Source organism: Crinia signifera, chromosome 12, assembly GCF_055691185.1.
Source record: "Crinia signifera chromosome 12, ASM5569118v1, whole genome shotgun sequence".
Classification (NCBI taxonomy): domain Eukaryota; kingdom Metazoa; phylum Chordata; class Amphibia; order Anura; family Myobatrachidae; genus Crinia; species Crinia signifera.
Window position 1 is genome coordinate 82940801 of NC_139228.1, and position 72089 is coordinate 83012889.

Consider the following 72089-nt stretch of genomic DNA (forward strand, 5'->3'; position numbering starts at 1 on the left):
TGCATATCAAAATGCTGTAAACCCCACGATAACGGTATTTTTCCGCATTTTTGCGTTCGAGCATCCCGCCCAGTATCTCTAACAGCTTCTATTTAAGAAAAGACATAAAGAAACCAATGTATTTTGTAATTCCATTTCCAGGCTTCCATTTCATTTGCACCGTCAGCGCCAGTACTCTCATATGTCTGGTGTCACTTTATCCATTTTTATAACCTCTGAATTATTCACTGTGAAATGTCAGTGGCGCTTATTCATTAGATGGGAAATGCAGCGCACGAGGGAGCAGAATTAGGAGGAGATTACAGCATCACTGTACACTGAAATAGAATGGCCTTGGCTGACTTAAAAGCATGTTTATCCCCAGTTCAAGCATCCATGACATATGGGACAGAGCCACCAGAGTACAGTCTGAATTATTTACACAAAATACGCTTAGGTAAACAGACTATTTTTAGTGGTCCCAGTTGTGTGTGTCTTACGTAGCACAGAATGTACTGGTATTATACACTGGAATATAAGTGAGTGGCAGCTTCTCTCTCCTAACTGGCAATGTAAAACTGTAGGTGCGTACACACGGGGGGGGGGGGGGAGATATATTGCTAGCAGAGATGGTCGCTGATGAAAAGGAACCTCTGTTGGGGGAGCCGCAGAGGTAATTAGCTGGTGGCAGGAGCTTGCAGCAATTACAATGGGGCAGAAAATTGGAGCGCGCACCCGGCGATTTATCGCTTGCGACCATATTCCCAGCGATTATAGCCCCTATCGCCCCCGTGTGTACACAGCATTCACGGGATGCAGTCAAAATCCTGACAGGGTCAAAATCCCGAATGGGGCATAATACCGACAAGGACAAAATCCAGACAAGGTCAAAATCCCGACAAGGTCAAAATACCGACATATAGAATGTACAGGTGAAACAGTCAACATGACTTTGTGTCGAGAGGTCGACATGGTTTTTTCACAGTTTTTTGACTGGACGTGTGCCGACAGGCGGTATTTCATGCCCTACCATCACCTAGGGCGTGGTGGGAGAATAAAATAATGTGGCGAGCGCAGCGAGGCACCGTACCCGAAGCATTGCGAGCGAAGCGAGCGCGGCGGTTCACTTCCAACTGTGTCCATATCACCCGGTGTCAACATTCGGGTAAAAAAACAGTGAAAAAAAACATGTCGACCTCGCGACCTGTCGACACATGTTGACTGTTTTACCTGTACATTCTAAATGTCGGGATTTTGACCTTGTCGGAATTTTAAATGTTGGGATTTTGACCATGTCAGGATTTTGTCCTTGTCGGTATTATGACCCGTTCAGGATTTTGACCGTCTGGATTTCATACCGAATCCAGCTGCACTACCACCTAGGCAGAATGTTTTTTAACTATGATACACCAACTCCTAGCGAGACCCCCCAGGTCCTAGAGGCAGCTATTTACTCAGTAAGGCTCCATTGATTCTGTTTATATTCATGATAAATCTATTTCTTCAACCACTTTACAATGACAGGAACTGGAGGATGTCAGCAGGGCGATCAATTAGTGATTTGGGATTGGTCCTCTTGCCCCACCTCCCTCACTAACCATTTTTATTCTGCAGCATGTTATTGAAATGTTTTACTAGATTGTAGTGTAGCAGTAGAGGGAAAGTACCATATATTAAAGGGTCTAATACTTATCACATGTACAAAAAACGTTAATGAAATATGATTTCAGGGTGCGCAACAGGAAGCAGGTACTCTTTACCTCTATTGGGGAGGTTGTCAGGGTCTAATGGGGCATTGGGTAGAAGTTACATACATATCGGCCAACAAGGAAAGAAAGGAGATTACAACTGCTCAGTGGCAACAGCCCCTCTCCCCTGTCCAACACAGTCCACGCTGCTGTGTTCTGGGCCACGCAAGGTGAAGGGAGGCTCCACCCCTCTGGACCCACCCACTTTCCAACGTGCACATAGTATTTTCAACTTTTTTGGGTTGAGATGCCATGGCCACACCTCCCCTGATTTGGTCACACGCCCCACTATCTGGGAAAAGCCCCACCCTTGATGGCTCTGTGAGCATCAGTAGGTTTACAGTGTATATAGTCATTTCTAGTGAAAGCAGTTAACGTAGGATCGCATATGCAATTCCCAAAGGAGCCCGTCTCTGTGATCTGACATGCCGGGGGTCTGCCATATGTACGGTTATCACTGACCCGTGCTGACCGCACTGCCCCGCTGGCAGGGCGGAAAGTAACATCCCCTATAGAACAGGGGGATGCGGCTGCCAGTGGAGAAGAAGAATTTGCAGCATGTATCAGAGATTCCTGCCGCAGACCCTCATACATAATATTTCCAGCTAATTACAGAAAATGGGTGTTTTTGCAAATATTCAATAGTAAATGGGTCACTTAGTGTTGCAATTGGTGCACCGCTCATATGCTTTCTAAAGTGCCCACTTAGTGCAAATTAGGCCATTTTCTCTGTACCACTGTCCTGCTATGATCCAGACAGTTGGGGGCTATGGGGAAGCCACACTGGCAGGAATATTGGTGTGGATCATAACGGGTCGCTACTGGAGCAGTAGCATTCATCCTAGGGTTACCACCCGTCCGGGATTACTCCGGACACTCCGGTAATTTAGGGCGGGATGTACTAAAGGGAAAATGAGGTAAAACAGGGGTTTTACCGCATTTTCCTATTTACCATTACCCGTCCGCCCCGTTTTCACTTGGCAGGGAATCCTGCCTATGGGCTTCTATCGCCGCCCGCCATCCGCACGCGCCCCCCCCCCCCCCCCCCCCAGGGACAGAGACCCCCGCAGACCACATCACAGGTATCGCGGGGGTCTCCGTCACCGCAACCTGATGCTAGCCGCATATGTTAGTACATATGCGGCAGCATCGCGGCGGCGGCTGGAGGCGAAGGGCGGCGATGTATATTAATACATCCAGCCCTTAGACCGGAGACCGGACGGGTGGCTGCCCCGGACTATACAATGTCCGGGAATGATCCCCCTGCCTGGCCGGCACAGCTTATACTGATGCGCAGTGGGCCGCTGCGAGCGCCGGGCAGCCATCCCCAGGTAAAAACATACCCTTAGGACGCACTGAGGATGAGCTTGAAGCCGGGGGGGGGGGGGGGGCGGCTGCGGGGCGGTGACACACGTGACATCGGGCCGTCTCCTACTCCTTCAGTGTGTTTGAATTTGCAAGTGATGATTGACACAGTCACTCTGCCGCGGCAATCGCTGGGAGGTGGAGGGAGGCGGGACGGACACATAGCGAGATGTATTAAAATACATTGCCGCCCTTCGCGGCCCCCCTGCCGCGATGCCAGCGCATATGTACTAACATATGCGGCTGGCATCGCGGTGTGGTGACGGAGGCCCCCCGCGATACCTGTACTGTGGTGTCTCTGTCACCTTCCTGCCGCCTCCTGCTCCCCTCACGCCGGGGACAGCTAAGCAGGTTGTCCCCGGCGCCTCCTCCTCCCCCTGCAGCCGGAAGGACACCCGGCTGCTTCACTAGGGGGAGAAGGGGTTTACCCTCCGTGGTCCAGGAGGACCCTTCAGGAAGGTAAGCCAGAGGGGGGGTCAGTGAGGCGGCGGGTTTGCGTCGGAGGCGTCAGGCGGCGAAAAGAAGCCCATAGGCTTCTATAGGGTATCGCCACCCAAATGCGGTATCAGTTTTGATACATTGGAAAATGCGGTAAAACCGGGGTTTTACCGCATTTTCCGTTTGATTTTCCGTTTGATACATCTCGCCCACAGACAGTGTGTGTGTGTCACTGACTCCACCACTGACTCCACCACCTCATAACATGTATCCTCCGGGTCTTCCTCCTGCGACGCCGGCGTGTGTCTCACACACCTCACCACCTCCTCATACGTGAGGGCCTGGCTGTGTCAGACGCGATGGACCGGACGGCGTGGCGTTGTGGTGAGTTGTGCGGGCGCCGGGCGGCAGTTGCCCAGTTCAGTTTTTGGCAGCAGTTGTCGCTTGTCACGTTGTGTGAACTTGTCCCCAGTCCACTCCGAGGCCAGGCAGAGAGGCGAGAGCCAGCCAGCAGCACACAGCCGCCCCAGCCCACACACACCTGTAGTGCCAGCCCAGCGCAGTCGGCAGTGTGGCTGCTGCCTGTGTTGTAATTTGTCCCCTCGGCTCCTGCAGTCACACACTGAGTAGTGTCACCTCACCACACTAAGGGCAGGATGTACTAACGGGAAAATGCGGTAAAACCCCTGTTTTACCGCATTTTCCAATGTACTATTTCCCAGCCGCCACGTCACCGCAGTGTAGGGTATCGCCACCTTTGGGTGGCGATACCCTATAGAAGCCTATGAGCTTCTTTTCGCCGCCCGACGCCTCCGCCGAAAAACCCGCCGACCCTCCTCTCCCCCTCCCTCTCTTACCTGGTCCAGGTCCTCCTGGACCCAGAAGGTAACGCCTTCCTCCCCCTAGTGACGCAGCCGGACGTCCTTCCGGCTGCAGGGGGGAGGAGGAGGCGCCGGGGACAGCTTGCTTAGCTGTCCCCGGCGTGAGGGATGCAGGAGGGGGCAGGGAGGTGACGGTTAGTATATATGTGGCGGCATCGCGGCGGCGAAGGGCGGCGATGTATATTAATACATCCCGCCCTCAGTCCAGGCTGTTCCCTTCTGTGCGCCCAGGTCACCTTGGCGATGTTGTGCCCGCAGCCCAGCCACAGGCCTTCAGCTAACCTCCCACCAAGGCCCAGCCAGCCCCAGCAGCTACTCTAAATTTACAACTGTGGCCAGTGAGTACAGGGCACCCATACATTGGTGCTTTTGGGTTCTTATATAACTTTAGCTAAACTGGCCACTTCTCTAGGAATGCAGATCACTGTAGCCTTTTTCATACAACTTATAGTACATAGTAAACATGCTGCAGGCATAACATGCAATTGCAGTGCTGCTGCTGCATGGGTATTTCATGTGTCTGATCCGCTAGCTTAAGACATATCTTGGGTGAGATGCACTTACATTCACATTGATATTATCATTTTATCGCATCTTTAATGCGCTATTAATATTTTACGTTTCACCATATGCTCTAATTTTTCCATGGACATTACAGTGTGTGGCATAATGTGTAATGGGCATTACTGTGTTTGGTATAACGTGTAATGAACATTACGGTGTGTGGCATAATGTGTAATGGGCATTACGGTGTTTGGTATAACGTGTAATGAGCATTACGGTGTGTGGCATAATATGTAATGGGCATTATGGCATGTGGTATACTATGTAATGGGTGTGTGACGTGTAACAGACATTACAGTGAAATATTCGGCACACGCTGTCCATGTTATCCCTACTGTAGAAAAAATTAGCATCCTGGCATAATAAGTAATGGGTGTCACCGTGTGTGGCATAACATGTCATGGGCATTATGGCATGTGGTATACTATGTAATGGGTGTGATCTGTAATCAGCATTATGTTGAAAATGTTTATAAAAAACTTCTTGAGTCCTGACATGTAATGGTCATTGCAGTGTATGACGTAACATGTAATGGGCATCACAGTGTGTGGCATAACGTGTAATGGTCATTACTGTGTGTGATGTAACATGTAACTGGCATTATGTTGTTCAAAATCAAGAATTCAATTTAAGCAAAGGTTAAAAAACCAACAACATAAGATGGGTCAAGGGGCGGGCTGGGGGGCGGGTCAGTGGGTGGGGTGTGGGTGTGTCAAGGGGTGGACCAGTGTCCGGGAATCTCTCAACACAAAGGTGGAAACCCTAATTCATCCTGTGATCTCCTCTTCCTTTCCTGCCCCCCTATCCCTCTTACCTTCTAATGACCAGAATTGTTACAATCATCACTAATTAATGCAGTAAACTGCTCTGCTTCTGTAGTGCGGGTGATTGATGGAAATCTACACGTGCGTCAGCAAATAATTGCTGTATCCATCTCTGATACAAATTCTTCATCTCTGCAGCAGTAATTGGCCTGCCAGCCGCGGCTTCTGTGTCACATCCATTCATGTCCTGCATTTGCATAAGATATTAATGCTCAGATCGCTGGATGCAGCATTTCTCTGCTGTGTAAGGTAAGGTGTGACATTCCGGGGAAGCACATATTGGGAACACTCACGGTACTCTTGTGCCCACATCCGTTCAGCAAAATATTATTGCCTGGTGGTTAATTGCTTATTATATGTACATATCAGCAAGAGACATACTGTAATGTACTAACTGGGAAAGACGGAAAGTGTGAAAGCTTTGTAGCTAACCACAAATCATATATTATTAGCGGGATCCGGACGCTGGGCTGACGGGGTTTAGGTGGAACATGGTATGGTCAACCACCCTTAGTCGGCGGTCGCTAGAGGCGCAGTAGGGCTAGTTATACAACGGCAGCTGATCAGCGGAACCATGGTCGACTGACACATGGTTGACGGGACATTATCAGGATTTTTTTCCGGCCCACTTGGATCATTCTTTACCATCCAAGTGGACATATAGACCCTTATTCAGATCTGATCGCAGTACAAATTTGTTCGGAAGATGGGCAAAAACATGTGAACTGCAGGTGGGGCAGATTTAACATGTGCAGAGAGAGTTACATTTGGGTGGGGTGTGTTGAAACTGAAATCTTAATTGCAGTGTAAAAATAATGCAGCCAGTATTTACCCTGCAGAGAAACAAAATAACTCAACCAAATCTAACTCTCTCTGCACATGTTACATCTGCCCCACCTGCAGTGCACATGGTTTTGCCCATTTTCCTAACAAAATTGTACTGCGATCAGATCTGAATAAAGACCATAGTTAGAATAGATAAGTGTACCGAGAGGGGCGGGCCATGGGAGGGGACACTGTGCACCTATACAGTGCCCCCAGGGACCCCCGTGACATTCAGCACCAAAAATCCAAATAATGTGTCTGTCAACCACGGTCCCGCTGGTGTCTAAATAAGCCGGGTTCACTAAGGGTGGCAGACCATATCATGGTCCATCTAAAGCCTGTCGACCCGCTATACCACAGGGTATAACAAAAAGGTTGTCCCCATGAGGGATGTTCAAGATATGGGTTCCAGTGAAGCCACAAAAACAAGTATGTACGTGTGCGTGTTGGGAGAGGGGGTTTAAACCTGGAAAATTGTATTCTGCGGTAACTCCTATTTTAGCAACAGTTATAACACTTTCACACCGCTGCTTTGACCTGGGTCAAAGTACGGATGGTGTAATGGTTATCATTACTGCCTCACAGCACTGAGGTCATGGGTTCTGTCCCCACCATGTGTTATATATACGGGGCAGTACGGATGGTGTAATGGTTACATTACTGCCTCACAGCGCTGAGGTCATGGGTTCTATCCCCACCATGTGTTATATATACAGGGCAGTACGGATGGTGTAATGGTTATATTACTGCCTCACAGCACTGAGGTCATGTGTTCTATCCCCACCATGTGTTATATATACTGGGCAGTACGGACGGTGTAATGGTTAGCATTACTGCCTCACAGCACTGAGGTCATGGGTTCTATCCCCACCATGTGTTATATATACGGGGCAGTACGGACGGTGTAATGGTTAGCATTACTGCCTCACAACGCTGAGGTCATGGGTTCTATCCCCACCATGTGTTATATATACGGGGCAGTACGGATGGTGTAATGGTTAGCATTACTGCCTCACAGCACTGAGGTCATGGGTTCTATCCCACCATGTGTTATATATACGGGGCAGTACGGACGGTGTAATGGTTAGCATTACTGCCTCACAGCACTGAGGTCATGGGTTCTATCCCCACCATGTGTTATATATACGGGGCAGTACGGACGGTGTAATGGTTAGCATTACTGCCTCACAGCACTGAGGTCATGGGTTCTATCCCCACCATGTGTTTATATATACGGGGCAGTACGGACGGTGTAATGGTTAGCATTACTGCCTCACAGCACTGAGGTCATGGGTTCTATCCCCACCATGTGTTATATATACAGGGCAGTACGGACGGTGTAATGGTTACATTACTGCATCACAGCACTGAGGTCATGGGTTCTATCCCCACCATGTGTTTATATATACGGGGCAGTACGGATGGTGTAATGGTTATATTACTGCCTCACAGCACTGAGGTCATGGGTTCTATCCCCACCATGTGTTATATATACAGGGCAGTACGGATGGTGTAATGGTTAGCATTACCGCCTCACAGCACCGAGGTCATGGGTTCAATCCCCACCATGTGTTATATATACGGGGCAGTACGGATGGTGTAATGGTTAGCATTACTGCCTCACAGCACTGAGGTCATGGGTTCTATCCCCACCATGTGTTATATATACGGGGCAGTACGGACGGTGTAATGGTTAGCATTACTGCCTCACAACGCTGAGGTCATGGGTTCTATCCCCACCATGTGTTATATATACGGGGCAGTACGGATGGTGTAATGGTTAGCATTACTGCCTCACAGCACTGAGGTCATGGGTTCTATCCCACCATGTGTTATATATACGGGGCAGTACGGACGGTGTAATGGTTAGCATTACTGCCTCACAGCACTGAGGTCATGGGTTCTATCCCCACCATGTGTTATATATACGGGGCAGTACGGACGGTGTAATGGTTAGCATTACTGCCTCACAGCACTGAGGTCATGGGTTCTATCCCCACCATGTGTTTATATATACGGGGCAGTACGGACAGTGTAATGGTTAGCATTACTGCCTCACAGCACTGAGGTCATGGGTTCTATCCCCACCATGTGTTATATATACAGGGCAGTACGGACGGTGTAATGGTTACATTACTGCATCACAGCACTGAGGTCATGGGTTCTATCCCCACCATGTGTTTATATATACGGGGCAGTACGGATGGTGTAATGGTTATATTACTGCCTCACAGCACTGAGGTCATGGGTTCTATCCCCACCATGTGTTATATATACAGGGCAGTACGGATGGTGTAATGGTTAGCATTACCGCCTCACAGCACCGAGGTCATGGGTTCAATCCCCACCATGTGTTATATATACGGGGCAGTACGGATGGTGTAATGGTTAGCATTACTGCCTCACAGCACTGAGGTCATGGGTTCTATCCCCACCATGTGTTATATATACGGGACAGTACGGATAGTGTAATGGTTAGCATTACTGCCTCACAGCACTGAGGTCAATCCCCACCATGTGTTCTATATACGGGGCAGTATGGATGGTGTAATGGTTACATTACTGCCTCACAGCACTGAGGTCATGGGTTCTATCCCCACCATGAGTTATATATACGGGGCAGTACGGACGGTGTAATGGTTATATTACTGCCTCACAGCACTGAGGTCATGGGTTCTATCCCCACCATGTGTTATATATATGGGGCAGTACGGACGGTGCAATGGTTAGCATTACCGCCTCACAGCACTGAGGTCATGGGTTCAATCCCCACCATGTCCCTAACTGTGCGGAGTTTGTTTTGATTACCACCAATGAACATTGAACCATTATTGGACCATCATCAAAGTCATCGGTACTTGTGTATTATCACGGGCGCCCATCGCATCGCATACCATAAGGCATATGATGGTATGCGATGCGATACAATGTTAGCAGATGTTATATAATTTCAAATTGTATACCATCGAATTGTATGCCATTGTTTGGCATATACAATGGTATAAGATTTTAAATTGTATAAGCACCGTAATGGGTGTTTTCAATGTTAAATGTGCCCCCATAAGATAAATAACTGTATAAGCACCGTAATAGGTGCTTACAATGTTAAAAGCACCCCCACGCCACCCATGCTATCAACGCCAACCCGAAGCGCGGCGAGCCCGCGAGGGGCGGCGGTACGCATCTTCCGACCTTTTCATACCCCCACTATCCACATCGGCGTGGAGTTTACTTTATATAGTGTGGAGAGCGCAGCACCTAAATCGCCTGACGAGGCTATGGTCCTGAATAGAGAGCATGGGTTTTACCCTTTTTTCTGAGGATGTCCATGCTCCCTTATTGATCAAAAGCTTTCATGCTAAATTTCCTCACAAATACAAGAAGCTTCTACAATGGTGGTGGGGTACTGCCACACAGTGCACATTAACTCATCCACACATTGCTGCTTTAGACTTCAGCTCCATGACGTACATTCTACTCCACAGGACAGCTCTCGGCCCGTTTTAGCATCTCTGGGGGATATTCTCTAAGCAAGAAATGCGGTAAAAACCCTGTTATCTGGGTTTTTACCGCATTTTGGGATGCTGTAAGCATCCCCCGCCGGGTTAACACGGTGGGGGGCATCGCCAGAAAAATCTGGCGATGCCCCATAGAAGCCAATGGGCTTCTACAGCATCCCACCGCCACCCCGCGCCGACCCCCCCGCCACCCCGCATGGACCCCCGCCGCCCCGCATCGCCCCCTCCCCCCTCACCTGTGACTGGGCAGCACAGCTCTGTGCTGCCTGGACCTGTGACCTCCTCCCTGCACTGATCCTCTTCCGGGTGCAGGGAGGAGGACAGTCCGGCGCAGCAGCAGCAGCAGCGCCGGGTGTGGGAGGGAGGGGGAGCCGCTGGGACTCGGCGACTCTCACCGCAAAGGACAGCTCTTAACGCAAGAGCTGTCCTTTGCTATCATTATCGCATATGTTAGAACATATGCGATAATTATAAATGCGATGGGCGGCGAAGGGGGGCGGAGATTCTTAGAGAATCTCCCCCTATGTCTTGAAGCATCCTTGATGCACACCGACTTCCATTTGCGGCATCCCCCTCAGCACCAGCTGCAGTCATGGCAGTCCGAGTCAGGTGATTGCCCAAACTTCAATGGGAGACCAGTCTGCAGTCACAAGACACCCACAGCCAATTTCTGTTCAGTCAGAAGCGGGATCATTTGTCTACAGCAATAAGATAGACAGCCGTTAGGTCGACACCATTAGTTTGACAACCAAAATAGGTCGACATACCAAAAGGTCGACATGCCATTATGTCGACACTGCCGTTAGGTCGACAGTGTCTAGGTCAAGAGTCAAAAGGTCGACATGGGGTTTTTCGCTGTTTTTGACCCAAATGTCGACACAGTCGACATGGACACAGTTTGAAGTGAATTGCAGCCCCTCGCTTCGCTCGCCATGCTTCGGGTACGGTACCTCGCTGCGCTCGGCACACTATTTTATTCTCCCACCATGCCCTAGTGGATGGTAGGGCATGAAAGGCGGTAGCCTGTCGGCACATGCCGGCTCAAAAAACAGCGAAATACCCCATGTCAACCTTTTGACTGTCGACTTAGACACTGTTGACCTAATGGCAGTGTCGACTTAATGGCATGTCGACCTTTTGGCATGTCAACCTATTTGGTTGTCGACCTAATGGCTGTCTATCTTTTTGTTGTAGACAAATAGTCCGGAAACCGTTCAGCCAAGGGTATAAAATGACTACTCATAGAGATAAAAGACACCAGTGCAACATTATCTATAGCTAAGAGAACTTCTACAAATTATATTGTAAGGAGCAAATCTCCATCTTGCTGCTCTACTGGCTATTGCATTCCAGTTCCATCCAGGTGTCTCCTGCCTTCTGGTTAATACTAATGACTCCCACATTTTCGTTTAATGCCAGTGACTCCCATATTGCAGTTAAATCCCAACAACCGGCTGTCAGCTATCCACTTTCCAGCTATAGTAGTTAAATTCCAGTGTCCAGCTATAAGCTATCCAGATACCAGTTACTCTGGTTCAAACCCGGTGTTCAACTGTCAGCTATCCACTTTCCAGCTATTCCGTTCCAATTCCGGTGACCAGCTACCAACTATGCAGTTACCAGTTATTCCAGTATCTACCCCAGCTTCCAGTTATCCCGGTTCACACTAGCCCCTGGTAGGAACTCCTCCAACACCGGGGACTTTGGTCCAACATCAATATATGGAATTTCCTACATATCTTGATCATCATTATAGGTTGTTTTCTTGCGTATGTCCCCACAGTTATTTTATCTTAGACTGATTAAAAGTTGTTTTAAACCGTAAAGTCAATAAAGAGTTCAGAGGACTGTACAGGGCACTACATCTAGAATTTGGAGTGCAATTCTGGGCACTACATTATAAAAAAGACATCACAGAATTGGAGAAAGTCCAGACAAGGGCAAGCAAGCTTATAAAAGGGATTTAGGACTTAAACTATGAGAACAGACTAGCCAAACTAGGAATGTTTACAATGGAAAAGAGGCGTTTAAGGGGAGACATGCTAAACATTTACAAATATATTAAGGCCAATACTTGAATGACGTGTCTTTTTTCAACCTGGACTACTATGTAACTATGACATGGAGTTTAGCGTTTTGGTCTAAATCTGCAAGACCACTTATACCCTACTCCTTGGTGCACCACCAACTGTAAGATATAATTGCCTGAATTTCCAGAAAAAAGCCTCATGCACACAAGATGGGTATTTAAAAGTTATCGCTCAGAAGGGCCCTTTAAAAACTCATCTGGTATGTACGCTCAATATCGATAACGACACCCCAACTCTTTCTCCACTTTCCCCTCCTCATGATCTCAGCTAACATTGCTGGGTATCATACAGCCCATCAAGAACCTTTGTAATCTGGTGGACCATTATACAATAGATAGCACCTTTCCTTTTGTATCAATGCCTATTTCCCTATAGATTGTAAGCATGCATGCAGGGCCCTCCTACCTCTATGTCTGGCTGTAACTAACCAGTCTTGATTCATCGCTGTTCTTTCCAATTTTAAAGGGCAACAGAATGTGCTGCGCAATATAAGAAACTGTTAATAAATGTTCCCAGAATAAGCCACAAAAAGGTCATGGACACACTTCAAAACACCAAAGCGGTATCTTAAGAGGAATTGACTTTCCGCAGAATGAATATGAAATGATCTACCTGTTTGCTAGATGGAATGATCTGAAAGTTAATCACCATAGAAATCAAGGTCTCAAGATTATGTAGAAGCATTTTGCAAAGATAAACAGCTGTTATGAAAACTCTATCATTTTCCTTTATTTAGAGAAGGAACAGTAGAGAAATTATATAAGCAGAGTAAAATAATAGGAGACCCAGGAAGGTTTATCCTGGGGCCGTGGACAAGTAAGACGTCTATCGTACAGCAGCAGGAATAGGACATTGGCCATGATCCAACAGGCTACGAATAAGCAATAAGCCCCAGCTTACAGCTACACAAGCAAGGCCTGGTTAAGCCCTTGGGAGGCCCAAGGCACCAAAGACAGTTGGGCCTTCATGCCCTAACCGGCCTCCCCCCCCCCCCTCCACTTACCTTTGCTCCACACTGCAGCCCCTCAAGAGACAGGAGCTGTCAGATGAGAGGGGGGGGGGGGGGGAGAGACCCCACCAAGACTAGGGATGGCCATCGACCATGGATGATTGTAAATCAGGGATGTTCTAAGACCGATGTAGACTGTTTTTGCCATTGATGGTACAGAATAACAAAATTAAAAAAAAATTATCCCGAAAGTGCAAAGGACACGGAGCAGAACCCCCAGCACCCATAAAGACATGCCCCCAGGTTCTGATTGGCCCTTAAGCCAGTCAAAAAAAAGAAAATAAATGACCATCGATAGTCAAAAAAAATCAATGGTCATCAGTTAGCTGCCATCGATAACTGTTTGTATTATCGGTTGTAGCCATCAATGGCGATAGCACTGATTGCCATTCCTTAACAAGAATGACGGATTCTGGGGAGGGAGGGTTCCAATGCTGGCAGCTGTGCGGCACCTCCCTTCTTTCTAGCAGCAGCCAATCTCCAACCTCCGCTCCGATGCTGCTGCTGGTGGTCACACATACAGTTGCTGGACTCAAACATTATATATAAAGATAAGAAATAAATTCTGCATCCAGTAGCCATTATAATGTTCAGTTTGGCTATTCTTGGTACACAGCGGCTGTACTACGCTACACTAATGCCGACGGAGACGTCTTGTAAAAATAGCGGCCTCCTGCCGCTGATCCGCTGCTGCATCCAAAGACACATCATCAGATCACTCTGTGGGAACACTGGTCATCCGGGTAACTCTCAGGTTACTCAGGATCTCCGGTGCTACCACGGAGCCAGGACGGGTAAAGCTCCAATGGATTTGGCACGCCCATAAAATGATGCTGACAGGGGCAGTACGGATGGTGTAATGGTTACATTACTGCCTCACAGCGCTGAGGTCATGGGTTCTATCCCCACCATGTGTTATATATACGGGGCAGTACGGATGGTGTAATGGTTACATTACTGCCTCACAGCGCTGAGGTCATGGGTTCTATCCCCACCATGTGTTATATATACGGGGCAGTACGGATGGTGTAATGGTTACATTACTGCCTCACAGCGCTGAGGTCATGGGTTCTATCCCCACCATGTGTTATATATACGGGGCAGTACGGATGGTGTAATGGTTACATTACTGCCTCACAGCGCTGAGGTCATGGGTTCTATTCCCACCATGTGTTATATATATATACGGGGCAGTACGGACGGTGTAATGGTTATAGCATTACTGCCTCACAGCGCTGAGGTCATGGGTTCTATCCCCACCATGTGTTATATATACGGGCAGTACGGATGGTGTAATAGTTACATTACTGCCTCACAGTGCTGAGGTCATGGGTTCTATTCCCACCATGTGTTATATATATATATATACGGGGCAGTACGGACGGTGTAATGGTTATAGCATTACTGCCTCACAGCGCTGAGGTCATGGGTTCTATCCCCACCATGTGTTATATATACGGGGCAGTACGGACGGTGTAATGGTTACATTACTGCCTCACATCGCTGAGGTCATGGGTTCTATCCCCACCATGTGTTATATATACGGGGCAGTACGGATGGTGTAATGGTTACATTACTGCCTCACAGCGCTGAGGTCATGGGTTCTATCCCCACCATGTGTTATATATACGGGGCAGTACGGACGGTGTAATGGTTATAGCATTACTGCCTCACAGCGCTGAGGTCATGGGTTCTATCCCCACCATGTGTTATATATACGGGGCAGTACGGATGGTGTAATGGTTAGCATTACTGCCTCACAGCGCTGAGGTCATGGGTTCTATCCCCACCATGTGTTATATATACGGGGCAGTACGGACGGTGTAATGGTTAGCATTACTGCCTCACAGCGCTGAGGTCATGGGTTCTATCCCCACCATGTGTTATATATACGGGGCAGTACAGACGGTGTAATGGTTAGCATTACTACCTCACAGCACTGAGGTCATGGGTTCTATCCCCACCATGTGTTATATATATACGGGGCAGTACGGATGGTGTAATGGTTATATTACTGCTGCACAGCACTGAGGTCATGGGTTCTATCCCCACCATGTGTTATATATACGGGGCAGTACGGACAGTGTAATGGTTACATTACTGCCTCACAGCGCTGAGGTCATGTATTCTATCCCCACCATGTGTTATATATACGGGGCAGTACGGACGGTGTAATGGTTAGCATTACTGCCTCACAGCGCTGAGGTCATGGGTTCTATCCCCACCATGTGTTATATATACGGGGCAGTACAGACGGTGTAATGGTTAGCATTACCGCCTCACAGCGCTGAGGTCATGGGTTCTATCCCCACCACGTGTTATATATACGGGGCAGTACAGACGGTGTAATGGTTACATTACTGCCTCACAGCACTGAGGTCATGGGTTCTATCCCCACCATGTGTTATATATACGGGGCAGTACGGATGGTGTAATGGTTAGCATTACTGCCTCACAGCACTGAGGTCATGGGTTCTATCCCCACCACGTGTTATATATACGGGGCAGTACAGACGGTGTAATGGTTAGCATTACTGGATCACAGCGCTGAGGTCATGGGTTCTATCCCCACCATATCCCCACCATGTGTTATATAAAGTCCAGACAAGGGCAAGCAAGCTTATAAAAGGGATTTAGGACTTAAACTATGAGAACAGACTAGCCAAACTAGGAATGTTTACAATGGAAAAGAGGCGTTTAAGGGGAGACATGCTAAACATTTACAAATATATTAAGGCCAATACTTGAATGACGTGTCTTTTTTCAACCTGGACTACTATGTAACTATGACATGGAGTTTAGCGTTTTGGTCTAAATCTGCAAGACCACTTATACCCTACTCCTTGGTGCACCACCAACTGTAAGATATAATTGCCTGAATTTCCAGAAAAAAGCCTCATGCACACAAGATGGGTATTTAAAAGTTATCGCTCAGAAGGGCCCTTTAAAAACTCATCTGGTATGTACGCTCAATATCGATAACGACACCCCAACTCTTTCTCCACTTTCCCCTCCTCATGATCTCAGCTAACATTGCTGGGTATCATACAGCCCATCAAGAACCTTTGTAATCTGGTGGACCATTATACAATAGATAGCACCTTTCCTTTTGTATCAATGCCTATTTCCCTATAGATTGTAAGCATGCATGCAGGGCCCTCCTACCTCTATGTCTGGCTGTAACTAACCAGTCTTGATTCATCGCTGTTCTTTCCAATTTTAAAGGGCAACAGAATGTGCTGCGCAATATAAGAAACTGTTAATAAATGTTCCCAGAATAAGCCAGAAGAAGGTCATGGACACACTTCAAAACACCAAAGCGGTATCTTAAGAGGAATTGACTTTCCGCAGAATGAATATGAAATGATCTACCTGTTTGCTAGATGGAATGATCTGAAAGTTAATCACCATAGAAATCAAGGTCTCAAGATTATGTAGATGCATTTTGCAAAGATAAACAGCTGTTATGAAAACTCTATCATTTTCCTTTATTTAGAGAAGGAACAGTAGAGAAATTATATAAGCAGAGTAAAATAATAGGAGACCCAGGAAGGTTTATCCTGGGGCCGTGGACAAGTAAGACGTCTATCGTACAGCAGCAGGAATAGGACATTGGCCATGATCCAACAGGCTACGAATAAGCAATAAGCCCCAGCTTACAGCTACACAAGCAAGGCCTGGTTAAGCCCTTGGGAGGCCCAAGGCACCAAAGACAGTTGGGCCTTCATGCCCTAACCGGCCTCCCCCCCCCCCCCCCCCCTCCACTTACCTTTGCTCCACACTGCAGCCCCTCAAGAGACAGGAGCTGTCAGATGAGAGGGGGGGGGGGGGGGGAGAGACCCCACCAAGACTAGGGATGGCCATCGACCATGGATGATTGTAAATCAGGGATGTTCTAAGACCGATGTAGACTGTTTTTGCCATTGATGGTACAGAATAACAAAATATAAAAAAAATTATCCCGAAAGTGCAAAGGACACGGAGCAGAACCCCCAGCACCCATAAAGACATGCCCCCAGGTTCTGATTGGCCCTTAAGCCAGTCAAAAAAAAGAAAATAAATGACCATCGATAGTCAAAAAAAATCAATGGTCATCAGTTAGCTGCCATCGATAACAGTACGGATGGTGTAATGGTTACATTACTGCCTCACAGCACTGAGGTCATGGGTTCTATCCCCACCATGTGTTATATATACGGGCAGTACGGATGGTGTAATGGTTAGCATTACTGCCTCACAGCACTGAGGTCATGGGTTCTATCCCCACCATGTGTTATATATACGGGGCAGTACGGATGGTGTAATGGTTAGCATTACTGCCTCACAGCGCTGAGGTCATGGGTTCTATTCCCACCATGTGTTATATATACTGGGCAGTACGGGTGGTGTAATGGTTAGTATTACTGCCTCACAGCGCTGAGGTCATGGGTTCTATCCCCACCATATGTTATATATACAGGGCAGTACGGACGGTGTAATGGTAAGCATTACTGCCTCACAGCACTGAGGTCATGGGTTCTATCCCCACGATGTATTATAAATAGGGGGCAGTACGGACGGTGTAATGGTTAGCATTACTGCCTCACAGCACTGAGGTCATGGGTTCTATCCCCACCATGTGTTATATATACAGGGCAGTACGGACGGTGTAATGGTAAGCATTACTGCCTCACAGCACTGAGGTCATGGGTTCTATCCCCACGATGTATTATAAATAGGGGGCAGTACGGATGGTGTAATGTTTACATTACTGCCTCACAGCACTGAGGTCATGGGTTCTATCCCCACCATGTGTTATATATACGGGGCAGTACGGATGGTGTAATGGTTACATTACTGCCTCACAGCACTGAGATCATGGGTTCTATCCCCACCATGCTTTATATATACAGGGCAGTACGGGCGGTGTAATGGTTACATTACTGCCTCACAGCGCTGAGGTCATGGGTTCTATTCCCACCATGTGTTATATATACGGGGCAGTACGAATGGTGTAATGGTTAGCATTACTGCCTTACAGCGCTGACCCACCACCATGGCCCTAACTGTGCAGAGTTTGTATATTCTCCCCGTGTTTGCGTGGGTTTCCTCCGGGTGCTCCGGTTTCCTGCCACAATCCAAAAATATACTGGTAGGTCCATTGGCTCCCAACAAAAATTAACCCTAGAATGTCTGTGTGCGTGTACATGTGGCAGGGAATATAGATTGTAAGCTCCACTGGGGCAGGGACTGTAAAGCGCTGCGGAATATGTATGCGCTATATAAGAAACTGTTAATAAAATAATAATCTATTATCTAGAAGGCGGCCATCGCCACTCCTTCCCTGCCCCCAAACAGCCACAGTCAATTGGACATACCTCAGACATACCTCCCAGCCTAATTGCCAAAACCATACTGCACTGCAGGTGGGGAAGATGTAACATGTGCAGAGAGAGTTAGATTTGGGTGAGTTATTTTTGTTTCTGTGCAGAGTAAATACTGGCTGCTTTATTCTTAAGGCCCATACACACTTGCCAATTTTCAGCTGGAAATCGCTCAAAACTGCTGTTCAGCTGAAAGTCTGCAAGTGTGTACGGGCTAGCGATGCACGACTAGCGATGATGCGCGCTCCCGCATCATCGCTAGCAAAGTGGGCCATCTGCTAGTTTACCAGCACGTCTAGCAATGTTGGCTTACATTTGAGCCATCATCGCTAGGTGTGTACGATGAGAGACTTTCAGCCCGGCTGACAGTGACCGCTCGCTTCCTTCCCCAGCCCCCCCTCCCCCGCCTGTCATACGCACCGCCGTGGCCGTCCTCCCAGCACATCCCTCTGCCTGGCTCCATCACACTGCAGCCTGCTCGCCCCAACTTTCCAGCCCTTCTCACCCTGCCTCTCCAGCCGTGCTCCCCCGTACTGATCCGCACGGAGCATACACTGGACACCAATGTTTTTGGCACAGGCTAGCAATGTATATATTACTGGCACCACTGCCCACCAATGATATGTACTGTATAAGCCAGTAATATATACATTGCTGGCACAGTCCAGCAATGTCCATATTATTTGCACCACTGCCCACTAGGGGTTAAAGTGAGTTAGGGGGGAATTGCATTACGTCGGTTCCATTTTGGAGGCGGAACAGTTCCGCCTCCGTCCGCATCACTAAAGGTCACAGCCGGGTAGAGTGGTGGGATATCTCAGAGCAGGTCCATCCGTCCGTGGCGCGGCTATTTAAAATGATGCGCCAACTCGTGAGCCAATCGGAGCTCGCGGGACGGCAACAAATCAGGAGCTGCCAGGCTGTGAGCACCGATTGGCTCACGAGTGGGCGAGTCATTTGAAATAGCCGCACCACGGACGGATGGATACGCTCTGAGACATCCGTGTTTCCCACAACTCTGCTCTGCTCTCCTTTCTCACACAGTAACTTCTCCTGGCACTGAGAATGTGTGTAAGGGCCACTTATGTGGCATAATATGTAATAGGCATTACCGTGTTTGGCATATTGTGTAATGGGCATTACTGTGTGTGGCATAATGTGGAATTGGCAATACTGTATGCATAATCCCCTGTCCCATAAAGCCATGCCCTAAATTGGGTTGTTTTGCACAGTGGGGCATGCAGGGGGGCGCCGAACACCCTAGCACCCACCCTGGCTGTGCCATAATGGCGGGGAAGCGAGTTCCACCACCTCACCAGGACCACTTTAAGCACTGCTGCGCACCAATATATAGTAATAATAGTCAGTAATGTAAACATTGCCGGCGCAGGTCAGCAATGTATCTGTTACCGTTTCCACTGCCCCCCAATGTATATTTTGTTATGGCGGTAACATACACATTGCTTGTGCAGGTGAACGGATTTCTCCCTACGTGCATGGCGGCAAATGAAATCGTAGCCGTGCACATGGGCGGAATTTTGTGAGGTGGCGTTTATCTGATGGCTGGGCTCCAAATGTACACAGCCCAGCGATCAGTTCTGAATCAGGCCCCAAGAACAGAAATGCACTGAATAAACTGGACCCTGCTCCCACCCTTGGAATTCAAACCCAGCCCATTGTGTAAATATCCTTTTATATGAAAGATTTTCAGTAAAGTCTTTCGCCTCCTGAAAATCTCTCACTCTTTGGGGAAAATAGCTCAGTGTGTACGTTCTACTTTGGTGACAGATATATCTGTCAGAGATTTTGGCAAAGTCTTTTGAAATTAAAATCTTCTAGTGTGTATGGGCCTTTACACTGCAATTTAGATTTCAGTATGAACACAGTTCACCGAAATCTATCTCTCTGCATGTGTTACATCTGCCCCCTCCCTGCAGTGCACCTGGTTTTGCCCATTAGAGAAAGATCTTGCTTTTGAGATCCTAAAGGTGTGTACACATGCTTCAATTTGCTTTAGATTCGATGTCCGATTCGATTTTCCATTCTTTGCATTTAATTTGGCATTAGATCTGTACTTTTTCATTCAATATCGATTTCGATTTACATTCAAGACACAGTGTACACATTCGATTTACTGGATCGAATTCGATATTTGCTAGCTGCACAGTCTATTTTTCTTTTCGATATAGAGAAAATGGGAGCGCGCATCGAATCAAATGCAGATCGGAAGCATCTTAAAAACCATTCGATTTCGACTGCTTCTATAAGCAAAATCGAATTGAAAACCTGCCAAAATCAAAGCGTGTGTAAACCCCTTTACTGCGTAACCCCCTATGGGGCAAATTTATCATTACATAGCGATGCTGGCGCGGAGACATCGCCTGACATCGCATTGCGGTATCGTGCAATACCGCCGGGATTTATGAATGTAAGGGCGCAAAGACAGGGCTCCGAAAAGAGCCGGTCCCTGCGAAGCCCTGACCCGGAAGCCGGGGGGTGTGCACATGCACGGTTATGCGTTGACCCCCCGCGACCCCGCAGACCGCACAGTGCGATGTGTAGCCATAGGCTACAATGGGCTATCGCCATATCAGAATTGCGATAGCCCAGGGTTGCGAAGCCGGGCTGCCCGATGTTTATACATCAGGCAGCTTTGCATCCCCCACAGAAACCTATGGGGGGATGCGGCCGGCGGCGCTGCAGGGAGGATCGCAGCAGGGATCGGAGATTCCTGCTGCGGTCCCCCTTTAATACATTTGGGGGATAATTAATATTTGGGGTTAACACCCGTTTTCAGGGATTTAGCCGCAAATATTACTTGATAAATAAGTCAAACAGCTGAGTATACACCGCTATCACTTTCTGTTGTAGGCCATGCAACGTTTACCACAAGGGAATAACCCCAATCAATGAGCCCAGTGATTTTTTTTAATGGCTTTCACTAATTTAAAAAAAAAGTAATGATACTTAATAATAGAGTTCCTTAGAAAGCAGGAAAGTATTGATTCCTAACTCCAAGGCCGATCTGACTCTGCCCAGAGAATTTATGGGCGAAATGCCGTAAATTATGTACTGTGCCTTGTTCCTCTACCCGACACCCCATTCTCCATTATTTCTACAAGCAGGAAAAGCAGCCTGGAAAAATCAGATAGGGAAATTAATTAATGAGATAAAAAGTGAATGCAATGAACAGAAGAGCGCAAAGATCATTGCCTCGGGGGTCTTGCTGGTTCTTGCAGTCGTTTATTTCAGCATCCGTATGCCGGTGACGGCTTCGCTTACATCGCTGCTGAAAGGACCCTCTATTTATAGATCCAAGTCAGTTCATCAGGAGGTGTAATTTCTCATTGATTTCCTGAGTAATGGGATCTGCCATACACGGGAATTTCAGGCTATGTTACAATATTAAATGCCAAAATTAGGTATAGATTCACCATAAAGCAGGACACTCTGAAAGTATGATGCAGGAGGAAATTAGAACATTCAGCCAATAATTAAAATATCATGTGTTAGTGTCTGATGTACTAAGCCGCAGGATCGGCAGGAAGTCAAATTTAAATACTGTAAAAACAAACATACAAAAACTGCGCTGGGGACAACCTTAGCATAAACAGAATTTATTATTCGCTATAAAACCACGGCCCGTGATATTCCCCCCCCCCCCCCAAAAAAAACCATAAATATAAATCTCTTATACATTTAGCCAGATCTGTCACTCATCCCCTGTGTAGCTAACGTTCCCGCCCAGCGGCATACACAAACCCCCCCTACAGCGACTCTCGGAACCCCCGCGACCCCCCTTCCCTTGATTTGCGGACCACCGCCCCCTCCCGCAATTTGCGCCCCCCCTGCGATTCGTGGGACCACCCCTCCCGTGATCCGCGGGCCCCCCGCGACCCACCCTCCCGCGATTCATGCCCCCTCCCGCGATTCACGGACCCCCGCACCACCCCCCCTGCGCCCCCCTCCCTTGATTCACGGCACCCCCCCCCCGGGGCCCTCCCATGATTCACGGACCTCCACAACCCCCCCCCTCCCGCAATTCACTGACCCCCCCATCCTGCGCCCCCTCCCATGATTTGCAGATCCCCGCACACACCCCCCCCTCCCGCAATTTGCAGACCCCCCTGACCCCCTTCCGGCAATTCCACCCCCCAGCGGACTCCCGCATTTCACGTACCCCCGTGACAATGGGGTATCCTGTACCTCCACAAGCAGGTGCCGCCCCTAGTTGGGAAATCCGGCCCTGGCTGCCGCGCTGCAGGTTTCCCCACTGTTCCCCTGCACCAGCGCCACAACTTTTATCAATGTCTTGCCCACATACCACTATTATACAGCCTCCTGCTCTCATGCACGCTCACTCCCTCCCTGTGGGAGGAGACGCTCACCCTCCTCCAGTTCTAGGGATGCCCATCAACCATCAATGATTTCAAATAATCAATGGTTTATGGCCGATGTTAAATACTTTTTCCATCGATGTGGGAGGACCAGATGGTTTCCCTTCATCGATGGCAAAGAAGAACCGATCAAGTTTCAAATTTTTTTAAGGTGCCGGGACACGGAGCTTAGCTCCGCCCCCCACACCCGGAAGTCCCGCCACCAAGTTCTGATTGACCCACGGCCTATTCAGTCAGATATAATGGATGACCATCGATAGCTACAACAATCGATGGTTATCCAAGTAATATGTTACTACTATCGATGGCAGGGTGCAAAATCGCCATCAATGCCAACCATTGATGGCGTCTGCACTAATGCCTATACCTACTCAGCAACAGCCAAAAACCTTTACTACCCCTCATGCCCACACACCTCTATCACTGCCCTGCCTCCTGTTCTCCTGCCCCGTAACTTCCGCCAGTGGGGACCCGCTCACCCTGTGTTGCCCACATTCCCCTATCATGCTTTACCACCCAGCCTCCTGCTCTCATGCACCCTAACTCCCACCCAGTAGGAGGAGACACTGACTCAGGGGCACCGTCCTGTACTGCCACGCTGGACCCTCACCCACTGGCAGAAGCTGCACAGTGGCCCCCACCCTCCTCTTTAGTCCCCCGTATGCCCACACACCCCTTTCACTACCCAGCTTCCTGCTCTCCTGAACCGTAACTTCCACCACTGGGGAGTCGCTGACGCTGTGTTGCCCACATACCCCTAACATGCCTTATAGCCCAGCCTCCTGCTCTCATGCACCCTAACTCCCACCCAGTAGGAAGAGACACTGACTCAGGGCCCCCGTCCTGTACTCCTCTGCTGCCACGCTGGACCCTCACCCACTAGCAGAAGCTGCACAGTGTCCCCCACCCTCCTCTTTAGTCCCCCTTATGCCCACACACCCCTATCACTACCCAGCCTCCTGTTTTCCCGTGTCGTGACCTCCGCCAGTGGGGAGCCGCTGACTCAGAAACACCCTACTATACTATTGCACACACACCTCAACGACACGCACCCACACCCCCCCCACACACCCACAAATGTCACTGTACCCTCCACACTATCAATGTACATCTTACTCTGTAACCGCTTTTTAATTAAACAAAACAATACACACCCCCTTCCACATCATATGCTCTCTATGTAACACGTCACCTATAGCTCAAGTTGCAATACAGGCATCTTTCATACAATTCTAACCATATTTCTCACAATACAAACATTCACAAATTAAGGGGGCGCAGCCCCTCACGCTGGTGTGAAGAGCGCCCGTAGAGCGAGATGAATCACCTAGTTAATATATAACAAACAAAATAAACATAAATACAGGGCCTGTGCTAGGGTGTCCGGCGCCCTCCTGCAAACCATAAATTTTGCACCCTTTCACTAAAGGTGCCCATACACACTGCGAGAATCGCATAGGTTATAGGCTAGATCGCATCGCACGTCATGCATGCAATGTGTGTGCGATGAGATCTGAAAGCAGTACAAAATGTATGTGCAGCACTCGTGACTAAGGGGGAAAGGAGGGGAGAGAAGGAGGAGATGGAAGAAGAGGACTGGCAGTGGCACTGGCACTGGCACAGCACACTGAGAAGAGGGAAGGAAGGGCGGAGCTGCTGCCTGTTTTATTAACAGCTGACAGGTGTAGGGAGCAATGGGTAGGGGGCGGATCTGGACATGACATGTCATCCAGGCATTCACAGACAGCACTACATGCCTCAGCGCAAGTGTCCGTGAGGAAGAGGGGGCAGGTCGCAGGAGGAGGACAGTGTGTGCGCGGTGCAGGGAGCTGCTCAGCATCTCCATACTGCCGCCCGCTGTCAGACAGGTGCTGCAGGTGGCGTGCAGGCTGTGTGTACTCGCGGTGCAGGGAGCAGCTATTTATACTGCCCCCCACTGTCAGACAGGCGCTGCGGGCGGCGTGCAGGAGGCAGTGACAGTGAGGGCTGAGGTAGCTTTAGCAGAGCAGGGAGGGAGACAGCGCCTTTTCATCTTTGCAGGAGCTGCTGAGTGGGTAGCGCCGGCCCTGCATAAATAGCAGTTGTAGTTAGTCTTGTTAGCAGCATTGTAATTTTGAAGTGCCTGACAGAGGATATAATGAACCCAGGCCTGGACACTGTGATTTCCCAGGGAATCCTGAAAGTCTGATGGGCATGCAGATGACGCGATGCTGTCTTCAGACATGGAAGTCAGCAGTGGGAGTCTGCAGCTTGTGCCTATTTTCACACGGCCGCTGCGTACAAAGACTCAGCCGCTGTGTGAGGAGAGTCCACCGTTGAAGCAGCTCTAATAGATGTCCTGATATCTGTCAGCGATTTTGGATAATCGACTTTAGGTATCAAGCTCTTCTTGGTCCTCTTGGTGGCAGCACTTGTTGAGTGGGTGGTGGTGGTGGGGGGTAGGGTAGGTGTTTCTCTTTTTTTGTCATTACAACTTTTTTTTTTTTATACTTTTGTTTGCAATTGTCATGAGTGGAGCAATGGGCAGCAAATTATGTGCCGGGGGTGGTAGTAGGGTGAAGTCGGGGCTGCTTTGGTGGTCTGGAGGCATCTGCACTGGCCCCGAAATGAAGGGGGCAGTGATGCAATGAGGGAGCAGTCAATGTCACAAGGGGTGGCCTCAGTAGCACACGGGTCTTGAGTACCTAGTTCCCCCCTTCCCCCAACAGAAGCAAGCAAAAAATGACAAAGCCTCACCCCCTTGCGGCAACTTGGGGGAGGGGGGGCTTTGAGTCAATACGACAAGATTCAGGTCATTTAATCATTTTTTTATTGATTCCATCTGTCTTTTCCCAGGGGGGGGGGGGGGGGGGGAGAAGCTCTTCCGTTATTGTATTGAACAATTAATCCATCTTCTTAATCAGGAGCCTCATTCACTACATAACCCCCATCCTAGCTGCTAGAACAGCTACTTCAGGGTAGGCCCACAGTACTGACACCGGTCCCCTCTCCTATGTCTGGGCATGAACGTCATCGGGTATGTTTGGGGGGTCTTTCTGAACGAACTGATCAACTTGTGTCGTCTTCGCATTCAGGAGCCATTTTGGAGACCATGTGCCGCACACAGACAGACAATAACATTTGCTGAGATTACAGCAATGTCCTTGCTACAATGCAATGAATTGATGTTTGGAACAGAGCTGCTACTACAAGCTCATGCCTGAATTCCCAGATCTACATTGACAGCTGCTGCCTATATATGATTCATTAGCTTCTCACTTTGCACCCAGTCCGCTAGTCTGGGATGCACAAGCAGAGCTAATGCAGCTGGAAGAAAAGAGGGGGGTCGACTGCGCGAAGATGGGTTTACAAAAAAAAACATTTTATAACATATGATTCTTAAAAATAATGGTCAGGTGTATAGTGAAAAAGGGGGTTACAATTTATTAAAATAGACACAATTGGACATATAAAAACAACAAATGACAATGACTAAAATGAAATATATAGTCACCCTTCGATTTGCGACTGTCCAGTCCACTGGATTATTTGTGGAAAAAAGGACTTAGATTTGTAATCCACTCAAGCAATTTATGAAGAAGGATGATTTTGCATCGAATGATGGTGTCCCAATGTATAAAATAAATTTCCAAGTGACGAACTGCAGGGGAACCGGTGGGAGGGAAGGTACCTCAGAATTTGTGGGGGGCCAATTCACTTTATCTGAGGGAAATTCAGATGATGATGGTAGCCTTCTCAGTGTTGGAAAATAATTTTTCACTCACAAGGAGCACTGAGTGCCTTCCTTGATATTACCGGGCTGTTATTAGGGGGTAGCGTACCTCCAAAAGATTGTTTTCGCCTCGGATAGGTGGAAGGTCCAGGTGTTAATTCCTGTTGGTGGAAGTGTAACTTGAGGAAGGCAGTAGTCCCACTGGAAGATGGAATGATTTTTTCCGGCTGCAGGTAGTAATAATGAATGGGGTTCGATGTTGGTAGTAGCAATTCTGTAGGGTGACTGGGGTCATCTGTTTGCACCTACGCGTTTCGCTGTTCACAGCAGCTTTTTTCACCTTGAAAAAGCTGCTGTGAGCAGCGAAACGCGTAGGTGCAAACAGATGACCCCAGTCACCCTACAGAATTGCTACTACCAACATCGAACCCCATTCATTATTACTACCTGCAGCCGGAAAAAATCATTCCATCTTCCAGTGGGACTACTGCCTTCCTTAAGTTACACTTCCACCAACAGGAATTAACACCTGGACCTTCCACCTATCCGAGGCGAAAACAATCTTTTGGAGGTACGCTACCCCCTAATAACAGCCCGGTAATATCAATGAAGGCACTCAGTGCTCCTTGTGAGTGAAAAATTATTTTCCAACACTGAGAAGGCTACCATCATCATCTGAATTTCCCTCAGATAAAGTGAATTGGCCCCCCACAAATTCTGAGGTACCTTCCCTCCCACCGGTTCCCCTGCAGTTCGTCACTTGGAAATTTATTTTATACATTGGGACACCATCATTCGATGCAAAATCATCCTTCTTCATAAATTGCTTGAGTGGATTACAAATCTAAGTCCTTTTTTCCACAAATAATCCAGTGGACTGGACAGTCGCAAATCCAAGGGTGACTATATATTTAATTTTAGTCATTGTCATTTGTTGTTTTTATATGTCCAATTGTGTCTATTTTAATAAATTGTAACCCCCTTTTTCACTATACACCTGACCATTATTTTTAAGAATCATATGTTATAAAATGTTTTTTTTGTAAACCCATCTTCGCGCAGTCGACCACCCTCTTTTCTTCTTGTATTGTATTGGGGCTGACTACCCCTTTTCTAGACTGCTGCTTCTTAGCCAAGCTACTTACACTAAGCGCCTTCTTTGGATACTTGTATATCCTTTTTTCCTAATGCAGCTGGAACAGGATGTATCCGACAGTTTCAAGCATGGAAGCAAATAAATACATTTCCACAAAAAGGGAATAGAAGGGCTATACAGCCACCTGCTGGTGGAAACGATGCACTGCAATTAAAGGGACTATATTTAATATTATATACAAATGTGCCGATCACCTAGGCTGTGTATAGTAGTACAATGGCAGGTGCAGCTTGGCTAAAGCATTCCCGATATTAACCCCTGAGGTAGCCAACGGGCTACAGTTTGCCGGATGTACTTCTGACAATGTTACCCAGAAGGCACCCGCCCTAGCACTACACTCAGCACATCACAGGGATGGGCTCCTTTCAGATCCCCTGCTTGTGCCAGGTGATATGTACACCTAACATGGGGACTGATTCAGATCTGATTGCTAATCTCCAAAGCTGTGAGTAGTCCGCTGCCGTCCAGACAGAAAGAAAACCCACCTCGTTCAAATCTGCAAATTAATTTCAAAATTCACTACACTGATGGTGAGGAGGCACATTGCACGCTATGCCGATGGTGGGGAGAGGGCACATTGCTCGCTACGCTGATGGTGGGGAGAGGGCACATTGCACGCTACGCCGATGGTGGGGAGAGGGCACATTGCACGCTACGCCGATGGTTGGGGAGAGGGCACATTGCTCGCTACGCCGATGGTGGGGAGAGGGCACATTACACGCTACGCCGATGGTTGGGAGAGGGCACATTGCACGCTACGCCGATGGTGGGGAGAGGGCACATTGCACGCTACGCCGATGGTGGGGAGAGGGCATATTGCACGCTACGCCGATGGTGGGGAGAGGGCACATTGCACGCTACGCCGATGGCTGGGGAGAGGGCACATTTCACGCTACGCCGATGGTGGGGAGAGGGCACATTGCACGCTACGCCGATGGTTGGGAGAGGGCACATTTCACGCTACGCCGATGGTGGGGAGAGGGCACATTGCACGCTACGCCGATGGTTGGGGAGAGGGCACATTTCACGCTACGCCGATGGTGGGGAGAGGGCACATTGCACGCTACGCCGATGGTGGGGAGAGGGCACATTGAACGCTACGCCGATGGTGGGGAGAGGGCACATTGCACGCTACGGCGATGGTGGGGAGAGGGCACATTGCACGCTACGGCGATGGTTGGGGAGAGGGCACATTGTAGGCTACGCCGATGGTGGGGAGAGGGCACATTGCACGCTACGCCGATGGCTGGGAGAGGGCACATTTCACGCTACCCCGATGGTTGGGGAGAGGGCACATTGTAGGCTACGCCGATGGTGGGGAGAGGGCACATTGCACGCTACGCCGATGGCTGGGGAGAGGGCACATTGTAGGCTACGCCGATGGTGGGGAGAGGGCACATTGCTCACTACGCCGATGGTTGGGAGAGGGCACATTTCACGCTACCCCGATGGTGGGGAGAGGGCACATTGCACGCTACGCCGATGGTGGGGAGAGGGCACATTGTAGGCTACGCCGATGGTGGGGAGAGGGCACATTGCTCGCTACGCCGATGGTTGGGAGAGGGCACATTTCACGCTACCCCGATGGTGGGGAGAGGGCACATTGCACGCTACGCCGATGGTGGGGAGAGGGCACATTGCACGCTACGGCGATGGTTGGGGAGAGGGCACATTGTAGGCTACGCCGATGGTGGGGAGAGGGCACATTGCACGCTACGCCGATGGCTGGGGAGAGGGCACATTGTAGGCTACGCCGATGGTGGGGAGAGGGCACATTGCACGCTACGCCGATGGTGGGGAGAGGGCACATTGCACGCTACGCCGATGGCTGGGGAGAGGGCACATTGCACGCTACGCCGATGGTGGGGAGAGGGCGCATTGTAAGCTACGCCGATGGTTGGGGAGAGGGCGCATTGTAAGCTACGCCGATGGTTGGGGAGAGGGCACATTGCACGCTATGCCGATGGTTGGGAGAGGGCACATTGTAGGCTACGCCAATGGAGAAGGGCAGAACTATCAAAAGGCGTCAACTCGCCCCTCCCCAAATGTGACAAAGGCACCGCTGTACAGAAGAGGAGCTGGTGAGCGATGTGAAGTGTCACCATGGACAGCAGATCTAATTAATCAAATGTGTTTAACTAAAGAAAATTTATTAACAAATTGTTATCCTGTCATGCATTAGCAGCAGCAGCAACAACAGGAGCACATCAGCACATAGTTATTCACATTTGTTGTTTTCCAAAAAATATATATATATATGATATCCTTGACTAATCCCCATCATTCAAACCCCATATTCAGTACCTTTCACAGTCCTATTTCCATCTAAAAATATTCCAGGGATCTGTCCTCGTATTCCTCTCCATGCAGACCAGGTTTGCCTCCCCTTCAGAATCTAATTTAAATCATTAACCCAATTCTCTCCCATTTACATTTCCAACATCATCTCCCTTCCCACTACAGCCATATTTACTCCACAAATATTTGTTTCTCATTCCAAATGATTGCTTCCTCCAACAACGCCTTCACGATTTTGTGCTTGCTGAAACTTTAAGATTTCTCATTATGCAAATATTCCACAATACGAAAAAAAAAAAAATCTGATACAAAAATATTTGTAGGCCTCATGCATTTCGGAAATAGGAGACTCAGGGGGAAATTTACTAAGATCGAATGGGTACGAATACACATATTCGTACCCATTCAATGTCAAATACGGCTGGTGAATTAGCTTCAGCTAATTTACTATCAGCCGATTTGCCGTATTTATATACGGCAAGCTCAACCGAATCCTGGTGTACGAATGAATATACAAAATCGATAGAACTCTGCCATAGAGTTCTATCTGATGGGAAAATTTACTATCATTCGTACTGCTGAATTCGGCTGGTAATTCAGCAGAAAATACGACTGAAACATACTCATCATTTTCCAGGTATATTTGCTTCCCCTTTATTGAGGGGTCCCCACTCCCATAGGGAACCAGCTGACCAGCTTTGGCCAGAGACCGTCTGTAAAAAGTGTACCCTGGCTGTGGCATGACACCGCTGGCTGTTTGAGCCCGATGCTGGTTTCCAAAACTGATCCATGTGATGCTTCAGCCTCTTCCATATTTTGCAGCCAAAAAACTCGGCAGCCAAATACGAACAAATCGGAAAATACGAATCCGGAGAATAGGGCAGCTTTGTAAATTTGCTGTATTTTCCCTTCATATTTTCGGGCGATCCCAGGAATCGGGTTTCATTGTAAATTTCCCCCTCAGCCTGTATACACAAATATTAAAACCAGGACTATAGTATGTCTATGTGCCCTCTATTGTGCAATATATAATTGGAAGCAAAGAAAAAAACAGAAGTTAACTGGGCAGTTTATTGATCCAAGCAAGTTTGAGCAAACAGAGCTGATTTGACATTCATCGATAGGTACAGTTCAACCACTTTTTTTTTTTTTAATAACACATCAAATCTAGTTCAGTAACCTTAATGTACCTCCCATCTACACTCAGCAGAGACAAAAATTGGGGCACTGGCAAAAAAAAACATGTGGATTGGCAAATTAGGCACCGATCTACATGCTTTTGCCTATTTTTCGGGCAAAATTGCAAGCTGTTTTTTGTAATTTTTTTGTTGCCCCACAAAAAAGGTATGGCTGAAAAATTACTTAAAAAACAGGTAATGTTTTTGTCATGTCCACAATTGAATACAATACAATAGGGTCGAAATAGTCCAATTTTTCTAGCTAGGGCTAAATTGAATACCCCCCTATGTGGCTTAAATCAAGATTTAGGAGAGTACGGCCAACAATCCAGTGACATCACATCATTTAAATGAGGTTACTGGTTTCTAGTGAGTTGATTGGTTGAAAAAACGCTATCTACGCTGAGTGTGAATGACGGATTCAAACAGGCCAGCAAGCTTATACATCGGAATAGCACAAATCAATCGGTTGCTGGAGAAATAGCTGTAAAAGCAGTCAATACAACAGCAAATATTTTATTTAACATCTGCAACAACAACGAAAATATCCCAAACAAAATTCATCAAAGAAATACCGGCTTTAAATGCATGAAAAAGTAACATAGACGTTAGCTTCGGTAAGAGCTTCAAAAAGTTACAATCAAACTTAACAAAATCAGCCTCACATTAATGAAGCAAGCAATATTGTTAGCTAATGTTAAGCTAGAACAAAATAAGTCTTTTAAACGTTCCTTTTCCACTGCACCCTGCAGTACATTGCCACAGATGCTGTATAGATACATTTCCTGCAAAGTCACAACGGTGAACACAGACCACTTTTACATTGAGTCATGTGACATACAGTACACAAGGCTTTTGTGTGACATTTAATCGAGATACAGGTCATTTCTGGAGCAACTGTTATCCCTTCAAAGACTTATCATGCATCTTTGTTATGATATTCCTGGGCCAGCAGCTGGCTGTGTGGCGCAGCTTGGGGGGTGTACTGGTGCAAAATGCAAAAGATATATATATATCTATCTATAATTTTGAATGAGGCTGGAGCCATCACAAGGAATAACACTACTTGGGTCCATTGTAATCCATCACTGCCCAGTCTCCAAGGCAGGACCAGGATGTTCGGTTTTGACATTGTCAAATCAAATGGAATTACTGTATTTGTATACACATTTTCATTCTTCTTTGTACTGAATTCAGCGGGATTCATCTCAACACAATGCAACAACAGCACAGTGCCTCGGTACTGGTCAGTCGATAGCATTGTTAAGGTGCCCATACACTGAGGCGAATTTTGGCCGATTGCAACCAATCGGCCCGTTAAATTTTACCAAATTGCCTCTCCCTGACATGCAGTCGGGTCCGATGCGCGGCCCCGTGAGCATCGGACCCGACCCGTTCTGGGGCGGGAAGCAGGGACGCATGCGATCCATCACAACGGATCGCATGCGTTCCTGCCAGCGGGAAGGTCCCGGCGGCTTGCAGAGTGTCCGTACACTGCTGCGAGACATCACAGGCAGTGTGTGGGCACCTTAAGGCATGTAACATTGCTACATTTATTTTGCTCTTCACAGAAGTGGCAGGAAAAAATGATCTAAGTCTGGCTGCTCTACTGGATTAGTTGGGAACATGGGCTGCATTGGATCCCCCCCCCCCCCCCCCCCCCAACACAATGTTTTATGAAATGAATTTGAGCTTATAGTACAATCAACAGTAAACTAGAGTCATGGACATTATGTCTTTATTAACCAAACCTGCATGGATGCATTAAGCACCACGGTACAGCATATAGGCAGTGTTACCAGTCCGTTCATCGCTGTGCAGATGGTACATGAGTGAATACATTTTACAGTGTATTTTTTGGGGGGGAAAAGTGGTAATAAGAACAAATAAAGATGAGTATGTGACATTACACCATGGGACAATTGCGGGTAATTGAATAAGCCCCATTTATGTGAAAAACCCACATGATAACCTAAATTCATGATGCACATTACAGGCATTCAATGCTATGGGGAAAAATCAATTAGCTCTGATAATTGTTCATGGGGAAAAAAAATGTAATGTTTCTCTGAAACAAAAAAAAATGCTTTCCTCGTAAAAAAATATTTTTGGGTAAAAACAATCCCTGATGAGTGCCAACTTCACGGCTAATTGAATAGCTCCAGGGAGAAAGATAGGGGTGGTCAATTGGCTGTGGTAATTTACCCCGGTCTGCTTAGCGAGTATACATCCATCCACCCATACAACATATGCAGTAGTGAACTGTACCCATTATACATTCTGGGTGTGATGCCAAAACAGAGACGACAAGGTTGTAGGATGTTCTACAACACACATTGAGCTAATAAGTAACTCTGTTAAATCATTAAGGGCTTAGACATGGGATACAACTGGGGACATTTATAAAACCTGAAGCACAGTAGAACGGTGTCTTTAGCACAGTGCGACCAATCATAATTACTTTCATTGTCTAAGCAATAAATGACCATAACATTGGTTGGTTGCTGTCAGTTACAACAATATTTCCTGATTACCAGTTTTTATTGGATAGAAGTCACCCAGTATTTGTGCAATTTGTAATTAATACAAAGACACCGCCACTACTGTACTATGCGCTGCAGTGGCTCTTAGCAGTTTATCTGTACTTAGGTTTAAATCAATATGAATGAATTTAGTTTGATATGAATGTTTAACCATTCTCTGAAGTGATATGCAACATTTGCCTATATAATGATTCATGGTAATGGATTACCTATATACTGTGTTTTCAGATATGTTTAATGTCTAATGCACAGGTCCCCACTAATAAAATGAAGTATAAAAAAAAAGTACAACTCAAAGCAACCAGATATAAACTCTGATCAATCTAGTGCAACTGATTGATAATACTATGTTTTTTTTTGTTTACTATGAAATGTTAAGAAACGTCCCATTAACTTTGCTTATAACCAAACGCTATCTATATTTGAACAGGTTTATGCGTTGTATTCAAATGACTACATTAGGAATGAATCTTTGAAAACGATTTAGAACAGGGGTGGCCAAACCGGTCCTCGAGGTCTACCAACAGTTCACGTTTTCTGGACCACCAGCTGGGGCACAGGTGTAGTCATTACTAAAGGTCACATTTTCAAACATATGTTGTTTTCGTTCCTAACTGACACATTCTACAGATACGCAGGTGGTTTCGAAAAACATGAACCGTTCGTAGATCTCCAGGACCTGTTGGCCCACCCCCTTGTATGTAAAAAGGAAGAAAAAGTGAATGAGAGATGTATGTTTCCAGATTGGTCAGAAGTGTTAATCACGCTAGATAATAACCACACAATATGTTTATTCCTACAATCATTAAGTGCAAGCTTAGCTACAGAAAGACCTAATATTCCCACTCATCTGTTTTCATATCTAGATAACTTAGGATATTGTTGGCCAACTTTACGGCTTGTTTTCTTGCGACTTTTGAGCGTTCATCGCCTTGGGAATCAATGGCGTCTAGAGCGAGTAGTTGCTTGGTGATGAGTTCTTCCAATAGTATGTAATTTTTGTCTGCTCGGTTACCATCGAAGGAGAGGACTTCTTTCTGAAGCTCAGACAGACTCCCGAGAACCTTCCACACAGCGATGTGCGATGGATGATCTGCACCGACCTGCTCAGCCACGCTGATTCTCCTTTCAAGAGCTTCCTTCAAGTCAATGTAGGTAATGACAGTCTGGACTTCCACCACTGCCCTTCTTCTAGCTTCGCGAATACAAGGATTTCTCTCGACGCTCACTTCGTCTAGCTGGGCGATGAGACCCTGTAGCTCCGACTTGGTCCCCACGTGAATCTCAGACACATTCTGCAACCTCTCCAAAACACTTGCTTTTATTTCTGCCAGCCTCTTGCAAATCCCTTCTATCTTTATGATGGACTGATTCTTGGCCAGATCGTAAGCACTGGTGAATCGGGCTTCCTCCTCAAGATCTAAATATATGAACAAGCTGTTTATTTCTTCCACTACCTCTTTCCTATAGTTCCGTACGTCTGCGTGGCCGGATACGTCTAGAGCATCGAGGTCGGCAATAAGCCCAGACAGAATGCAGGATAAGTGTCTGTAGGTTTCACAATCATTTACACCGGCCAGAAGGGTTATAAGACTCCCTCTGGCCTTGTTCACTTCACACATAATTAAATTGATTTTGGAGATGGATGGATGTGCTTCGGTGGAAAGGGGGAGGGCAAGGACCTGTTTTGAACACTTTTCTAGTATTTCTTGTATGGCAAGAACTTTAGTCAATGTTCGATACCTTGCTTTCCTTAGCGAGGCCTTTCCCTCTGTTTTGACCTGTGTGAGTCGCATGATATTGTTTTGAATCCCTTCCTCAAACTCCTCTGTGATACATCCTCTCCCTCCATACAAAGGGGCTATCTGCTGAGCTACCAGACTCTGTACCTCCTTAAAGATCTTCTCGATCTCAAGCCTGCGGGGATGGTTTGCCGTCTGCTCCAATTCCTTTAGCAGCTTCCTGACCTCCTCAATGGCCCTCTTCTGGGCCTGCTGAACATTCCCCTTCCCTTCTGTGTCAATGGACTCAATTTCAAAGAGCTGTTTAGTCAGATATTTCTCCAGCTTTTTGTACTCTGGGTCACTCGGCAAGCCACTGAAGATGGCCACATTCTGCTCAAGGTCTTTGACTTTCCGTTGGATCTCTTGAATGGCTGTGATTGAAGGATGTTGGTTACCCATATCCATACCCGTGAAGACCTTCCTTTATAATGTTACCTGAAAAGAAAAAAAATAAATGTAACATTATCACGTCTGGAGAAAACATATCATCAGGTATAAAAATGTCCATGTCTGGACGGGTAAATGTAACAGAACGAGAGATGCAGGCACCGATGAGTCCGCCTGGTTTTGCCTTTTTAAATGATTGCCCCTTTAAAACATCAGGCAGACTCGCTGACATTTAACTTTCAACATTTAGCAAAAGGCATTGCATATTATGGTTAAAGGTGTGGACAACTTTATGAGCACATAATACTCGTGAACAGAGAACCCATCAATGTAGTGCTAATGTCGCATTTATTACCATCAGCGGCTTTGACAACCCAATGGTTAGTTAAGCTGCCTCCAGGTTTCTCTTTATCAATATTGTGCAGAGAATGAAAAGCCATTGACCTTGAAAATTAATAAAAGGAGAAGACATCTATGCTAGGGAGAGACGTTCTCTTGTCAATTCTTGGTAAGAACTGATGTGGTCTATAAAAGATGATGGATATTAATAAAGTACTGCTCATAGATTAATGATCTCAATCCATATTAGTGAATTTAAGGTCCATACACACTGGGCGATTATGCCCACCGATAACATCACCGGGGGGAATGCCGCTCAGTGCATACACACTGAACCACTTTCCCGCTGCTGTCAGTGGGGGGGCAGATGGCTTGGCATAGCCATCCACAAAGCTGCTCATCTACTGGTAATACCAGCAGATGAACGGCTTTCCCGGCAATGATGTGGGAGAGCGCACTTGCTGTTTTGAGTGTCTTTCAGCTGAAAATCGCCCAGTATGTCTAAAGCCCCATAAACACTAGTCGATAAAATGAGCGATATCGCTCATATTGCCCAGCGCGTATGCCCTGCCAGATAGCCGATGTGTCCTTTTGTCACCACGTACCCGAACCAGCCTGCCACGAACCACCTTGCTTTATTGGAATACCATTATGCCAGACTACAGCACCATCTGTACTGCACTCTGGCCTTTATTCAGATCTGATCGCAGTACAAATTTGTTTGGAAAATGGGCAAAACCAAGGTGGGGCAGATGTAACAGAGCAGAGAGTTAGATTTGTGTGAGCTATTTTGTTTCTGTGCAGGGTAAATACTGGCTGCACTGCAATTTAGATTTCAATTTCAACACAACCCACCCAAATGTAACTCTCTCTGCACATGTTACATCTGCCCCACCTGCAGTGCACATGGTTTTGCCCATTTTCCAAACAAATTTGTACTGCGATCAGATCTGAATAAGGGCCACTATGAGGATCATTGCTGCATTGCTATCTGGACGGGACCAATTCCTCTAGCGACCTGGTAACTATTTGTGGGAACAAAATCTGAGCTAGTACCTTATACATCTAGTTGTGTCAAATATAACCCATCAATGGCGGCATAATTGGAGCGGGACACCATCAGTGACTTTCTTTCCATTTGGTCGCAGGTCCACTTCGCTTATAGCACTGTCATTTTCCCCTTTTTTAATACTATATTTATTATGTTTAGCTTTATTTGATTAAATTCTATGATCATTCATTGGTTATCAGCGCCATTATGTTCTTTTTTTATGGTTGTGTTTATTGTTGTGGGACCGACCATCCCCTCCCAAGTGGCAGCTTGACACCACACCCCCCGACAGTACCCATTTTTCTACCTTGGTAGTGCATACAGGAGAATAGCTGATGTTGTCACAGTAAAGGCCCATACACACTGGGAGATTTTGAGTTGAAAGCAGCTCAGTTTTGCCGTTTTGAGCTGCTTTCAGCTCAAAAGCTACCTGGTGTGTAGTGTTCATTCTAGCACCCGCTATCTTTGAAAACCCCTGCAGTTCCTGTTCCCTGCCTGGGGTGTCACTGTCTGCTGTGGCGCTTGTAGCACAGGTCTGGTTTGCATATCAATGCCGATATACAGACCACACTGTGATACAACCACTACAGCAGACAGCGACACCCCAGGCAGTGAAGGGGAACTGCATGGGTTTTCAAAGATTGCGGGTGCTAGAATGAACACTAAGTCTGTACAGCCCGGCGATGAGTGCTGATGCGCGCTCCCTCATCATCATCGGCTGCCGACGACCTGCTGGTATTACCAGCAGATAAGTGACAGGGTGAACGGCTTTCCACGAAAAATGCTTGGATGGGCGAAAAATCGGCTAGTGTGTATGCAATGAGTGTTTTTCAGCCCAGCAATTTTTGCTATTGTCACTGTGCATAATGCCTGTGTATAGCTGGGTTTGCACTACACATGTATTCATATTACCAGTTATTTATCTATCACACAATTGCCACAGTGCCAAATGCTAAGGCAACACGGAGCAGCTGCAGGGTCTGCTTTGGCAAGGGCACAGAATAATACTGCAGAGATCACGCTGCAGTAATACGGGATTACCTGCAGCTTGGAACACATTGCTAGTAACAGCTGTTTCTGCAAGACAAGAGCTCCTATTCTGCTGATAAATGTAGTAATACGAGTGCTGGGTAGACCTAGGGGCCCAATGCAGAAATGTACGCTATTCCGATGTTTACATAGTTGGTCGATGTTCTTATTAGTGAGCATGCATCTGAGTTGTGCGGCCAATGTATCTCCTGATGCCTCTGCGCTGTCGCTTGTAGGGAGGACGGCAGCGCAGTTTGACTGACAGCGATCAATTGCGGCCAGTAAAAAGTGTGGGAGGGGGGCCGGATAAAAACAAAGCAGACATTTCATAGGCGTGTAAAAGCAAAGGACTGCGTCCTTGTATGATTTACGCTGGCGTCTTAGTTACGGCAGCCATTCTAAGGCCGATAATCGACTAATCTAAGTCTGATGCTGCTTTTTGTATGCAGTCGCTTGGAATAACAAAGTATAGAAGAATGTTCTTCTAACACTATTAAAAGCAAGGCCCAAATACAAGGCTACGGCACCGCATTTCACAAGTGACGTTTCATCAGATACGATTACATACAAAGCCATCACTCTGACTACACCGACTTATATCTCTTATCTCACAATATATATTCCCACCTGACCTCTCCGCTCTGCACAAGATCTGCGCCTCTCATCACCCGACCTCTCCGCTCTGCACAACATCTGCGTCTCTCGTCACCCGACCTCTCAGCTCTGCACAAGATCTGCGCCTCTCGTCACCCGACCTCCCCGCTCTGCACAACATCTGCGCCTCTCGTCACCCGACCTCTCCGCTCTGCACAACATCTGCGCCTCTCGTCACCCGACCTCTCCGCTCTGCACAACATCTGCGCCTCTCGTCACCCGACCTCTCCGCTCTGCACAAGATCTGCACCTCTCATCACCCGACCTCTCTGCTCTGCACAAGATCTGCGTCTCTCGTCACCCGACCTCTCCGCTCTGCACAAGATCTGCGCCTCTCGTCACCCGACCTCTCCGCTCTGCACAAGATCCGCGTCTCTCATCCACACTCATTACTCGCTCCCACTTACACTTGCAGGATTTTTGTCAGGCAGCACCCACCTTATGGAATGCCCTTCCACGCACATTAAGACTCTCCTCTAGCCTCCAAACGTTCCCTGAAAACTCACCTCTTCAGGCAAACCTATCATATTCAGGAACACCCACACAACCTCCAGTAGCATTCATATCTAAATGTATCAGGACTGTCTTGTAATCTGGTGGGACTGCCATGCTATGGAATTCTATTCTTCTGTATCCCTCCTATTATTTATTTATTACCAGTTTCTTATATAGCGCACACATATTCTGCAGCGCTTTACAGAGTATATTTGAACATTCACATCATTATCCCTATGATTGTAAGCTTGCGAGCAGGGCCCTCCTACCTCTATGTCAATTTGTTTCTACCCAGTTTGTTTAATCACTGTTGTTTCAAATTGTACAGTGCAACGGAATCTGCTGCACTATATAAGAAACTGTAACGGAATCTGCTGCGCTATATAAGACGCTGTAACGGAATCTACTGCGCTATATAAGACGCTGTAACGGAATCTACTGCGCTATATAAGACACGGTAACGGAATCTGCTGCGCTATATAAGACGCTGTAACGGAATCTGCTGCGCTATATAAGACGCTGTAACGGAATCTGCTGCGCTATATAAGAAACTGTAACGGAATCTGCTGCGCTATATAAGACCCTGTAACGGAATCTGCTGCGCTATATAAGACCCTGTAACGGAATCTGCTGCGCTATATAAGACGCTGTAACGGAATCTGCTGCGCTATATAAGACGCTGTAACGGTATCTGCTGCGCTATATAAGACGCTGTAACGGAATCTGCTGCACTATATAAGACAATGTAACGGAATCTGCTGCGCTATATAAGACGCTGTAACGGAATCTGCTGCGCTATATAAGACGCTGTAACGGAATCTGCTGCGCTATATAAGACGCTGTAACGGAATCTGCTGCGCTATATAAGACGCTGTAACGGAATCTGCTGCGCTATATAAGACACTGTAACGGAATCTGCTGCGCTATATAAGACACTGTAACGGAATCTGCTGCGCTATATAAGACGCTGTAACGGTATCTGCTGCGCTATATAAGACGCTGTAACGGAATCTGCTGCACTATATAAGACAATGTAACGGAATCTGCTGCGCTATATAAGACGCTGTAACGGAATCTGCTGCGCTATATAAGACGCTGTAACGGAATCTGCTGCGCTATATAAGACGCTGTAACGGTATCTGCTGCGCTATATAAGACGCTGTAACGGAATCTGCTGCACTATATAAGACAATGTAACGGAATCTGCTGCGCTATATAAGACGCTGTAACGGAATCTGCTGCGCTATATAAGACGCTGTAACGGAATCTGCTGCGCTATATAAGACGCTGTAACGGAATCTGCTGCGCTATATAAGACGCTGTAACGGAATCTGCTGCACTATATAAGACAATGTAACGGAATCTGCTGCGCTATATAAGACGCTGTAACGGAATCTGCTGCGCTATATAAGACGCTGTAACGGAATCTGCTGCGCTATATAAGACGCTGTAACGGAATCTGCTGCGCTATATAAGACGCTGTAACGGAATCTGCTGCGCTATATAAGACGCTGTAACGGAATCTGCTGCGCTATATAAGACGCTGTAACGGAATCTGCTGCGCTATATAAGACGCTGTAACGGAATCTGCTGCGCTATATAAGACGCTGTAACGGAATCTGCTGCGCTATATAAGACGCTGTAACGGAATCTGCTGCGCTATATAAGACGCTGTAACGGAATCTGCTGCACTATATAAGACAATGTAACGGAATCTGCTGCGCTATATAAGACGCTGTAACGGAATCTGCTGCGCTATATAAGACGCTGTAACGGAATCTGCTGCGCTATATAAGACGCTGTAACGGAATCTGCTGCGCTATATAAGACGCTGTAACGGAATCTGCTGCGCTATATAAGACACTGTAACGGAATCTGCTGCGCTATATAAGACGCTGTAACGGAATCTGCTGCGTTATATAAGACACTAACGGAATCTGCTGCGCTATATAAGACACTGTAACGGAATCTGCTGCGCTATATAAGAGACTGTAACGGAATCTGCTGCGCTATATAAGACACTGTAACGGAATCTGCTGCGCTATATAAGACACTGTAACGGAATCTGCTGCGCTATATAAGACGCTGTAACGGAATCTGCTGCGCTATATAAGAAAATGTAATTAAAACATAATCATCCCCAGACCAAAATAACCATATATTCAAACTAGGTCATGACATTTTTTTGTTTTGGTGTTTTGAAGGTGTATTACATCAAACTTCCAGACCTTCCTACCCGACCCAGGACTGCCATTTTACTTTCTGAGGTACTCCCGCAGGACATTACAGTAAATCTACTCATGCTGTATTTGACTAACTTCTATGGTCTTTGCCGCCTTCCTTGGACCCAGGACTGCCATCTTTGTTATGTCAGCTGATTATTGATCACCCAATCACTCTTTTCCACCTTACCGGAGTTACCAGTGAGCAGCTAGGGCACCCTATTTAATCTCCACTAGTGCAGCTGTTCATTGCTGGAATTATTTGTTCTTGCGTTCCAGCTGCCCGACTCCTTCCCTGTGTAACTACAGGTGTGTGTTTGTTCACAGTCATTTACTTTACTGTATATTAAAAACAGAAGCTGCTGTGCAATCAGCTAAGAATATAATCATTTAAATAACTCTGCCACCAAACAGATGACCGAGATGGAATAACCAACCTTGATACACAATCAAATGTCAATGTATTCCCAATTTATTTGATATTACATAACTGTCACGGACCCGTTTCATTCTTTTTATGTATATCCTCAAGTTCTTACTGGTGTACTACATTTTACTTCCTACTAGTTTGTAAATAATGAAAAGATCTGAAGGTGAAATTAGACCAATGCCCATCCCCCGGGTTCACAGCTACCCATGGACAGAACCATCTCTTACGTAGAAGCATCTTCATTTCTAGGCTGGGTTGCACCTAAAAAGTGAAGATATATCAACAGACATAACACATACAGCAGTGTCCTATATGGGGATTAGGGTGGAGATCGGCTCTGCACATATCCAACATGACAGTACTAGCAATGGAATGTGTTGAACGGCGTTAACACTTTCACAAAATAAAAATATAAATAGTTTAAAATCTAAACCAATAACCACACGTAAAGATTTCACCCTGTACCTACCTGCACTGAATGGTTTGGGTAACCTCCCGTGAGTGCTCCCGAAATGATTGGGGAACTTGCAACAAGTACTGCCTGTATGCTTGGCTCGGATGCACCCTGCAGCAGCTACTTCCTGTGTGTGTTCCCTACATCGTTCACAGCACCTGGTGGTGTTCTAGCCGCAGTGTACTGTATAATAGAACTATGGATTGCAGGTAGCAGAAATTCAGCTTGCTCGTTGGGTGAGGTGAGAGAAGGGTGGAGTGAATAAAGAAAATTATTTTAAGGAAGTTGTGTGAAACCGGCGCCTGCCATTGACCAGATTTGCAATGCGACATGTAGTCATGACAGTCACACAAGTAGGGAGATTAAGCTTTGGTCGTAAGACTGAGTGGACTTGAAAAGTACTAGAAGCAGTTGTCCAGAGGTTACTCGCTCAGTATTGTGCAATAGACAATTGTATACTGTACCTCTGCTAAATTATTTACTCTAGTAAAGCCAGTCACTGGAGAACGCTGCGGCCACTTGCTAAACTGGTTCTCATACAGCAGTCAAGTAGCACAGCAAAGGCAGATGTATCAACATGCCTCACTATTGGGGGAAAAGCGCATCACACGGGGGGAATGACATGTAGTCCAGTGACATAAAAGTGTTGGGATGGGATGCCATGTTGGCAGGGGGTGGGGGAGAGTACAATGTGGATGCAGGTAGGGATCCCCCAACCCCTGATGGGATGCCATGTCGCAGGAGGTTGGGAGAGGGGAGAGGGGGGGAATGCCCTGTCGCAGGAGGTTGGGGGGGGGGGGGGGGGGGGGGGGGGGACTGCCCTGTCGCAGGAGGTTGGGGGGGGGGAGAATGCCCTGTCATGGTTGTGGTGGTGGGGGGACGGACCCCATGTTGCATACCCTCCAACATGACCCATTCCATTAGGTACAAAATGCTCTGTTCCAGGGCTTCCCTCTGACTTATATAATTGCCATCACCTGTGTTGACACACACCTTTCTTATAAATTAACTAGTTCAACACAGGTGACGGCAATCATAAATTAAGAGGTAAGTCCAGGACCAGATCATTTTGTACCTAATGGAGAGGGTCACGTTGGAGGGTATGCATGTCGCAGGAGGGTGGAGAACGCCATGTAGCTGGAAGAAACGCAGTGTTGCAGGAGGGTGGAGAACGCCATGTAGCTGGAAGAAACGCTGTGTTGCAGGATGGTGTGTGAGAACACCATGTTGCAGGATGGTGGGTGAGAACACCATGGGACAGGAGGGTGGGTCAGAATCCCATGTTGCAGGAGGGAGGGTGAGAATACCATGGGGCAGGAGGGTGGGTGAGAATACCATGTTGCAGGATGGTGGGTGAGAACACCATGTTGCAGGAGGGAGGGTGAGAACACCATGTTGCAGGATGGTGGGTGAGAATTCCATGTTGCAGGAGGGTGGGTGAGAATACCATGGGGCAGGCCACGGGAACACAATGCTGCCCACGGTGTGGTAGTAGTGGCAGGAATGGAGGAGTACTGTGGTAACCATTGGGCACATGTTGCCCCAGCCCCCTGCCCAGGGGGGGTAATGGGGGCATGCCTGCCATCACTGCTGGGACACTTTAGCCCTCTCGGGTGTGCGGGGAGGCCTCTATACAGCCCCTGCCTCCAGTTACCCGGGTGACCCCTGCCTGTGCCCGCTACATCCGCAGGGAGGGAGCACTGGACGTGGCGATGATGGTGTCGGGTCACTAACCTCTCACCCCAGAGGGGGTCACCTGCCAGTGTGCGGATTCGGCCACGCCCCTCCTCAGGCTCCCCGAGAGCCCACTCAGCGGGTCCCGGGTCGGTGGCGGGTCACCATGGTGGCCCGGCTGTCTCGCTAGGCGGGCGGCAGTCTACGCACGCAGTACTGCGTTACCATGGCGACACCGGAGCTGACGTTCTGCCGTAAAGCTCCGTAAAGTGTCGCCATTTTTAGCAAGGGGTGGTGGGGAGGAGGAAAGATGGCGGCGTCCTGCGTCCGGGTGACCGTGCCCCGCTGCCAACCCGCCCTCCTCCTCCGCTGCCTGCACACCGACCGAGCACCGGGCCCGGCCAAGGTGACGTCACTGCTCTCTATGTATATAAGTGTTATACACGGCAGCCGCTGCTGTATGTGCTGTATACAATGTCCTGCAGCTTATGTATATACTTACTATTGGGGGGTGGGTAAAAGCCGGAAATCATAGCAAATGCAGTGAAAAAGCCGGAAACCATGTAAAGTGTATTAGAAAAGCCTAAAATTATAGCAAATGCATTGAAAAAGCTGCAAACTATGTAAAATGTACTAGGAAAAGCTGGAAATCATAGTAAATGTATTGACAAAGCCGGACACCATGTAAATTGTATTGGGTTGGGATCATTGGATAGACAGCAAGTAGGTCAACAAGCATTAGGTCGACAACACTAGGTCGACACGACTGAAGGTCGACATGCAGGAATGTTGACAGGACTGAAGGTCGACGTGGGTCAGGTCGACATGTCATTAGGTCAATACAAGCATTAAACCATGTAAAGTGTATTAGAAAAAGCTGGAAATCCTAGTTAATATATTGAAATAGCCAAACACCATGTAATGTGTATTAGAATAGCTGTAAATCATAGCAAATGATTTGAAAAAGCCAGAAACATAGTAAATGTATTGAAAAAGCGTATGCATATGCAATCTATGGTAATGACCTTCAGTCATGTCAACATTCCTACAATGGAAATTATAGGAAATGACCTGTAGTGGCGCTTAGTTTTGATTTGTCCTTGGGATGGTCAGATCTAACCACCATCTTCTCTTCTAAATTTTCCCCATATGGTCGAGAAACCTCTGAGGAGAACATAGGAAGATTCAGAGACTACAACTCACTTTGCGCCCGTGGTTGGAAATCCCCATTTGTGTATAATGTCAACATTCCTGCATGTCGACCTTCAGTCATGTTGACCTAATGCTTGTTGACCTACTTGCTGTCTATCTAACTTCCATACCCAATACAATTTACATGGTTTACAGCCTTTTGAATGCATTTGCTATGATTTCCAGCTTTTTCTAATACACTTTACATAGTTTCCGGCTATTTCAATGCATTTACTATGTTTCCGGCTTTTACCCTCTTCCATACTATTGTGTTGTCATAGTTAGCTCCACACTGTCACTCTCCCTGCTGCTGCTGTGCCCACCTGGGGTGTAAGCCGGCACCTACATGGGCTCTCCTGACCACTGGGAGTGTAAGCTGCCATGGTGCCACCTACATGGGCATACCTGACCACTGGGAGGATAAGCTGGTACCTACATGATCTTACCTGACCACTGGGAGTGTAAGCTGCCATGGTGCCACCTACATGGGCATACCTGACCACTGGGAGGATAAGCTGGCACCTACTTGGGCTTACCTAACCACTGGGAATGTAAGCTGCCATGGTTCCACCTAGATCGGCATACCTGCCCACTGGGAGGGTAAGCTGGCACCTACATGGGCATACCTCTCACCTGGGAGTGTAAGCCGGCACCTACCTGACCACTGGAAGTGTACACCGACAGCTCCATTGATATACCAGCCCATTGAGAGGGATATCTGCCACCTACATGGGCATACCTGACCACTGAGAGTGGTAGCTGGCACCTACATGGGCATACCTGACCACTGAGAGTGGTAGCTGGCACCTACATGGGCATATCTTTGCGCTGGTAGTGTAAGATGGCACATACACCTGTCAATTGTTGGAGAAGTACTTGGTGTGTATGTGTGCATGTGATTAGGATTACTACATATACAATACGGGTTTAGTTTCCCTCATCCAAATTGCTGGGGACCAACGCATTATTCTGTATTTTGTAATATTTTTACATTCCAACGAGGCATCTTGCATAAACACTAAACACATGAAATACACACAAATATATTTTATTTGTGCATGAAACAAAGTTTGTGTACAATCTCGGGCGCTTAATTTGACTGCTAAGCAATCTTTTTTTTTTTGCACATACTTAGTACCAGTTCCATATCATGTAGTGCCAGTTCCATATCATGTAGTGCCAGTTACATATCATGTAGTGCCCAGTAGTGACAGTTATATATCATGTAGTGCCCAGTAGTGACAGTTATATATCATGTCGTGCCCAGTAGTGCCAGTTATATATCATGTCCCCAGTAGTGCCAGTGACATATCTTTTCCCCAGTAGTGCCAGTGACATATCTTCTCCCCAGTAGTGCCAGTGACATATCTTTTCCCCAGTAGTGCCATTGACATATCATGTCTCCAGTAGTGCCATTGACCTATCCTGTCCCCAGTAGTGCCATTGACCTATCCTGTCCCCAGTAGTGCCATTGACCTATCCTGTCCCCAGCAGTGCCGGTGACCTATCGTGTCCCCAGCAGTGCCGGTGACCTATCGTGTCCCCAGCAGTGCCGGTGACCTATCGTGTCCCCAGTGAAAAGGTTGACACTATTTCAGATGTCTCACTAACCCCTGTCATGACCCATATCTGCTAGACATATACCAATATGTGCATCACCCATGTTCAGTCTCTGCCATAGGAACCAGGGCTGGGGGGGGGGGGGCTTGTGTACTTTCTCTGTTTCCTAGGCATGAGTATTTTTGTAGCATTTTGGAGTCACATAGGGCCTTATTTTGGTTCATTCTTTCTGACAAAATCCTTCTTAGATGGGCAAAACCATGTGCACTGCAGGTGGGGCAGATGTAACATGTGCAGAGAGAATTAGATTTGGGTGGGGTTTTACTTCAAAGTGAGATCTATATTGCAGTGTAAAAATAAAGCAGTCAGTATTTACCCTGCACAGAAACAAAATTACTCACCCAAATCTAATTCCCTCTGCACATGTTACATCTGCCCCCCCCTGCAGTGCACATGGTTTTGTCCATCTAAGAAGGATTTTGTCAGAAAGAATGAACCAAAATAAGGCCCATAGATAGGAGCGCCTCCACCCATTTTATAAAGTTGGCTCCTGTGGTTCATGCTACAGTCCCTTTTGTGATCGTTTTATCGGTTGGTCTGAACATGTGATTGTTTTGCATTTTAAATATTCTTATAAATGTATAAATCCTACTGAAGAGTGATGATCATCATCCGTGATATGGTGCCATGAGGGGTCCGCAGCGAAGCACATAAACAAATGCGCACACCAGAAAGCAGTGACGTGTAATACAAGAGAAGTACATGGTTAATAAACCTCTCTGCATCACCGGTCCTAGCACTCACATAAGCAGCAGGGTGGTGGAAACCAAGGGGGCCATGCTGTTGTATGGAGAAGGTGATCGTATAGGTAACGTACATGAGGGAAGAGGGCCCTGCTTGTTAGTGCGTACATTCTAAAGGAGAGGGGCGGACAGAATGGGGTTATGTCGACATGATTTCTGTGATTACAGTGAACATGTTGGCAACTAGTTACCAGTGCGTCAGAATGACAGAGCAACATAACAATCTTGTGGCTGCTGATGCACAAAACACCCATTTTGGCCGTGTCGACCCTTTCTACATTTTACCTGTCGACGTTTTGACCCTGTCGACCTTTCCATCTTTCCATGTGACCTTTGTAGACCTAATGAACCAAACTGTGCAGAATCGGGTCTTTAATGTTTTGGCTATGACATTTTTTCAGCCTGTTATGGCGTTCATAGTCCTGCAGATGGCAGTGTTACCATAGACTTGTATAAACAGGTGTATCTTAAGGTGTACTCACACACTGCGATTCTGCTGGCGATTGGGATCGAATCGAATGGCAAGCACAACACATTTGATTTGGACTATATAATACAGATCTGTACTATATAGTCATGTCTGCACAGTCTATTTAACTGTTCGATTAACACTAAACTAAACTAAATGGGAGCGCGCATCGGGATCGAATTGGGTGAAAACAGTACGATGTACATTCGATTTTGATTCGATTTTGACTATATGGTGAAATCGAAAGCAAAATCTCACCATGGGTGCACAGTATTATAACCAAATAGGGACTGAACAGGATAATATTGTGATGAAAGCAATAATAAAAAAAAAAAACCTTGAAAGAATTGTGCTAAGTCCATACATATTCTATTAAGCAGGTGTTCCCATCCTCCATCCTCAATTACCCCCAGCAGTTCATGTTTTCCAGGTCACTGAACAGGTGCACTCATTATTCACTGACACATTTTAAATGATCCACAGGTGGGGCTAATTACTTCACTTGTGATTCTTTGTGGAGACCTGGAAAACGTGAACTGTTGGGGGTGCTTGAGCACTGAGGATGGGAACTACTGTGTTAAAGGGATAAATGATAGATTTTTATGGAAAGCAGCTTGATAATAGAAATGTACATGTTCTTTTCACTTGTAAACGTCCTATTTGAAGCACTATAAAGTACAATGGCCCTGTGTGGAAATGCTCAGAAAGTATTGTTAGCATACACACATAATTCTGATGGTGCCCATACACCTTGCCTATGCATACCTCCCAACATGACCCTCTCCAGAAGGGACACAATGCTCCATACCTCCCAACATGACCCTCTCCAGAAGGGACACAATGCTCCATACCTCCCAACATGACCCTCTCCAGAAGGGACACAATGCTCCATACCTCCCACCATGACCCTCTCCAGAAGGGACACTTTGATCTGTTTCTGGACTTCCCTCTTAATGTATGATTGCCAGCACCTGTTTTAAACAGGTTAATGGGTAAGAAAGATGTTTCCACACAGGTAATGGCAAAAAAAAATAAGAGGGAAGTCCAGAAACAGAGCATTGTGTCCCTCCTGGAGAGGGTCATGTTGGGAGGTATGGGGCATTGTGTCCCTCCCGGAGAGGGTCATGTTGGGAGGTATGGGGCATTGTGTCCCTCCCGGAGAGGGTCATGTTGGGAGGTATGGGGCAATGGGGCAGATGTATGAAGGGTCGTTATGGGGGAGAAGGGGTATCAGCGCACGTTATGTGCACTGATACCGCTTCTCCCCCATGTATGAAGCAGGTGAGATGCGGTAAAGGACAGATGCGCCCCTGTCCATATCGGCGCTGCTATCAAAATGATAGCAGGCCGAATGTATGAACGGTCAGCATCGCTGACCGTTCCGCACGAAGCCTGCTTTGGCTTCGCCAGCATCAGGCAGGCGAAGCCCTATCTAAACAGCAGGGACAGCGCTGTCCCTGCTGTTAGGTCTGGGCTGCGCTGGGGATCTCGCGTGAACAGCGAGATCCCGCGCATGCCCAGTGCGGCCGGCCGGGGGACAGGAGATAGCGCATGGTGCGCTATCTCCAGAAAGGGACATCGCCGGAGGGGGGAGTTAACGCTCCCCCGCTTCGGCAGACAAGATGTTAATACATCTTGTCGATGTCCCTTCCTGCTTCGCCTCGCTATTGAGGCGAAGCAGGAAGTATCATAGCGGCGCGATAAGCGCTGCTATGATACATCTGCCCCATTGTGTCCCTCCTGGAGAGGGTCATGTTGGGAGGTATGCCTATGTGATGGTCACATACGTTTTGTACGTTCTAGTTCACATCGCACCATGCTTCTATATGCGCAGGCCTTACTATTTGTACTAGATCACATCGCATCTAGTTAGAATTGCATGCTAATTAGCTAATCACATGCGCTTTGAACAAGAAACGCTGCAATCTAGTACAAATAGCACACCACCCATATTTGTATGGGCACCATAATGATTACATTATAGTCCCAGAGGGCCAGATGTATCAAGCATCAAAGTGATCATTTGGAGATTGATAAACAAGCAACAAATGAGCCCCTACCTGTCATTTTTCAAAGCCAGCCTGTAACTTGCCAGTTAGGAGCTGATTGGGTGGCTGTTTATCACTCTCCATTTTATCACTTTTTTTTAAGCTTGATACACATGGCCCAAAGTTTGTAGCTAACTCCAGACAGGTTATTTACAAGTTGTAGTTCTGATTTTAGCCAGAAGATGGCAGAAAATCTGTAACAAATATCTGCAACTATAGACCTCTGTAGGTTATAAGCTTACGGCTCCATAACTCAGTGAGATGGAAAACATGGAGCAAATTCTCAGACTAACCTGGACTAGTGTTCAAGCCAATTAGAATGAGCGGTAAATCCGTACAAACATTATGTGATTATGAGGTCATCATCTGTTTATAAGAAATGTACAGAACTCTTTAATCATTCATTGCAATTCAGATATAGGGGTATAAATATAATAACACTAATGCAATGTACTATATAATGCAGGGAAGGGGTGTGGATCGCATTGTCGACAGCACTTAGGACAACAGTCATTAGGTTGACAGGTGTCTAGGTCAACATGGGTGAAGGTCGACATGGTTTTAGGATGGCACGGATTAGGTCGACAGGTCAGAGGGTCGACATGTTATTTTTAACCTGGTTTTCCCCCAAAATGTCGACACAGTCGACATGGACACAGTTGGAAGTCAACCGCAGCCCCTCGCAATGCTCGCTATTTTATTCTCCCACCACGCCCTAGTGGATGGTAGGGCATGAAATACCGCCTGTCAGCACACGTCGGCTCAAAAAACAGTAAAAAAAACCATGTCAACCTTCCGACCTGTCGACATAACGTTGTGTCGACCTTAAACCATGTCAACCTTGTCCCATGTCGACCATGACACCTGTCGACCTTCACCCATGTCAACCTAGACACCTGACTACCTTGTCCCATGTTGACTCAGCGGTGTCGACCTAATGACTGTCAACCTGAAGGTGCGTACCCACGGTACGATTTATGTTCCGTAAGATATCATATACAATTCCCCAGAAAAGTCCTGGTGGTTAAAAAGCATAAGATTAGTGCTTAAAACAACGTACAATGTGCATAAGATATCACATACGATCTGACGTCACAGCTACACTACACTATACTATCTTATGCTTTCTAGACAGAATTGGGTTGCATGTTCACCCGATCAGCTCCCTCCCATACGACCTGCGGGAGCGCGCATCGTACGTCGGATAGTGCATACACACGGTAAGATATAGTGCACTATCTAGCATGCTATTCGAAACTGGCTAGATAGTGTGCTAGATTGTGCACTATATCTTACCGTGGGTACGCAGCTTAAGTGCTGTCGACAATACAACTGTATCCCGCAGGGAAGATGGGGGCTGCATTAATTAATTAGTTTCTATTGAACTGCTCAAAGTTACAACATAATGCAAAGTTTTGTCTATGATCTATTTATCATTGTTTCTCCATTTCTGTGGGTACGCTCCCTAATTATCCCGGATAATTGTTTTCCCTGTTTATTCTGCTTTTAGGCGATCAGCTTCTGCCCTCCAGCGGACTCCAAACGTGACTGGATTGGTCCTCCGGATAGATATTCCAATCTTCGACCAATCAAATTCTTTATTCCGGCAGACGAGTCTCCACTGGGAAGAAGACTACGGGAACTCCGACAAGAAACACAAGACTGGAACCAAAGATTTTGGGCAAGTCAGAATGTATCGTTTATTCAGGTAACTGTCCACCATTATATGAGTATTTCTGCTTTTCCTGGTGTTTTGTATTTGACAGAACTAGAATCAAGCGGCCGATCGACTGAAATAGTGCATGTAGTCTGCTTCTAGAGGAGGGAGACAACGGGGGGGGGGGGGGGGGGATTTATTAGGATGAGAGATTTGGTAAGAAATCTCCAGGGGTGTTTTTTTTTTTTTTTTTAAGCGGCAATCATTTACACTTCAATCAATCAATCAAACTGGTTTTGCAGTGTAAATGATTGCCACTTTAAAAAAAAAATTGGAGATTTCTACCAAATCTGTCACTTTCTGAATCTCTCATCCTATTACATTTTCCCCTTATACTCCGCAGGGGAAAACAAGGGAGGTTTGCAAATGTTGGACGCTAGAGCGATTGCCGCCAGCCCAGGGTGGATACATAATTAGCATGTAACTAGCTATAGTCTGCTCCACCCTAAGGGGCCTGATTCGGACCTGTTCGTTGAGCAGTGAATTTGTCCCCGTCTCCGATGGTAGGGGACTGCACAATCGTATAGGTGCATATGCACACGTGCAGACCCCCGCAGCGACTGCAAAATTCTCATTCGCCGGGGCTCCTCACTGCCTGATTGACAAGCAGGGGCCGTTCCGGGTGGACACCCTGCGTTTCATGGGTGGGCGCGCCCATATAAACGCTGGCTTGGCTTGGTAATGGCGGCTTCTTGACAGTGGAGCCTCTTAGTTTACCGGCATCTCAAAATAGCTTACTTCTCTAATCCTGGGTAGGAAAAGGGAAGCCCCATTGTGACAGTGCGTGGTGGTGAATGTAATGTATCCTGTTCTCCTCACAGGAAAAAGAAAACTTTATGACTGCAAGACTCAGAGCATTGGGTCTGGGACTAAGAGATGACGAGGGTGAGATACTCCCAGCCATGTCCTGTTGTGTTTAGTGCAGACCACTCTCCCTGAGAGGTGAAATTGCCCATAGCAACCAGCCAGATTCTGCCTATCCTTTTAGTTTTGCAGGCCTGGACATCCTGTTGCTCCCCAGCCATTGTCAAACTACACATCCCAGCATGCTTTGTCACAATTATATGAAAACGGTAGTTTCACAACAGCTGGAGAGACATAGGTTGGCCAGGCCTGCTCTATTGCATCCTAGAAAATGATAGACAATATATGATTGGTTGCTATGCGCAACATCGCCTCTTTGCATTTTTATAAGCTTTAAGGGGGTATTCATTCTGTACCGATATAGGCACTTAGCTATTCAATGCTGCCGTTAACGACAGCATTAAAGGCGGTCAGATCCGACATTTGACTTTTTAAATTCAACTGTGTTTTGTCAGAAACAGCCGCGGATTGACAAATTCACGGACATTTTCCAACAATCCATGGATGTTTCCCACAATTTATGGACTTTCCAACACTCGACAGTTGGAACATTGAATTCCGACTATCGAGTTAGTGTCGGATCCGCTGAAATCGGACGGAACTTTCGTACAGTCGGAATCCCGGATTGAATACCCCCCCCCCCAGTAAATTGACTCTGCTGTTCTTGTTGAGTTCTGTTGGCTTTATTCATATCCCTCTGTGCATCATGAATCAGTTAGCCCTCACTTCTGATATCTATGCCATTGTTAGTGTGGATCCACATTTCTTATTGAACCTCTTAATTACCTGATATTTTAATCCAACAAAATCCCCTATTTTTTTAGACTTCTTAACTATTTCAACTTGATTCAGTATAATTAAATAAATATGCCGATGTATTAATACAATGATGCTGAAGGAGGGTAAAGTAGGTCTCTTTTGTTAAAATACAAAACAAATGTACACATTTGTAAACCTTTGTTTTATATTGAATAAAATAAAAAACATTCTATACGAGTGAGTTTTGGCACGAGGAAGACTTCTTTTAGTTATGGGTGGGGGTGTTTAGGGAGGGTTCTGGAAGCTACAAGAAAGTTATTGTATGGGGGAGGATATTCCACAGGAGTGAGACAGGTCTTTGTAATTTATTCACAATCCTATATCATAAAGGTGTAACGCTGCTCCCTACCACTAGGAGGCGCCAGAGGGACTTCCATTGGATGCACCCACACACGCAGTCATAAGGTCGAAACTCAACAGTTTGACCACTATTGGTCGACATTGAAAAGGGTTGACGGGGGTTTTTTTTGTTTGTTTTCTTACCAACTTGTGGGCATAGAGGGAGAATATGATGGTATGCGAGGGGACGCAATACATTTATGTTAACATAAACACCAACAACAAAACAATCAAAACTTGTGTCAACCTTTTTTAATATCGACCTTTTGCTTGCTTCCACCTTTAGTCCATATCGACCTAAATCATGTCAACCGTTTTCGTTTGACCCACTGCCTGTCAACCTAGACACTGAGGACCTAATGCCCCATGTGTCCTACACCCCCCCCTGCTCACAGCAGCTCTGTCACTTTGCTGGGCGGGTCACTAGTGATGATATATAAAAAAGAAACTGACTGATAATCGTTTACCATTGTTATATCACGGCCAAGCTGAATCCACGCTGAGGGTGCAATGCTTGTCAACAGCCTCTTCTCCTTTACAGGCCGCAAAAGGACGTTGGACGCAGAAATCATGGCCGTGTTCTACAAGGATTTCCTAAGCAAAAACGTAGAAAAGCATGCGCATTACAACAGGTATTTTTCATCTATGATCTGAATTTCCCACCATGAGTAATGGGTGCTTTCAGTTTTTAAAATCTACCTCTTTAAAAACTGGATACGTTCCTGGTTTCTCCATAACGTATAAGCAGGAGAACAGCGGGACGGTGTTCATGGCGCTATACAGGTGAGGTTAAAATGCGGCCTATGGGAAAATGGGTTAACAGATCGATCAATACCATGGTTGACCACTAGGGGATGTCTTCCTTCATTCGATCTAGCGTCACTGTATCGAAATGCCCTCAAACAATTATAGGCGTCTAACTAGGTGGTCGACCCTGGTATTGTCCTAAATCCGGTCATCCAGACACCGCCTAAGGCATGGTAGTGTTCCCTCCAGCATCGCAGGAGGGCAGGGTGCTGAAGGACAAGGGGCACTTTGAATGCGGCGGGGCGGGCCAGCCGAAGTCACAAATGTGGGTGGGCCTGATGTCATACATGTGGGTGAGCCCGCCCGATGATGTTTCACCCGCCAACGTCACCGGTGTGCCTGGTGAAGTCTATGTTGGGGGGCGTGCTTGGCACCTACATGGGCTCGGGCCTCTCCCTAGAGCTCCGGAAGCCTGCAGTGGGGATGGATGGGCAGGGTGTGTTTTAGCAGGGTGCCACAAAACGGGCAGGGTGTGTTTTGCCCTTTAAAAATCAGGCGGGGCTCGGTGCTAAAACAGGCTAGCGTGAAAACTATAGTAGCACTGTAAACCTGCTGCTTTACCGGCAGTTCCACTTTCAGCTGCGTTTTACCTTTGCAGCCATAGGCCTGTTGACATGGTCTCCTGGTTATCAACATACTTATTGTCTATTCCAAACAAACTGGTAAGATGCATCCTCTTAAGACGCAGGAGCCGGACACCTTCTGGTGCATTAGCACATTAGCTGTAGTGTTCATTCCAGCACCCTGCATCTTCCAAAACCCGTACAGTTCCTCTTCCCTGCCTGGGGTGTCGCTCTCTGCTGTGGTGCTTTGAACACAGGTCTGGTCTGTATTTCAGCACTGATATACAGACTAGACATGTGCTAGAATCACCACAGTTAAAGCTGGCCATACACTTATAGAATTTGGGCCCTTTTCACCCGATTCCAACAGATCGTGAAATGTCAAATTGTATGTGTTTTGCCTCTGGTTCCGATCCGATGTGCGGATCGGAGCCGGAGATCGCAAGGGCTACACGTAAGATCTGTCGGATCGGACAGCCTCTGGGAGCACTTGCCGGGTTCCTATATGATACATCATCAGCAAAAGGACCATATACGGTGTTTCGTATGTGATCCTGACAATCGGGATTCTGCCGGGTGGCTCATGGGATATGTCTTCTTCCCTCGGAGGAGCGACACAAGTGTATTGGGGCCTTTAGAGCGGAAAGCTATACTTCCTGTAACGCTGTACCCCACTCCAGTCCATTCAGCTACTCACAAGCCGTTCTCCTACTGCTCAGACATAGGCTTGTGTTACTATGCCTTCTAATCTGGGCACTGATTAATTACATTGGTTCTGTGGCTGGCTGACTTTAAAGGTGCCCACACACTAGAAAGATCTATGATCTTAAGATGTGCGCATAAATTGGCCTTCAAATCTTTTGTCTGTCCTGGACATCCACGGGAGCGTGCATCGGACCGCAATCGGATGATTTTCGACTGATTATCGGTAAACTTCGGAAATCGGCAAAAAAAAATCGTTCTAGTGTGTGGGCACCTTAAGACTGCATTCCACCGGGTTTTAATCAGCCACAGAAACTGAGTAACTGCATTAGTGTCCCAGACAGGAAGTGAGAACATATGAAGCCACGTCCTCCCTGAGCATGGCATTATGGGAAGCTAACAACTTGCTCAGGGGCCGCATGGGAAATGGTCGTTGGGTTGACACAAGGAACATTCTACATAGATTAGGTCCAACACTGAAGGTCGACACAGACAAAAGGTTGACAGGGTCATAAGGTCAACACATGCTTCAGGCCGACATTGGGAAGGTTGACACTCAAAAGGTCGACATGGGGTTTTTATTTCGCCGACATGCGCTAACAGGTGGTATTTCATGCCCTGTCATCCACTGGGGTGTGCTGGGAGAATAGAATAGCGCGCCCAGGGCAGCGAGCACAGTGGTGCACCAATACAGTGTCCATGTCGACAATTGGGACAAAATTGTGAAACACCCATGTCGACATTTTGACTGTCAACGTTCCCAATGTAGACCTAATGCATGTGTCAACATTAGGCACGTCAATCTTTTTTCTTTGTCGACCTTCAGTGGGTGACCTAGCAGATGAGGTGCTCATGTAGCCCTACACGTCACCTAGTGTAGAGCACTGGTCTGTAGTGCAGCGATTTATATATGGCCATACACTAGAACGATAACCGGGCCCGAACACACAATTTCGACAGGTGGTGCGATCGATTGTGTGCACACCGTGAGGTATATCGTTACGATGAGCTGTCCCCCGAGTGGAGAGGTGGCTCCACAGATCATACATGCTGCAGGTGTGATCAGTCGCCTTTGCCTGCGGTCTGAGGTAGATTGTATGTGATTTTACAGCACATATGATCTCTCTTACGATCAGGTCATATTCACGTCGTTCAAGTGTATGGCCAGCTTTAGATCTAGAAGTGTGTTCCAATATTTTTGACAATCAGAAATACCGGCACACATCTATTCAATGCGTCTGTTTTCCACCCCATTGAAGCCCATGCAGATCCGACTTTTAAAAAATTAGAATCTACATTGGCGGAAACAGACATTAGATTGTCGATCCTTGGCCATTCTGACAGTCGGAACGTTTCCGACAGTCGGAAGAATGGAATACCGACGGTCGAATTGGTCGTAGTTACGACTATCGAAAATTACTTTTAACATCCCCCCCCTAAATCTGTATAGCTGTAAAAAAAACAATGTACAGGCTCAATTCAATTGTGTATCTCCTTACGGATTGGTACTGTGTATAAGAAACTGCATGGTTAATAGATATTATGCAATCTAATATCTTTTCTCCACTCCTTTCTTATTTCCAATGTCCTGTATGTCTCAGAGAATGGTACAAGAGGAATTTTACGATTACCCTCCTTATGGGAAAAGTGGCATTACAGAGGGCATGGCAGAGGATTGGCTGGAAACAGAAGAAAGCAGGACATTGATTTACATGACTATCGTTCCTTGGGGTACACTGGCTGCTGATGGGATTATTACCCCTGCAGAGTCTTCTGAGGAGGTGTAGCCACGTAATGAGCCCCTGATCCAGTGCAACAGTACAAACACTTTACAACATCGGTCCTTCATATCCGAATCTAGAGTCATCTAAAATCGACACCTCCCCGGCAAGCATTGCACTCCTGTCATGATATTAAACAATTTATAATCTTTTAGGTCTTGTTCTGTGTTTATTTATGTTTGCTGTATTGGAAATAATTAGTTATTTCCTCCTCAATAACTCTTGGCCACAGGGATGCTGGAAAAAGAGAATTGGCAACTTATTAACGCATCCATGATGCACCGGTCACATGACTCATCTAGAGTATTGTGTTCAGTTCTGGAGGCCATATCTCTAGAAGGATATAAATACATTAGAGACTGTACAAAGAAGGGCAACTAAAATGGTGCATGGCCTACATCACAAAACGTACCAGGAAAGACTAAAAGATCTTAATATGTATACTTTAGAGCAGAGAAGGGAAAGGGGGGACATGATAAAAACTTTCAAATATATCAAGGGTTTTAACAAGGTACAGGTGGGAGACATTCTTCACAGGAAGAGGAGCAGCAGAACACGAGGACATGCACTGAAACTAGAGGGAGGAAGATTCAGGGGAAATTTGAGGAAGAATTACTTCACAGAAAGAGTAGTAGATAAGTGGAATAGCCTCCCATCAGAGGTGGTAGAGGCAAATACAGTAGTACAATTTAAACATGCTTGGGATAGGCATATTGATATCCTTACAAAAAAAATAAGGATCAAATATGGTTTGAGGTAACATGTTTAAAAAAGGGGCAGACTAGATGGGCCAAGTGGTTCTTATCTGCCGTCAAATTCTATGTTTCTATGACCTTTATCTGGGGAGATATGTAACAGCCTGCGAGCTGGTGAGTCTCTCCATATCTTTAAAGCGCCATTGAGTTAAAAGGCAAAACCAGGTTGCTGCAGATGTTTTAGGATATTTAAAGAAAGTATTGCAATTATTTAATTTATGAATTGTTGAAATAGCCATCAGCCTGGGATATGCCTATCGTTCGCTTCTATGGACTGCACTGATTGCAGCCCAGAGAAGCCAGATTGGGCTGCACAGTAAAGCAGGGAGTGTCTTCCTATAGGAAGCCAGCTGTCTACCTCAGGCATGTCCAACGTTGGCCCCCCAGATGTTATGAAACTACACATCCCAGCATGCTTTGCAACAGTTTTGCTATTAGAGAATGCTAAAGCTATTGCAAAGCATGCTGGGATGTGTAGTTTCATAACATCTGGGGGGCCAATGTTGGACATGCCTGGTCTACCTATTGCAGCCTGCACTGGCAGTCATGGAGGGAGTAAACATCTCACAATTGGACTGCATTCTGTGACTGGCAGGTAGGACATCAAATAGGAAGTCACTGCCAGTCACAGTGACGCCAGTGCAGTCTCAAAGACTGCATCTGTATACGGAAATATGCGCAGACCCCAAGTTGTGGGGTTTCAAGTAGTTCAATGTCACAGTTACATGTACACGACATCTAATCGCAGGACTCCATTCTGTGAGACAAGATTCTTTGCTTGTCTGATACAGTATCTGAATATTCATTGGAAAGGTGACGAGAAGGGAGGAGCAGATTCCAGAGATAAACTAGTATTACAGGATCATTTTAGGATAATCTGGGGTAAAGGGAACACCACTGACATCATGCTGGCTGTGTAATACAACATTCACAGAGCATGAATCAAACCAATGTGTTCTAGTAGTAGTACGTTTATTTATAAGGCGCCGCAAAGTGTCCGCAGCGCTGTACATAGCAAACAAAAAACAAATGACAAGGTAACGTACAGGGTGTGTTGAAAAATACAGTATAAATAGGGGTATAGCTGGTAGAAATCAAATCAGCATCAGTTCAGAAGTAGGTGTCAAAATTGTCGAGGAGACTGAAGATGAAGTAGAGGAAGGGAAGAACAGGACAGGAGGACAGGTGAGGTAAAGGGGTAGGGTGAGTACGTGAGGCAGGAGGACCCTACTCATAAGAGTTAACATACTAAAAATAGGTGGGTGGACGAACGAAAAACAGGATAAGTAGGAACGGAGGGGAACGGAGGCAGGATAGGAGGATCAAAAGAGGTTAGGAGGAGGGATAGGCTAGTCGAAAAAAGTGGGTTTTGAGTGAGCGCTTGAAGGAGGTAAGGGAATCAGAAAGCCTGATGGATGGTGGGAGGTTGTTCCAGTGCAGGGGGGGCAGCGCGAGAGAAGTCTTGGACACGGGAGTGGGAGGAGGTGATTAGGTGAGAGGTCAGTCGGCGGTCAGCGATGGAGCGAAGAGGACGGGAGGGAGTGTGGATAGAGATCAGTGAAGAGAGGTAAGGAGCGGTGGAGGAGGAGAGAGCCTTGTAGGTGGTGGTGAGGAGTTTAAAGAGAACTCGGAAAGGAATGGGGAGCCAGTGAAGAGATAGACAGAGGGGGGAGGCGGAGGTAGAGCGGCGGGAGAGGAAGATAAGCCTAGCAGCAGCGTTAAGAATGGTTTGGAGAGGTGCGAGGTGGGTGAGAGGTAGCCCAGCCTTTTTTTTTTTTTTTTTTATTATTTATTTATTTTTCTATTTTTTTATACACCTTGCAGCCTGCACGGATCTGACTGATCCGTGCAGACTGCCTGAAAGGATGTTGCAGTAGTCAAGGCAGGAGATGACAAGAGAGTGAATGAGAATTTTGGTCGTGTCAGTGGAGAGGAATGGTCTGATGCGTGAGATGTTGCGTAGGTGAAAGCGGCAAGACTGTGAGAGAGCACGAATGTGGGGGGGTGAAAGAGAGGGAGGAGTCAATGATGACACCGAGGCAGCGAGTTTGGTCGGTGGAGGTGATCTCGGTTTCACCAATGCTGATGGAGATAGTGGGAGAAGAGGGGATGGAAGATTAGAAGTTCAGTTTTAGCCATGTTTAGTTTCAGGAAGCATTGGGTCATCCAGGATGAGATGGCCGTGAGGCATTCGGACACCTTGGACAGGAGTGATGGGGATAGGTCGGGGGAGGAGAGATAGATTAGTGATCATCAGCATAAAGGTGGTAATGAAAACCAAAGGAGCTGATGAGGGTGCCCAGAGAGGTGGTGTAGAGGGAGAAGAGGAGAGGGCCAAGGACTGACCCTTGGGGAACACCGACTGGCTGCGGGGTAGTAGGAGAGGAGGAGCTCGGAGTGGAGACGGAGCGATCGGAGAGGTATGAGGTGAACCAGGAGAAGACCGTGCCAGTGATGCCAAAGGAGCGGAGGGTGTTGAGCAGGAGAGGGTGGTCAACAGTGTCAAAGGCTGGCGACAGATCAAGCTGGATGAGGATAGAGAAGAGGCCTTTGGATTTAGCCGATAGTAAATCGTTAGTGACTTTGGTCAGGGCAGTTTCAGTGGAATGTAAAGGGCGGAACCCGGATTGGAGGGGGTCTAGAATGGAGTTAGCAGTAAGGTGGCTTAGGAGATGATTATAGGTCAGACGTTCTAGGAGCTTGGAGGCAAAAGGGAGGAGGGAGATGGGCCTGTAGTTGGATGGAGAGTTGGGGTCCAGATTTTTTTTTTGAGAATTGGGGAGACAAGAGCGTGTTTGAAGGAGGAAGGGAAGATCCCAGAGGATAGGGAAAGATTAAAGAGGTGAGCCAAGTGAGAGCAGACTGACGGACTGAGACGACTGATAATATTGGAGGGGATAGGATCGAGCGGGCAGGTGGAGGGAGAAGTGGATTGAAGGATAGAGTGGACTTCAGCAGCAGTGGTGGGGTAAAATGAGGACAGGGGTTGAAAGGAGGGGAGTGGAGATGTAGGAGGGGAGGAGGGAGGGAGGGAGAGGGTGAGGTCATGGCAGCAGTGATGGCAGTCCTGAGAGAGGAGATTTTGGTTGAAAAGTAGGTAGCAAAATCAGCGGCTACGATGGAGGACGGAAGAGCTGGAGGAGGGGGGGAGAGCAAGGAATTGAAGGTGGCGAAGAGCCTGCGGGGATTGGATGATTGGGAAAGGATGAGGGACTTAAAGTAGGATTCCTTGGCCAGAGCAAGGGCAGAGCTGAAGGAGGAAAGAATGAATTTGAAATGGAGATAATCCGCAAGGTAGCGTGATTTCTTCCAGAAGCGCTCAGCAGTGCGAGAGCACTTTTTAAGGAATCGGGTGATAGGCGAGTGCCACGGTTGGGGGTTGGAGCATCGAAGGGGGATAGAGGAGGGAGGGCAGGCAGAGTCCAATGCCGAAGATAGGGTGTCATTATAGAGGGAGGTGGCGAGGTTCGGGCAGGACATGAGGGCGATTGGGGCGAGAAGAGGACACAGCGTGTTTGAGAAGGCAGCAAGATCAAGTGTGTTGACGTTATGCCGTGAGACAATGCGCTTGGGAGGGGGGGTGGGAGAGGGGGAAGCAGTGAGGGAGAAGGAGATGAGGTGATGGTCAGGGGAACAAGAGCGAGAGAAGACGAGATCGAGGGAGTGTCCTTGGATGTGGGTGGGAGAGGTAGTCCACTGAGATAGGCCAAGAGAGGAGCAGAGAGAGAGGAGTTTGGAGGTGCCAGGATCAGCGGGGTTATCCAAGGGGATGTTAAAGTCACCAAGAATGACAGATGGCAGGTCAGAGGAGAGGAAGTGTGGAAGCCAGGCGGCGAAGTTGTCAAGAAATTGGGAGATAGGGCCAGGGGGGCGGTAGATTGCAGCGACACGGAGGTGGTAGGGGTAGTATAGATGGATAGAGTGAGACTCAAAGGAGGAGAAAAGGAGAGAGGGTTCAGGGTGAATGACACTGTGGGTGCATGAGGCTGAGAGGAGAAAACCCACACCGCCACCTTGGCGACCGTCAGGCCTGGGAGTGTGAGAGAAAGAGGGGCCACCGTGGGAGAGAGCAGCTGGAGAGACAGAATCAGAGGTGGAGAGCCAGGTCTCGGTGATAGCAAGGAGGTGGAATGCTCTAGAGATGAATAGGTCATGGATGGCAGGGAGTTTGTTGCAGATGGATCTGGCATTCCATAGTGCACAGGAAAGAGGGGGGGTGGGTTGTGTATTTATGTGGATAAGGTTTTTGGGATTGCAGAAGCGAGGGGGGGTCGTTGGGAGGGTGGGGGTGCGGGGGTGAGTGGTCAGGATAGGTATGGGATGGGAGGGGGGAGGAGCGGTTGGAGAAAGTGAAGTTGAGAGATTAACAGCCATGAGGACCAGAGGTGAGAGGGTAGGTCCTCATGGCTGTTAATCTCATCACTGCAGCTAATGAGGACTGCGACATCCGCAGCCTTCTGCGCTGTAAATATTTATGAAGTGATGTTAAGTGTCATGTTTTCCCTGTATCTAAAGTAAAGTGTCAGTGTTGATTTGCTCGTCCTCTAATGCTCAGGATGATAATGTAACTCGTTTATGCATCTAATTTACAAGTCCTTTAGACCCGCATTATATTACACTCTGTAAGGGGAATTCAGGGGGTAATTCAGACGTGCTCGCTGCCTAGCGCGGCCGAACGTACCCCCGCCCATATCCTGGCGCTACTGCGGGAGCGGATATGTATGCAAAAATCATTCAATGTTTACTCACTATCCAATGATTTTTTCCTCTCCTCACAGATAACTGTAAACCTGGACTTTATGCTGCACAGAGATTGCCGAGTTGTGGTCGGACGCTGACGTTATCCGCCCGTTCCGTGCAGGCAGGGACACACCTGCATTTGCTGGGGTCCTCCCAGCGTTTTTATAGGCACTACCACTGTTCTTGTGGGCACGCCCATGAAATGCTGGACCGGTTTGCCGGAACGCCCCCTGCCCGTCACTCAGGCAGCGAGCGCCCTGGCCAATGAAAAATTTGGCGAAGGCGCTCGTTGCGGGGGTTTTCAAATGCGCAGACCCACACCTTCAGGGACGGGGAGGAATACGGACCTGTGCAAACAGTAGTTGGATTGTTTGTTTTATATATATATATATATATATATATTACTTTTGTAATATCTGGGTTATAAGAAGGGTTAAACCCGGGTCAGCCTCTGTATAAGGGGTGACCCGGGTTTAGGGGGTGATTCAGCAGCCCGGACAGGGTGGAAAATGGGTGCAGACCCCCTGTGTTAATGGCTTTGGCGAGTATCACACTCGACGAGGTGTTCGTACAGGTAGGGGAGGTGGGGGAACACCCAGCATTTAATGGGCTGATGCCTGCTCGGGGGGGGGGGGGGGGGGCGGCTGATGGGGGGCACCCCATCTTCGGCAATCTGCGTAGGAAATAAAAGTCAGTTTAGACAGGAGAATTCATTCGATGGTCGGTAACCCTCAAATGGTTTCTCCTGCTAGCGGCCGGGAACCTGTTAGCAAACACACCGCCTCACATGATTCGGGCGTTGGGGGGGGGGATGGGCGGCGTTAAAGGGCTCGTTAGGCAGCGTATGTACAATGCCTAGCGAGCCAACATGAATCAGGCCCTTCATGTGAAAGCACCAGAGCCGGGTCAGGGGTACAAGGGGGTCACTTAAATGAACTGTGACTCTTCTCCGCTTTAGTAAATGATCATGACTTGGCCTGGGAGCCTAAATATAACCTTACACCTCCTGCGGTAGTGACTGTGATTGAACATTACCCTCGTCCCAGAATGAATGTATCCTTATCGCCATACTACTGCCAACATAATCTTAATTAAACAGGACTTTTCAGAAGCTTTGATTAATGCATTAATTAATTCACTCGGCATGTCCTTCCGCGATTGAACATTTCCCGGGAACATCATTATACGCTGCAGATGGAAACGGGAGATGAAATTACAGAGGATCACATACTGGAGCACTGCTGGGATTTTGCTGCAAGCAATTTGTATTGATCCTCCTTGATCAGATCGGTGCAGATGTCCTTGGAATCACGGAGGTTTTGTGCAATGCATTTTCGCTATTAGAAATGTTCGTGTCAATACGAGAGGTGGTCTTGTAATGCATCAATCTATTGCAATGTGAAGTTTGGTTTTAAAGATAATACAAACCTATTAAAGTCTGATCATTATTTTATTTTAAAGCATTTTATTGTAGAACTGATCACAAAAATAGGGAACAATAATATAGCCAAATGACCAGCATTAATGGCGGCCGATACCGTTCAGTGTGTACTGGAAATATTGGCTAAATATACCGGCCGTGGTTGTGTAGTTTGTACTGGGCTTTACCCGAGCACCCCTGATGCAAATTCACATTGTTTAGTCCCTCCCCCTTCCTTTGGCTTCAGGAGTCCCCTTATCTTCCCCACTTCACTAGGAACCGGATGGGATGCGGGTGATGAGGTCACTTTTCCATGGGTTCCAAAAATGTAAAGGAGAATTGTAAGGAGGAGTACACAAAGGCCCTTAATCTGGTTGACTTGCTTGGGCGCAAATTTGCACCCTTGCAAGTCAACCAGAATAAGGGCCAAAGTACGTTGGTGGCTAGTAATAGAAGCATATGCATCTGGTTTATGCCATGCGTGGGTGAGATCCACTTGGCAGTTTAAGCCGTTTATTTCATGTGCAGCAATGCATCTACCCCAGGCATGTCCAAACTATGGCCCTCCAGCTGTTGTGAAACTACAAGTCCCATCATGCCTTGCCACAGTTTTGCTATTAGGGAATACTTAAACTATGGTAAGGCATGCTGGGATGTGTAGTTTAATAACAGCTGGAGGGCCACAGTTTGGACATGCCTGATCTACCCATTTCAAGCATTGGAACAATCCTTAAACACAGATGTATAATATATGGGCGATTGAAGACGAAAGCACCAACCCGTGTCCATGGAGCATTCGCAGAGTCACTTGCAAATGTTTTTTTGGTACTTATTTCCTAGCAAGGCGCCCATCGCATAAGATGGTATGCCTTACTTAAGGCATACAAGCTATACAATTGAAAAGATTTTTAATTGTATGTACAATATTGCATCTTATGGATCTTATGCATCCATAAGATCCATGAGATCCATAAGAAGCCATAAGATAAATGATCCATCAACACCAACCCGAAGCGTGGCGGCACGCGTCCTCCGACCTTTTCATACCTCCACTATCCACGTCGGAGGGGAGTTGATTTTACTGCGCTCGCCACACTATATAAAATCAACTCCACGCCGACGTGGATAGTGGGGGTATGAAAAAGGTCGGAGGACACGTACCGCCGCCCCTCGTGGGCTCGCTGCGCTCGCCACGCTTCGGGTTGGCGTCAATAGTGGGGTGGCGTTAACAATGGGGGGGGGGGTATCAATTAAAATTGGGGTTTTGGGGGCTTTTTACATTGGAATCAATGTAAAATTGGGTCTCAGGGACCATTTCACATTGATTCCAATGTAAAAATCGCCTGGATTGCATGTTATGCTGCACAAACACTTAAGATGCATGCAATGCTTGCGATATCGGCCCGACACATACAATCTAGATCGTGGGTGCCGTGCTAGGAAAGGAAGTACCTTTTTTTTATGGGAGGGGCAGAATTATGTAAATGCTCATTGGGTACAGGATTTCAGGCGAGAGATCTTTTCTATCTGCATAGTTTTCAATTGGGATAAGCCCCATTTATCAAGATGCTCATGTACTCCAATGGCGTGGATGGATTATAACACGTATACCGCATTCTCACTGCAGGCAAATTCCCGGGTCTAGCATGTCGACCCGGAAATTTGCCTTTTAACACAGGTATTTCTGCAGTGTGAACGGGTCGCATACCCGGATATCATACACAGGTAAAACCCTACTTTTTACCCATGTTTGAGAACTGGGTATGCAGACGCGGGTTAGCCCGTTCTCACTGCATAAAATCCTGTGTTAATAGGCAAATTATCTGGTAGAACTTCTTCACCCGGGAATTTGCCTAGCAGTGAGAACGGGGGTCAGTCCCTGCCGAAAAGCCGTCTAGTTCAAAAGTGACTTCAGCCGCCCGCCCTGTGCAGACTTCGAAGCTTGCCATGCCTCGGGCCCGGTGCCTCGCTACGTTCGCCACACTATGCTATTCTCCCTCCACACCCCAGTGTATGGTAGAGCATGAAATACCGCATGTCGGCACATTTCGGCTCAAAAAAATTGTGATAAACTCATGTCGACCTTCCCACCCTGTGGACCTTAGAAAATCGCGCTTGTGAATGGGTGGTGCCAGCCAACCATTCGCAAGGCGGGGTTTGGTGGACTCGCGAGGCTGTGAATTCGCACCCTTGTGAATCAACCAGAATAACCCCCATACTATTATGTATACAAAAAGAAAAAAGGGATTGTCCATGAAGGTTATTGTGCGCCCTAAATATTTTTTTATTTTTTTATATATATATATATATATAACTGACAATTTTGGCTGTATAGGGCTACACCCCCTATAATTATATATACAGTATATACTGTATACTATACTATATATTCTGGCTGCTATCCCTGTAGATGACAAATATATGAACGTCTTTGCTTCACTGAAAATTGTGTTGTAATTCTTACCTGAATTTTGTGGTTTAAATTATATACTATAGGCGCCATACACTATTGGGTTGTGTGTGTGTACACCTGTGGATTTCAGAATCACTGCCATGATGTGTGCCTGCATCTCCAGGCAATGCGCATGTAATCCTCCTAGGCAACAACCATGTAATTCCATAGGCAACGAGCGTGTATTCCCCAAGGCAACGACCCTGCCAATGATGATATAATCCCTGTTACAATTAGCGTGTAACCTCGCATGGCAAGGAGCATGTAACCCCCTGGCACAGAGCATTTAAACCCTGGCATCGAATATGTAACTCCTAGCCATCCACAGCATGGCCAGACCCCGTCCTCAAACCATATTTCATGCAATAAAGCCGTTCACAGGTTAAGGGGGGCGTAGTCCCTCACGACGGTGTGAAGAGCGCCTGTGGGGCGCGATGAATCACCTAGTATCTATATATATTTGAGAAAGGGGGGAGGTCCAAGGACGGACAAAGGAAGAACAAGAACGGTTTTTGGGGCACACTTGTATTAATGAAAGGTAATTAAGAAATAACTTTTATTAGCTTCACTAAAATATATGCGTCAAATAAGGCGTCAACAAACGATTACATATAATAATAAATGCTTATGAGTACAAATGTTTACAAAATGAATAAATATCAAAGGTAATAATGACAGTGAATGGGCGAAAATGTTTCACCTGTGGGGACCACCCCCCTCCTAACGGATTCCAAGTATAAGTAAAGGAAAGAGTTTCCTGACAGTTCAAAAGCAAGAAATGGTTCGTCATGTGATGTCCGGTATTTTAAATTCACCTTGGTGTGTACGGCACCGGATATTCCCAACCAGTCTCCTGGTAGGTACTGATCTGGCCAATTACTGCTTAGCTGCTGAGATCGGACGAGATCAGGCAGAACAGTAATGTATGGTCGTATATTCCTGTTTGGTAGAAAGACACAGGCCTAACAATCAGGACCTAATGTCACTTCTGCTTTCCGAGCAGTGGGAAAGAACCACGTCCTGATACGCTAGGTATTGCAGGAAGGGTCCAATACGGCTGACGGATGAGAGAGTAACGAAATAAGATAATTATAGATCAGTGAGGTTGTTGCACTGGTCAAACCCTTCTGCTATCCTTCATCATGTTAGTACATTGGATGGAGGTTGAGAGTGATGGTAGGACCGTGCTCACCCCAGTAAAAAGAGCCAATCTGGGCCACTAGCGTTTGAGACCCCAGTGGTGAGTGACAGATTCCAGAAAACTTAATTAAGGAATGTCCCCCCTGTCTTGAGGGTCCCACAGGTGTCAGTAAGGATGGTACAAGCACACCTGTGTGCGCCTGGGGGTTATTGGTGCACTTCTATGGAGTGTTTCACAGAGGGATGGTACAAGTTTGTAGGTCCCTGAGTCACCCAGACAGTAATTGGCTGCAATCTCACAGGGGGTGTGACTCAAGAGATTAGGGTAGAGATTTATAGAGCCAGTGGGGATATATTTACATGCTTAACACAATAAATAGCCCAAGGCGTGTCTCCCAAGATTATACGGTGGAGGGATGTATTCAAATGCTTGATGCACTAATATCAATATGTCAATGTAGCTGCTGTATTAAATTAAGAAGCAATCAGTGCTTTCCTAGCAAGGCGCCCATCCCGGGGCATACCCGCCAGGTACCAGTAGTCATTATACTGTGCTGGCAGCACGTATCAAGTGCAGCACAGACACTAAATTCTAACAAGCAATTATACGGCTATGCAGTAGACTTAATTCCACCACATATTGCTGCTCAGTGTTGGCCACATACTTATCCTAGTTTCTATATAATCGTGTCAGCATATGTTTGAGGATTTTACCTCTGGGGGCTTTTGCATTCTATATGCCCAAATAAGTATACCTCCGAAAGCACTATAATGTCCTACCTCATCAACTCTGTATAACCAGGGTTCTTTTTCCCACAAACCGTATCAGCATAGTAGCTGTCAATTATACCAAAAAGGTTTTTTGTATCTTATGTGCAAACCAGGGATACTTTCATTAGCATTGGCTGTCACATAGAGTATCGGCTGGCAATTGCAGTATTTATTACTCTATATTTGTTACAACAGATATATTTCTCCAACAGCATTACAAATCTTGTTTTACTAAAGGTTTGAATACAAACAGAATCATACCGTGAAGGGCTATGTATTATATGTGCCAAACAGGTATACCTCCATTTGTATTATCTGTTACACAGTGTACCGGCCGGTAAACTGCATTATTGATTGCTTCTTAATTTAATACAGCAGCTACATTGACATATTGATATTAGTACATCAAGCATTTGAATACATCCCTCCACCGTATAATCTTGGGAGACACGCCTTGGGCTATTTATTGTGTTAAGCATGTAAATATATCCCCACTGGCTCTACAAGTCTCTACCCTAATCTCTTGAGTCTCACAGGGGGTGAGACTGCAGCCAATTACTGTCTGGGTGACTCAGGGACCTACAAACTTGTACCATCCCTCTGTGAAACACTCCATAGAAGTGCACCAATAACCCCCAGGACAGGGGGGGGGGACATTCCTTAATTAAGTTTTCTGTAATCTGTCTCAGAAGCATGGATATATTGGCAGTAGAGTAACGTGGCGCTTATTGTGGAGGATCAGCCTGCTCTGCACCGTAAGAGCTCTCCCAAAAAGAGCCCCAAAATAAACAAACAAGCTGAGGGGAACCCGAAGAGATCAACAACAAAACTAAAAGGGAAGTTGAATTAAGAATCAATATATAAGGTTTTTTTTTTCCCCAAACAAAGGGGAGTGCCCAGTATTCAGCACCACCCTCTAGTCCAGGGCTGGGCAACACCGGCCCTCCAGATGTTGATGAACTACACATCCCAGCATGCCTTGCATCAGTTTCAGCATGGCCACATAGCAAAACTAATGCAAAGCATCCTGGGATGTGTAGTTCATTAACATCTGGAGGGCCGGTGTTGCCCAGCCCTGCTCTAGTCTCTATCATTGTCTCAGAAGCATGCTTCTGAGGAAGGACCCAAAGGTCCGAAATGCATTAAGCTGTTGTTCCTGTGGCTGGCTGAATTACCCGTTTTCTTTTGGAGGAGGAAAGTTTGTGTTTTACCCCGTGATCTCCCTTGTGACTGAAGAGGTTCCGGAGCCTTGATGTTCATTCTGGAGAAAGATTGGGTGTAACCTCCCCACCACATCACCGGCTGGTGACTATATGTTTTTTATGATATTTGAAATTGTGAGTGCATAAATAAAAATTGTTATCCCTTTCCAGCAAAGCGGTATTGCACTATTATTTTCTCTTCGTAGAAACATCTTACTGTGGATATACCCTCTACTATGTATTGATTGTGGATACACCTTTCACCATATATTGGAGGACTCTAACTTTAACTGCAGATATTTCTTGTGAAAGTCTCAAGGACTATTCTTGCATGAACTTGAAGGACACTTACCCATCCATTTTAGTGTAAGTTATCTGAAAGCGCTAAGGGAATTTGAACTTTTTCTTGTATTCTACAAAGCCAAGAAGGGACATCTTCATAGAATCCAGTCTTCCATTTAAAAAAAATAGAAAGATCAGTATTATGTCAAAGTATACAAGAGCTGGTTCTTTCAGGTGCAGTGGAAGAAGTTCCGGCCTCAGAAAGAAGAACAGGATTCTATTCAAGAATATTTACAGTAGAAAAGGCATCTGGAGGGTTCCGGACAATATTAGACTTAAGGAAATTAAACGAAAGAATGATAAAGAAAAAATTCTATATGGAAATGCTAGATTCCATTATTTCAGGAATAAGGAAAGACTATCTTATCTCAGTAGATTTAAAGGATGCATATTTCCATGTTCCAGTAAAAAAGGCAGACAGAAAGTATCTAAGATTTTGTGTGAGAGGAACACATTATCAGTTCACTTGTCTGCCGGTCGGCCTTACTTCTTCTCCAAGAATATTCACAAAAGTATTAGTAACATTAATTGCTCATCTCAGAAGAAGGGGAATAAGAATGTAGGCATATCTCGACGATCTCCTCATCGCAGGGTTCTCAAGAGAATCGGTAGTGGCAGACACAGCAATGATGTTAGAAATACTCCAAAATCATGTGTGGTTGATAAATTGGGAAAAAAGCCAAATTCAATCATCAAAAATTATCCAATTTTTAGGAGTAATAATAAACACAACAGAGTTCACAGTATCCCTGTCGGAAGAACGTTGCTCAAAAATTCAACAATGAATAGATATCATTCAAACAAGAAAACAGATTCAGCTAAAAGTAGCAGTAAGTCTTCTGGGCATAATGTCATCTGCTGTCAAAATAATTCCCTGGGCCAGATAGAGGATGAGAGTGTTCCAGTGGAGTCTGTTGAAGTATGCAAGGCATCAAACAGCGCAAAGTTATTTCATAACCATTCCGATAGAGGCAAAAGACTCTCTAAGTTGGTGGGACCAAAATCTTTTAAAGGAAAGATTCTCGTCTCTAGAAAATCCTCAATTTATCATCATCACCACAGATGCAAGTGCAGTAGGTTGGGGTGCTCATACTCAGAAAGAGACTTGTCAAGGAGCTTGGTCCCTTCAAGAAAGCGAACTTTCCTCGAATCAAAGAGAATTAAGAGCGGTATGGAGAGGAAATTGTGTTTTCAAAG

General features: G+C 46.8%; 2 protein-coding genes across 3 annotated transcripts; one reads left to right on the forward strand and one right to left on the reverse strand.

Annotated features, from left to right (window-relative positions):
* Positions 1–31224: 31224 nt before the first annotated feature.
* BAG5 (BAG cochaperone 5) lies at positions 31225–44787 on the reverse strand. 2 transcript variants are annotated; one of them, XM_083166997.1, is made up of 2 exons: positions 44468–44787; positions 31225–36107 (listed from the first exon to the last, which is right to left on the reverse strand). In XM_083166997.1, exon 2 carries the CDS (start codon positions 36075–36077, stop codon positions 34722–34724), a length of 1356 nt encoding a protein of 451 aa, XP_083023123.1. In that variant the 5' UTR covers positions 36078–36107; positions 44468–44787; the 3' UTR covers positions 31225–34721. The 2 variants fall into 2 exon arrangements, with proteins under 2 accessions (XP_083023123.1, XP_083023124.1); XM_083166998.1 differs by lacking the exon at positions 44468–44787 and adding an exon at positions 42749–43410.
* Positions 44545–58224, forward strand: COA8 (cytochrome c oxidase assembly factor 8). The gene is made up of 5 exons (XM_083166999.1): positions 44545–44813; positions 51989–52186; positions 53017–53080; positions 54759–54849; positions 57891–58224. Exons 1-5 carry the CDS (start codon positions 44718–44720, stop codon positions 57994–57996), a joined length of 555 nt encoding a protein of 184 aa, XP_083023125.1. The 5' UTR covers positions 44545–44717; the 3' UTR covers positions 57997–58224.
* Positions 58225–72089: the final 13865 nt, after the last annotated feature.

Excerpts from the sequence above, each read along its gene's own strand:
- BAG5 (XM_083166997.1), bottom strand. The coding sequence starts at position 36,077 with ATGGATATGGGTAACCAACATCCTTCAATCACAGCCATTCAAGAGATC.
- COA8 (XM_083166999.1), top strand. The coding sequence starts at position 44,718 with ATGGCGGCGTCCTGCGTCCGGGTGACCGTGCCCCGCTGCCAACCCGCC. Across the intron at positions 52,187-53,016 it reads AGAATGTATCGTTTATTCAG|GAAAAAGAAAACTTTATGAC; the intron begins GTAACTGTCCAC and ends TTCTCCTCACAG. Across the intron at positions 54,850-57,890 it reads AAGCATGCGCATTACAACAG|AGAATGGTACAAGAGGAATT; the intron begins GTATTTTTCATC and ends TGTATGTCTCAG.